This window comes from Rhinatrema bivittatum, chromosome 11, assembly GCF_901001135.1.
Source record: "Rhinatrema bivittatum chromosome 11, aRhiBiv1.1, whole genome shotgun sequence".
Lineage (NCBI taxonomy): Eukaryota > Metazoa > Chordata > Amphibia > Gymnophiona > Rhinatrematidae > Rhinatrema > Rhinatrema bivittatum.
Genome location: NC_042625.1, coordinates 88,980,818 through 89,045,462, shown reverse-complemented (window position 1 = coordinate 89,045,462; position 64,645 = coordinate 88,980,818). Strand labels below are relative to the sequence as shown.

General features: G+C 44.8%; 1 protein-coding gene across 1 annotated transcript; it reads right to left on the bottom strand.

Annotated features, from left to right (window-relative positions):
* Positions 1 to 19,685: 19,685 nt before the first annotated feature.
* ZNF683 (zinc finger protein 683) lies at positions 19,686 to 48,243 on the bottom strand. The gene is made up of 7 exons (XM_029619086.1): positions 48,095 to 48,243; positions 47,372 to 47,442; positions 27,697 to 28,074; positions 27,157 to 27,414; positions 23,267 to 24,252; positions 22,471 to 22,599; positions 19,686 to 21,962 (listed from the first exon to the last, which is right to left on the bottom strand). Exons 1-7 carry the CDS (start codon positions 48,241 to 48,243, stop codon positions 21,489 to 21,491), a joined length of 2,445 nt encoding a protein of 814 aa, XP_029474946.1. The 3' UTR covers positions 19,686 to 21,488.
* Positions 48,244 to 64,645: the final 16,402 nt, after the last annotated feature.

The window sequence follows — 64,645 nt, the reverse complement described above, 5'->3', positions numbered from 1 at the left end:
TTTAATCTACATAGGACAAACGACGCGCTCCATTCGTTGTCGTATTGTTGAGCATCGGAGCCGTATTAAGGCATCGCGGGAACATGCTCCTTTAGTAAGTCATTGGATTGAGAGAAGCCACACTGTGGAAGATATTCGTTTTTTTGTGATCAAGCAAGTAACCCTTCAACATGGGGGAGATTTATCCCTCATGTTAAGAAAGATTGAACAACAATTTATCTTTAGTTGGCAGACTGTGATCCCGTTAGGACTTAATGGTCCAATAGAATGGAATGCATTTTATTAAGAGGTGGGTAGTCGAATAGTTCCAGCAAGGTCTATTGGGTTCTGATTAGGATAAAAGTGGACTGGGGTGGTTTGTTATTTGCACATTATGTTGAGGCTGTGATCAGATAATTGGCAAGTGCGTCCAATTATCTGTGTTCGCTTCATATAAAGTTGTTTGAATCAGCATTACTTTCATTCATCAGTGAGTGACGACGTGGCACGTCACCTCCGGTCTGAACGTGAGTATTGGAAGGTTTCCTGTGCATTGCAGTAGTTGGTGGTGAATGGTAAGCAAGTTCTTTAGGTATAAGAAACAATTTGTGGGTTATATCGTTGCAGGATATGTTCTTTGAGAGCACGGGTTGGTGTGTCTTATAAGATTCATGAAAAGGATTGAAGTCAGTATCAGTTTGTAACAATTAGCGGGAACACCGCGTGACATGCTGTGAAACAAGGAAGTGTTTGGATTGATGGCCCTAGAGGTATCGAAAACATTGTGAAGGATGGCGTTTATAAGAACTTAATGAAGTAAAACACTTGGATATTTATAACTCAAGGTAGGTGTGGTCGTGATATATATTTGACCTGAGTTTGTCAGGTGGTTCAGTATAGGCTAAGAGGAAAAAGAAGAAAAAAAATTGTGTTTTCATTGTTTTGATTGTAACGGGCATGGTTAAAGGATAGGGTTAAAAAGGGAATTAGGAGATAATTTTGAAGTTCGGTGATGGTGAATTGGGCAGGGTTTTAATGGTTAAAGTTTGGAGTTGAAAAATTGAAGAGATATTTTCATTGGTTATGGGTGAAAAAGGTTTTTTAGATTAAGTTGGAGGTTAATCCCTGTTATATTGGTTTATTGCAGCGCGTCTGCATATGCAATATATGTGAATTACATTGGTCCCTGAGGAAGCCCCTCATGTGAGGAGTGAAACGAAGAGATCTTGTGATCTACTTTTGTCGGACATCAGGAATTATACATCTTAGTTTAAGAAACTTATGGCAATAGATAAGATTTACATTGTTGATTGTTTGTAAAGAAAATACATATGTGTAATATATTCGTGGCAAGAGACTACATTTTGTATGTGATATCTCAATGAACATATTTTTTAATGTGTTGGTATGAATGTGTGAGTGTGCTAGCTTAGTTTTTATTGTCTACATAGGTTGTGGGTGAATTTAAATAAATTTTGTATGTTTACTATATATAATTTGGCTCTCTAAATTTGTGTAATTTTATGACAAGTTCATAGAGAGTTGTATTCAATATACCCTTTGTGTAATTACATACCTAGTGGACTCAGGGGCAGGAGGCAACTTCATTCTCAGACATCTAGTGGAAGACCTGAGGAGTCCTCTCAACAAGCTGAAAGATCCACTACAGTGTCATCTTTTGAAGTGGGCTTTGGACGTTCCCCAACTTCACCACTTCCATTGAAGATCTCAGTGACGTCCCCAGCAGCTCATCCATTGCTGCTGATAACAACGTATACTCTGTGAATTTTCTTCCAAGACTCAAGATCTATCTGTCATCAATGCAGAAGATGACTTAGAATACAAAGTCGAAGAAGTCCTGGATGTTCGTAAGAAAGGAAAGACTTTTGAATACCTTCTAAAATGGGAAGATTTCGGCCCCGAAGAAAACTCTTGGGAGCCTCAGACCAATATCCTGGACAAAGAGATGCTTCGTCAGTTCCACCTCACGCATCCTTCAAAACCTAAGCCTGGTACCCGAAGAGGAAGTCGCCCTTTGAAGGGGGTATTGTTGTGTCCGTCGATGGCCGACGCCCTCTCTCCGCCCTCCTTACCTCTCTGGCGCCTCCCTCTCCAGCCGTGGAAAATTGGCTGCCACGGAGTTCTTCTGCCGCAAGTCCTCGGGCGTTCCTGGACCAGCTCGATGCTGCTATCCGCCATGTTCCTGGAGGCCTAGGGGCACGGCCCCTACTGAAGTACCGGCAATGGCGCGAACCTCGGGGGCGTCCCCCGAAGATAACGTCACCCGCGATGGATATTTAAGGTCTCAGTATTTGCTAACACATCGAGTTAGCAAGGATTGACAATGGATTGACAACGGACTCGCTTTGTCTTTCTAAGCAACTCTGCCTCCTCGGACTTACCAGAGGTACTCACTCCTCGGGGGCCTCGCTCTCTCCTTTGTTTTTCAGGTGACAGTCTGGAACCGGTACTCGCTCCTCGAGGGCCCTCGTTCCCAGGCTTGTTTCATATACTCTTCTGCCTGGAAGTCATCACTACCAACTATATCAGCTACATCAGTGAGTTACCATCATTCTCTCTGAGCTTTCCCTGGAACCAGGTACTCACTCCTTGAGGGCCTATACATTCCAGCTCCTGGGCTTTATTGGGACATTGTGTGAGTGTTACCATCTGCATACCCTGCCTTCTCACTATATCTCAGTTTCTCTACAGCTCAGCCTTCAGGGATCGCTGTTCCAGTATCTGAGGGACTACAACCCAGCCGAGCTTTCCAGTTCACTACTGCCATCTCTGGTGGTTCAATTTACTGTTTAATAAAAGAACTAGTGTGTGTCTGTCTCCATACTCTGAGCCTGACCGGTGGTCCCTCTCGGGATCTTCCCCCGGGGCCATGGTCATCTGCCACCGGCCCAAGGATCCACCCACAACTATCCCAAACAATAACAGATTGCTACTCGTATCTGATTGCTCCTCCCATCAGGCATCGGATCCTGAACAGATTGCTAACTCCAGCAACTCAGTTCTGAATAACTATGTCCCTGAAGGTCTCCTCTATATACCTCGCTGTCTCCCTTAGCTCCTCCAGGTCTGCCACTCTAGCCTCCAGAAATTGGGCTTGTTCTCTGAGGACTTGGAGCTCTTTGCACTTAGCACACACATATGACCTCTCGCCAGCTGGGAGATAATCATATATATGGCACTCAGCACAAAAGGCTAGAAAGCCTCTCTCTCGCTGCTAGACTACTTCCTGCATCATAATTTTGTTGATTTGTTATCGATTTAAAATTTCTAAGAGAGCAGGAATGTAAACTACTGAAAGCTGGGGCTGTGGCATTCGAAGCCTAGCTCGCTAACTGTGACTTATAGAGTCCTCTCCCATAGGCTGCTGGGTAGAATATGCAGATGAGTCTTCCAGTCCTCTTCTGCTGCAAGTGGTGCGGGGCTCTGGAAGCTGGGGATGTGGAGTTCGAAGCCTGGCTCACTTGCTGTGACCTCTGGAATCCTTTCCTGGGGGCTGCTGGGTAGAATATGCAAATGAGCCTTCCAGTCCTCTTAAGCTGTGCCTGAGCAAGGCTTGCTGGGGAGGCACCAGGTAAGGGGATAGCAGAGCTTTCTTGCCTTTTGCCTTTCTAGTATGGGGAAGAGGAGGGAGGGAACTGCGGTGGCCTGTGAGCTAAGAGGGAGAGGGTATTCATGCAATGGGATGGATGATCAAGGAGGCAGGGGCGGATGCTGGGAAAGGGATGGAGGGAAGCAGGAGGCAGATGGGATAAAGAGGGAGAATAGTGTAGGTAGGTGGAGACAAGATGTAAGAAATGTGGAGGGATGATGTGAAGATGGAGGAACAGAAGGAGATGAAGGGAAGGAAATGGCATGGAGGTGAGGGAGCCGAAAGATGTGAGATGAGTTGGAAGCTGAGAAGAGAGCTGGAAGCTGCAGAGAATGAGGGGGAAAGATGGAGCAGGGTCCCTGAAGGCGGCAGCAGAAGGTGGTGGCGTTCTAGTGGTAACAGCTTCTCCCTCCCCCCTCCCTGCACATTTGCAGCAATAGGTATGCACCTCACCCTCCCAGAAAAACTTAGAGGGAACACTGGGGGATGGGCACAAAGGGAGGTATCCCCCCCTCCCTCCTCCCCCCTCCCCCCAGCCAAAATGATGCGCCCAACAGCAGTGCACACCTGCACACATCCGGGAAAAAATTGTTATCCTGCCATACCCCAAGGGAGCTTATTGGGTTCCTGCCACGGTTCAGAAGAAGAAAATGTGTCAGCCTCAGCCCTCCCCGACACAGTCCCTGCACACCGTGATCCAGGACTGACAGGGGGCAAGAGGGAACGCCCAGGATTATTTATAAAAGGCTTCAGTGCTGCTAGTCACCTCCGGGTTCCAACCACAAAATGTTCTGCAGGCAATCAGAATACATAGACCAGGATTTAAATCTTTTCCAAAGGATATATTTTTTATTTGCTGCCAGGGAGCTGCCACCATACCTGATTTGCTTCCTGGATTTGCTTTCTCGTGTATGCAAACAGAAAGGATTGGGGAGGCGGGCAAGAAATGCCCAGGACATGGGCCACGTATAAACTTGGTGATTCTGGGAGTATGTATGCATAGAGACACCCCTATATGCACAACTCATAAACACTGTCCATGCACTGCAGACACATACACACTATGCCTATAGCATATAGGTGCCTACATACAGTAAACCTCTGTACATATGTTGTAGGCAGACAGGTACACGAAGTCCCATGAAGGAGACAACAGTGACCATAAAAAGGTCACTCAGGCTTAGAGGAGTGCAGGTGGCGGTGGGTGATTAGTGACTGGGGACCAATGTGAAGGCAAGGAGGTGACAGCAGATGGAGTTAGTGATATACAGAGGTCAGAGGACACTCCCTGAGATACAGATGTGAGGTCACAGCTATAGGTGCAGATGGAGTCAGTGATGTACAGGGGCTGGAGGGGTCATTGAAGGTCACAGGAAAGGGATGCGAGAAGGGACAAGGGCTACTGAGAGGGAGTCAGAGACTCCAGGCCGCCATCCCATGGTGCGCTGTGTGAGAAGAATGAGCATTTGTAACTGAGGTTTCAGACACACAGGCCCTTCCGAGAAAATGAAGAGATTAGTGGTAAAAGGGCAGCTCCGGGTGTGGAAATGTCACAGAGTGAGAGGCCGGGGCTATTCTGGGTGAGGCCGGGAGCAGAAGCCGCCTGGGGTGGGGGAGAATGTTTTAGAGCATCCTCAGGGCAGGACTCAGCAGGGTCGTTGCTGACTGAGTGGTGCGGGGGGGGGGGGGGCAGGAGGAAGCTAAGAAGGCTTTTTCATGTCTTTCTCTTTTGCTTCCATTGCAGGCCGACTTCTGTATCCTTTTATTTAAAAGTTTATTATTTTATCTGTTTTAATTCTCTCTTATTGTTATATCTATATGAATGATTTATGTTTAACTGCACGCCGCTTAGCTCGATTCATTTGCTATGGGCAACAAAAATAATAAGGCTGGAAGAAAGGGCAGTACGGCAGATACACGGAAGGACCTGCACTGGGCGATGGACGGCAGAGACCCCAGGGATGAAGTCAGCCCAGGGAGGTCACCACAGATCTGGTAGCTGCCTCCCCTTCCTCCTCCCTCAGGGGGGGGGGATCAAGTGTGCGGTCTCTGTGGTGGACTGACTGGACCCAGTCCAACTGTGCCCCAGCAGGTAGCGTTGGCCCTGAAGCACGACCCTTTTAAATCTGAGCAGGGATCCCTAATCCCACCAATTTCCCTATGGAAACTTGTGCGCCCAAGGTGGAAGCAGCACGGCTGGGCAGACTGCTTGAGCCAATCTGGTCTTTATCTGCCATCAAATATCCTCTGTTACAGACGGCAAGTGTTCAGATTATGAGCCATGGTTTATGGCAAGTTTTCATCCTGCCGCCAGAGTCGGCATCGATTCCAAAGCAGGAAGGGTTCGAGACGCAGCCTTCACTTGCCTTTCCTGCCAATTTATCTGACTGCAGTGAGGCAAAAGCACTGGAGAAACATCCCCAAGAACAGAATGAGCCATGCACTGCAAGGTGGGCCACCGCTGATTATCAATGCAAGAAAACCACTGAACACCAGTGGCAGCAGGAAGGGGGAATTCTTGGAAAACAGCATCTGTTTCAACAAAATAATCAGTTCTTTTTTTTTTAATATAATTTTAATTAATGCAGCACTGTGATATTAAGAACCTGGATTCTAATGACACTATCGGGCCGATACAGTAAAGTCCGTGGGAGAGCGGGCGAATGCCCGCTCTCCTGTGCGCGTGATTCACTATGCAAATTAGGCCTGGTGGTAAAAACAGGCAAAAAGAGGCGCTAGGGACACTAGCGCGTCCCTAGCGCCTCCTTTTTGGCCGGAGCGGCAGCTGTCAGTGGGTTTGACAGCCGACGCTCAATTTTGCCAGCGTTGGTTCTCGAGCCCGCTGACAGCCATAGGTTCGGAAACTGGACACCAGCAAAACCTACCTTTGGGTAGGCGCTAATTTCTGAAAGCAAAATGTGTGGCTTGGCTGCACATTTTGTTTTCTGAATCGCGCAGGAATACCTAATAGGGCCATCAACATGCATTTGCATGTTGCGGACACTATTAGGTTTGGGGGGTTGGACGCGCGTTTTTGGCCCCTTACTGAATAAGGGGTAACGCTAGCATGTACAAAACGCGCGTCCAATAGAGACCCGTGTGTGATGAAATTCCTATGGGGACATCAGCTCAGGTCCTGCTGTCACAGCACGGAGGACATCAATTCCAAATACCACATTAAAAAAAGACATGAAAAGACCTGACTTACAAATGGACACCATTTCCCAAATTGCATCTTTAGCGTGTTGAGATTTATCTGCTGATTGATGGAAATATTCCTTAGAAAGGTGCGTCAGTCTCCCCCATACCCACCCCTATACTGTAAGAAGTGACCAAGACCTTCAATCACTGCTATAGGATCATATCGAGGAGAAAAGCATGTCCGAACACATCCAGAGGTTAATGTCCAGCGCTCAAAACAGGCCAAAATGAGTTAGATTTTGTGCCCTTATTAACACTGTGGTATCCACAAAGAAAGAAAGTGCTATGCACATCTGTATAGTATCCAATCCAGCTATTGCCGTTGATAATTTCTTCCATGGAAAAACAACACACACACAGGGACAGCAGTACACATAAGTCACATGCAAACATAAATCCATATACATCTCATACAGAGGCAGACGCCCACCCCCAACCCAGTCAGATCTCAGAAGCTAAGCAAGGTCAAACCTTCCTACTACCTGGAGGGAGGAAAAGAGCAAGGTCTGTGGGGCTGCAGAAAGTGACGACAAACCAGTGATGTCATTGTCACGTGATGGACCATGCTCACCTGGAGCAGGCACTTACTATGACAACACATAGGCAGGAACCCAGTGGCTCCGTGCACAAGGTCCTTGCCAACCACAAAAATATCCTGTATAGTTAAAACATTTGCAAAGAAGATGTACATATATGGCAAGTTTACACATGTGGATGAAGTCAAATGTACTGGAAATTGCATGGATACAACCACAGACAACAAAGTACATAGAAATTGGCAAACATATAAATATATACACCACATGCAAGAAAGCACATCCCCCATAAGCACATGGATGCATATAAACATGCAGAAAAGTACACATACACTAGGCACATGCATATACCCACATGCATGTGTGCACACTTACAGACATACAGAGACAGATATGTACACCTACCAATGCATGCACATCCAGTATATGCCAAACCCTGTGCACCTTTAAACATGCAGGTGCAGAAACGCACACCCCACAGTATAAAAGCCCAGACATCCCCATGTAGACAATGTGTGAACACCCAGGCAATACTGCGCTGCCTCAGTCCAGGGTAAGCTCCAGGGTGCAGGGACCCTCTCTTCTGTGTGTCTGTGCAGTGCTGTGCATGGAAATGACAAAAATTAGTGCTGGAAGTACCTGTGTTCTGCTGCTGGCTCCCTGCCTCTCTTCTCTTTCTGCCTGTCTTTGCCTTTTCTCTCCGGGGGAGCTGCTTCTGTTAAGGGGGTGGCCCCCTGTTTCTTCTCCAGATCTCTGAGGTTGGCTTCGCTCCTGGAGAAGAATTTCATGAGCTGTCGCCTGATGCCCCCTTTCTTGGGCCGTTCTGCCCCCGATGCCATGAGGAGGGAGGAGGTGGACCAGAGACCCGGGACTGTGGCACTGAGGACACGGGGGCTGGCACTGAAGCCCTCCGGCAGGTCCCGGGAAAAATGCCGGCGTGGCTCTAGAACGGAGGTTTCCCTAGCCACGGGCTATTACTAACGTTAGGCCTGAGTGTTCCCGATAGTCCTTTACAGATGCGACTTCCAGATTCCCGTCCCCGCATGTGTTTTGCAGCAAACGTGGCAAGCTGGAGCCCAGGCGGCCAGCTGCTGACTGGGGCAGGAGGAGTGTGGGCTTCTTTTGTTCTTGAATACCTGACTTGTCACCTGAGGCTCCCATCCAGCCTGCAAGCAGGAACTCTGGGCAGTCACATGAGAGATGTAACAGCAAACAGACAGGTGTGCAAGGGGGGGGGGGGCCGAGCTCTCTCCCTCTCCAGTGCAAACAGGGGCAGGCTCACCTGCCTCACTGCTGTCTGGGTGCAGCTGGCTCCGGCTTCGGCACCTGAAAGCCAGAGATGAGCTAGGAGAGCTTCTGATCCGGCTGCAGCTCTCACTGCTGGTCGTGCCCAGGTAGGTGAAAACGTGTGGCTCCCAATGAGTAGAAAAAAAAATCAGAATTACATTTTTTTTTTAAAGTTTTAATAATCCTACCCCTTGCTATTCAGGTTTGCAACGCTAATTACCCTTATACAGATCCGGGGGCAGAAGAGGTCCAGGACATGTGAGCAAAATAGGGGGGAGGGGAGGGGGGTACCTAAGGCTACTATAGAGTAATCACAGTCCAGCGATCCATAGCCAAGATTTAGTGAGAAGGGGGGTTCCAACCGCACACAGTATACACCTGTGTCCATCCACATATGCATACAGCCTTTTAAAACAATTATTATTTTAAAAACATTTCAACCAGCAGGCCAGAAATACTTGCTCCCTGCAAGGTGTATTATTCCTCTCATATTAAATTATGCGCCTTTTAATATTAATATGCATTTTTTTTCTCCCCCACCCCCTTTATTATGTTCCAAGTTTTTCCACATTTATTCAGATCCAAGTTTTATGCCCTGTTCTATGTAATTGCATTCTCACATGCCTGTTTTTCAGTTACAATGTAAACCGAGACGATATGTAAAATTTACATGAATCCCAGTATTAAAAAAAAAAAAAAAAAAGTTAAATAAATAAATAAATAAAGTATAACATAACATTCATAATATAATTAAAACAAAAATGCACACAGCTAAGCATAATCATAAAATAAAAACAGCAACCACAATCACAACACAGAAACATACAAATACAAAACTACCACTGCCGCATGAATTATATAAAAACAAGACCAAAATTCATCATTTAACACAGGCTTCTTGAAATAAATAGGTTTTGTCTATCACCATTCCAATGGTAATGTATATACACACCTGTTTACAAATACCCATCCATACATGTTCATAAGTACCCATAAATATGTACACACACCTACAGAGATACAAGTACTGTACACATTGTAAGGCTCTGATGCAGCTCCCACACCTCAAACCGGTCTCTCCACATTATCATTTACTAATGCGAAAAATTCTCAGAATCTTTTACTATTATAGTTACACAAATTGTTCCATTTCCTATAGTTCTGTCAAGAACTACATTCCATTGTTACACCCATCAAAAATACAGCTATTCATGACCCCTGCTGTATCCCCTGCCCAATACACCATAATCCCTGTTCCATGCACAAGTGTGCATGACCCCTACTCTAACAATCCCTGTTCCAAACACAGGTGTACCTGACCCCTGCTCTAACTCCTATCATATCCAGCTGTGTCTGACCCCTGCTCTAACAATCCCTGTTCCATACACAGGTGTACCTGACCCCTGCTCTAACTCCTATCATATCCAGCTGTGTCTGACCCCTGCTCTAACAATCCCTGTTCCATACACAGGTGTACCTGACCCCTGCTCTAACTCCTATCTTATATCCAGCTGTGTCTGACCCCTGCTCTAACAATCCCTGTTCCATACACAGGTGTGCCTGACCCCTGCTCTAACTCCTATCTTATATCCAGCTGTGTCTGACCCCTGCTCTAACAATCCCTGTTCCATACACAGGTGTGCCTGACCTCTGCTCTAACTCCTATCTTATATCCAGCTGTGTCTGACCCCTGCTCTTACAATCCCTGTTCCATGCACAGGTGTACCTGACCTCTGCTCTAACCCCTATCTTAAATCAGCTGTGTCTGACCCCTGCTCTAGCCTCTGTCCTATACACCATAGTGTGTCTGATTTTTGCTGTATCCCTTATCCTATACACAGATATGTCTGGCCCCTGTCCCATACACAATTGTGCCTGACTCCTCTATCCCCTGACACATATTCCACAGGTGTGTATTACCTCTGCAGTATCCCCTGTCCTACTTACAGGTGTGTCTGACAGTGCTCTGCTCTATTTCCTGCCCATAAACAGGTATGCCTAGCCTAAGCACTGCTCTAACCCCATCCCATAAACTGATGTTCATGACCCCTGTACTGCTCTGTCCTCTATCCCATAAACAGGTGTGTCTGAATCCTGCTCCAACCTTTGATACATACACCACAGCTGTTTCTGATTCCTACTCCTCTCATATACAGTACAATGTTTCAAACCTATGATTTGGATCTAATTTTATTACCTAGATATCAGTATCATTTATTTTACATTTTATTTCTGAAGATCCGTGGACAGGTATTAACTCTCATCCAAGGACCTGGTGAGTCTCACAAGCTGTATTCCCTTCTGTAATTTTCAGTGTAACCACAAGAGAGCGCTGTGTATAGTATTATTGGAACAGAGGAGAGAGCAAATTATAGCAAACCCTCAGGTCTTCAGCAGTTTAACCAGTTAAGAGCAGAGTTGGATTTACATCTCATGCACCCCTAGGCTCAGGATGTTTGGTGGATTTGGATTTGAATTAATCATCTTACAAGTTCAAGTGCAGAAAATAAGTCACTTCCCCAAAGGTCTTACAATTTAAGGGCCCTATTTACTAAGCATGTTTCTCATAGATACAATACAGGAGAAAACGTTTGGTAGACAGGTTCCTAAATTTGTATTTGAGTCAATGGAGGTTGAAGTGATTTGCCCAGGATCACAAGGAGTGTTATTGGGGAAAGCAGGATTTCAACCTGGCTTCTCTGGTTTGCAGCACATTGGTCTAACCACAAGGCTACTCCTCTACTCCCCACCCTACATGTGAGCAAAGGGCAGGACCACACCCACTTTTAACCCTGTTATCCCCAATAAAAAATCCAGCTGAGCCTGGGATTTCATATAGGCTTTTCAGCCCTGTCCTGGAGGCACAATTAAGTGGTCTGGTTTTCAGAAGAATATTATTATTTATTGACTTAATATACTGCAATTCCATTAATACCATCAAAGGAAATATGCATATATGGGCTAAGGGAGCTGATGTGGTTTTAAGATGTACTTATCTACCCAAAATGGTAGAGAACCAAAGAAGAAAATCCTTAACTGGGCAAACTGGCTTAGTCAATTGGTCTTTATCTGCTATCATTTACTATTTACTAAGTTACTATGAGTTATATTTGCATACATTGGAGACATGGTGTATGCAAATCTATCTCATGCATATTTATTGGGACTGTGCTGAAAAACAAGCAGCTTCTCACCAAGATCCATCCAGTCAAACCTTCTTCTGATTATCTAACAGCTTTTATTACATGATTAATCCCCTAAGTAGCAACAGTGGAGGAAAGGGGGTAGAGGGTGCACATGAAAGCAACAGGCACTGGATTAACTGTGAGCCTGATGTAATAAGACCAAACCTCAGTGCACAATTTCTTTACTCATGTGCTAATAAAAAGAGTTATCACCCAATGCAGTATCCTACTAGCTATGCTAATACAGCAGGAGATTTAAAAAGCATGCTAGCCCAAAATGTGCACACACATATATGCTTAGCATCCATAAAGCATGATTTATGCGCATGACCCATGTTTTCTGTAAAGAAAACATGGGTCATGTGCACAAATACTGTCGTCTGCGCACAAACCATGCTTTCTGCACTGAAAACCATGCAAATAAATCAGATTTATGTGCCTAGAACATGTTTTGTGCACATAAATCCTGAGTACCAGACACCAATACCATGGTTTAGCCCCATAGAGTAACACTAGCCCCAGAAACTTTATGCCACCTCTGAGCAGGCATTAAGTTTCCAGTGTTAAGAAAATGTGAGTTAAACCTATGCACCTCTATGCCTTAGGGAGTAGCAGCTAATGCCTTGATTAACATGGGATTTGCATGGAGAAGCACTTATCTGTGCACAGTTTTATTCATTTTTTGTGTGCTACTCCTTGTAAAACCAGAAGTAAAGCTGTGAACGCAATCAAGCGCAGCTTATTACAACAGTCAACAGTCTGTGATTGAAGAAGGAGGCTGCTCGACACTGGAGCCATGGATGGGAGCACTTCTTTCAGACTATTTGGTCCATCGCACCCACCGCACTCCCTGCCAAAATCCACTGGAAGGCATCAAACAGCCGCTGCCTTCAGAAACTTTGACAGACTTAAAGGTTCCTCTAGGAATCTGAGAATCCATGTTGCAGACAAGGGACTCAGATACTAGGCAAACCCAAGAGATTGTCGACTTACTGATGCTGTTGAGGGACATGTTGGATCTCGTGCAGTGGGACATCAGAAAAGTGAAATCTTACTAAAATGTATTGCACTGAATGAGAGTAGTAATAGCATTGTACTTGGTGAAAAAATTGTCTTTTTTATTAACCAAAATGGGAGGGGGCCACCTCTCCAAATAACCCTAGGTACAGCATTTAAGGAAGCTGCTCTTCCCACCTTTTTCTCCCCTCAGATCTTCAGGAAGATTTGTGAACCAGAAAGTCCTACGTTTCTTTGGATGCACTGGATCCTATGGGGCCCTATTGACTGCCTGCAGTGCACAGTGAGGAGAACCAGAACCAAAGATAGGAGAAAATTTAGAATAAGCTGGAGACAGATAACATTCAAGAGAGGTGCCAGCTCTGTGGGTGCTCAAGCACCCCCCCCCCCCCCTCCCCAATAGAGAACAAATGCCTTCTCTGTCTCTAGGAAGAGATGATTTGTGTTAGTGTTATGGTTATTGATGTTTGGGTGGATCTTTGGACACTGTGGCAGCTGACCACACCCATGAGGGCAGTCCCGTGAGGGACCACGGTGTCAGGCTAGACTCTAGCCACACAAACACAGATTTGAATCTTTTATTAAACAGCTTTGGAAAGCACCAGAGGTGGCAGTAGTGAGTAGTGGATGTCGAGCCCGGCTGGGCAGGTCTCCCACAGAATGCTGGAACAGCGAATCCTCTGCTAGGCTGTGCTGTAGTGGAAAGAAACTGAGAGTTATGAGTACACAGTGAGAAACATACAGACTCCCAGGTAGAATAGGAGAAGCTCCGAGACAGGGATAGCAGGTCCTCAAGGAGCGAGTACCTGATCCCTTAGAGCAGGGAGACTCGGTGGTATTGTACTCACACAGCGATTCCACTAGACAAGAGGGCAGGCCCTCGAGGAACGAGTACCTGGTTCCAGGGAAGCAGTACTGTGGAATAGATGGAAACTGTTAGTGAAGTCTTCCAAGTAGAAAGGGTGGTAGATGCAGGCAGCGACTCAGGGAACATGGGCCCTCGAGGAGCGAGTACCGGTTTCCTGACAGCACCTGAAAGAAGCAGAAGAGGACCCCAAGGAGCGGGTACCCCGTTAGCAATAAGAGTTCCAGATAACGCTGGAGTGGCAGAGTAGCTTCGGTACAGAGCGTGAATCCCATCCGTAGAATTCCGGGTTGCTCACTCGATGAGCTAGCAAAAGTTGTAGGCTTAAATATCCGGGCAGCGTGAAGTCATCTCAGGGAGACGCCCCTGAGGTTCGCGCCAACGAAGAAATAAAGATGAGGGCGGCGTGCGCGCCCTATGGTACCTTGGAGGAGCATGGCGGGAAGCAGCACCAAAGCCGGTCCGGGGACGCCGGAGAGGACGGCAGACAGACGCCGCGGCAGCCAGTAGTCCGAGGTGAGCGGGGGGGGGGAGCCGCAAGAAGAGTGAGGTAGGCGGGGCGAAGCCGTCGTAGACCGACGGTCACAACAAATAGCGCCTGGCATCATTTTAAAAAGTTGGCTCCTATAACAGTCAGCTCCTATGACTCAAAGAAAAGAACACACGTGCGTGCGAGCGTGTGTGTGTGTGTAGTCACGATTACAAGTAAACTTATCAGATTCCTCTGAAATCTTTTCTTTGAAGTGACACCCACCCTCCAAACACACACACACTTCTGTCCCCCTCCCTCAAACAGAAAAAATTACATTTCCTCCCCAACACTCTCATAGAGTCCACCACTGTAAAACAGGAAACAGGATGCCCTGCTTTGAGAAATCCTCCTTCTGACATCAGAGGCTTCCCATCACTTACGGAACTCAAAGGCTAACTCAGTTCCTTCTTGTCTGGGTTTTTTTTTTAATCTTTTCTCACCAGTGAAAGATGTCGCTGTCTCACCTCATATTTCCACAGGGTTGGCTTGGGTCATACTGGGTTTTTTTCTGAAGATATTTCTTAGAAAGCCCCAGTTACCAGCAGTAGCTACAACTTACTTACTCCCAGCTGGGCTGTTTCTTTTCTTCATGGCTCGGAGGTGAGGGGGTGCATCTGTCACACAGCTTCCAGCTCTCAGTGGCTTTCTGCAATGTTGAGCCATTGCACGTTCTACTCTGGCTGGGGTGGCCAATCCTGGTCCTCGAGAGCCACAGACAGGACTGCTTTTCAGGACATCCACAATGAATATGCATAAGGTGTATTTGCATACAATGGAAGCAGTGCATGCAAGTATCTCATGCATGTTCATTGTGGATGTCCTGGAAACCAGACCTGTTTGTGGCACTCCAGGATGAGAGTTGGCCACTCCCATATTATGAGGTCTGCATTTCGCCAGATTCTCTGGCATTTGCAGCTCCCAAAGAATTCTTTGAAGTTCCTGGAATATCCAGAAAAAATTGGCAGCATAGTGTGCAACGCTAACTGCCTGAGTAGGGGATTTCACTGTGGCCATCTCCTTTGACAGCTTATTGCATCCTAGGCTCCTGCACTGCAACTGCTTTCCTTCTTCTGAAAGCAATGCGGCGTGTCAGGGTTTCCAGCTGACCACTCACATCATCTGGCACAGTCCTGCTTTTACCTGCACAGCATATCTGGGCTTTAGTTCCAATTTTTCTAAGTGAAGCAGGACTCCGAGTCTAGAGACGCCATCGAAGTAAAGCCAGTACTGGCTCAGCCTATTTATTTATTTATTTATGACTTTTTTTATATACCGCGGCACGTTAGAGAAACATCACCTCGGTTTACAATGAACGATAATTCAGCAACAAGCTTTACAATCCAAACAATTTAGAATGGAACAAGAGAAATAAATTAAAACCAGAATACAATTAACATTAAATAATACAATGGGGATGTACTTAAAAGGTGGAGGAAATATAAAGATACAAATATATATAATTTGAGGTAAATATAACAGGAGATGTAAATTAATTTGGGAGCTAAAATTGCATGATAGATCCAAGAGTCAAAATAGTCTTTACAATAGTAAAAGATCAATAGAGGTGTTTAGCGTAATTGTAAAGTGACTGCATGAAATGGAGAAAGATTATTGAATAATAAGCATATGTTTAGTAAAATCTGAGGGGGAAATGTTCATGAAGTGTATGCTTGTTTAAACAGCCAGGTTTTAAGGTTCTGTTTAAATTTCTTATGGCAGGGCTCCTAGCGCAGATCTGTGGGCATTTTGTTCCAGATATTGATTCCAGCTATCGTGAATGTTCGTTCTCTCGTTGAAGCATATTTTATATGTTTGAGAGTTGGAGTAGCGAGTTTAGCCAGGTGCATTTTTCTTATTGGTCTGTCGGATGTATGGAATGTGAAATAATCGGAGAACCAATGCATATCTTGATTATAGATTGACTTGTGTATTAGGGTAAGAACTTTGAATAATATCCTAGATGCGACAGGAAGCCAGTGGAGGAATTGTAGAGCTGGAGTAGTGTGTTCATGTTCTAGATGACATAGAGCTAGTGGTAACCACCGGGTCACTCACAGGTACATACAGTATTGTCCAGGGTTACTATTTAAAGCAGCACCACTAACTATATCATTTCAGACATCAGTTTAGCTGTTTGTTATGCTCTCTTCGGGTCTTATTCCTAGGTTCCTTTTCTAATTGTCCTATCATACACAATTGTATTTATTTTTGGACCTTTTTTGGAATAACAGTGTGGATCTGTTTATTATGACCACATCCAGTTTGTTTTTTTTTTAATTTCCTTCTATTTGGGTTTTTAAACCACCACCTTCTAAAGCATTGTCAATTCACCACATCATGCCCTCCCAAACTCTACCACTCTCTGCCACTCCTCACGGGTCCTAGCAAGCTGTCCTAGGCATCTCCTCATCAAACTGTACCACACACCACAGCCACACCCAAATAGACCCTTGCACACGCTACCATAACCCACCAAACCCAAAAAAACACTAACATAACTCTGCACTTTACCACCCTTTGCCTCACTTAAATTGCCAAACTCTACTATACCCCAGAAAGACACAAATGATTCAGAGCTCCCATAAAATAGCATATTTGGTAAATGTGTGATTTAATTAAAGTTTACAAACAACAAGGAGGCTTTTTGGTTATAACACTGTCAATATTAGTAAACCAGATAACAGGAACTACAAGTTCCCTAGCAATACTATCTAATTGTATATTAAAACAGTATAAAGTTCCTTTTAAAAAAATGCGCTTCTTACAAAGAACAGAATAAGGTCTGCTTTCAACATGCATGAGGCGCAGATGGACATGTGCACTCTTGTTATTCACACATCCAAACCAGTGATCACAGACTCACTCCCCCACACCTCTTATTTCATGGAAGTAAGCTCGGGTTGCTATTTTATTTTCAGAGAAATGCGTCCATGATGGACTCAGGTGTTATTTATGGCCAAAATTCTCGTAGGTAGATGGAGGTTGAGACTCTTCTGTATCCTCTTCCTCCCCTCTTCCCTTCAGGTGCTCTGTCTGAACTGACAGGAATATTAAGCAGCAAACCAGATGAACTAAATCATGCACTTAATACACCTCGGCTCCAACCATTTCTGCAGCAACAAGCAACAAGCCACAGCAACAAACACAAACAAGATAAAACTAAAAAGACTAAGAGGTCAATATCTGGCAGGGCAAAGAGCAGATAAGTAAGCCAGCTAAACTTATCCAGATAATCAGCAGCTCAGGCTTGCCACTTTTTATACCCAGCTATTTATTTATGTAAAAAAAAAATGTATGAATCGCTTTTCAGGTCTTATAATAAGGCTTTCCGAGTTTATCGGGCTAACCTTAGGACTACTTTCATGTATTACTAAAGTTATCTCGCTAATTTAGCCTGACAATGTAATTCTTTCCCCAGAGCATCTCTGGGTTTTCAGGCTAAGTGTTTCTGGCCAACTACGTGGTTGGATAACCCAGAGACATTCAAAGTGCAGGAATTTTTAAATCCTTAGTCCAGCTGAGTCCCAAACTTATTCGCAAAAACACAGTGAATATTGAGCCCCAAAATTATGGCAGCACAGATGAAACACAAATGAACGATTTACTCAATAAACAGAAAAATTGACTGAGTCCCTGCTAGAAATATCTGAGAGACTTAAGATCTCTATAAAGAACAGGTAGGCAACCGGTGATGTATTTGAGAAGTTTATTACCTGCCCCATCCATTTCAAATGAGTTGTGGTGTAGCCAGCGGTTCAGGGCCACTCACCTTTCGGGATAGGTCCTGTGGAATTCATGGACCTCCACTCATTTATCCACGGCACAGGAATGTGTGCCTAGGAAGTGGGATGCAGCAATGCCTGCACGATGGCATCACTTATCAGATCCTCCTCCGCTTGCTGAAATCAGGTTTTCAAAGAAAAATAAGTGCTGGAGTTTGTGGGGAGACAAGAAACTGAGTGTAGAGAGAGAGTCCGTTTCCTGCAAAATATTCAAAGAGGCTCTGAATAAATGTTTTGATTCATGAAACCCACAAATATTTCTATCTGGGAAAGGAGGATGTTGACATATGAATTTAGGTTCTATCAGTTCTGCTTTTGAACTTTTGCACGTGTGTTTATAAAAGTGAAGCCAAGTAATTGATGCACACATTGATTCTCTAGAGTGTGCATTTCTGACACCTTAAATTTGTAACCTTCCTTCCACTCTTGCAGAGAAGATCAAGTGACCAAACACAAAATAGGCTAGTGATCAGGCAATAACCTAAAACTATTGCCCAAGGATTAGTGTAATGACATCATCAAAAATAATGATTTCAAGAGAGGGAACAGCGACTCCCAGAGGCAATTAAATTCAGGCAATATAATTGTCTAGCAATCACTGTTCCCTCTCAATGCTGAGATTAATAGATTAGATTTGTGGGATCACATATGGAAATAATCCTCTAGATATTCTGAATTCCTACTGTGGTTCAAGCTCAGAGCCTACAGATCTGGGAAGCAGGCGGAGGATGAAGCCTGGAGTAAATAATTCCTGATGCAGATGTACTGTGTGCTGTTCAGTTCATGGATCTGGTTATCTGTTTCTGGGCTAAGGTGAAGAGCAATATAGCGTAAGAGCCTTCAGGTCTCTGCGTTTGTGCCATTAAAGTTATATAGGGCTAAATGTACTGAGTCTGAACTGTTTTTCTCCATAGACACAAAATGGGAAAACCCTTTAGTATATCTGGCTATTTTTGTCAAATTTTGTAAAAATATATTTTAAATTGTAAAAAAAAAAAAAAAAAAAAGTATGCTAACGATGTGATTTAATACAGTCCCATTTTGGGAGAGAAAGATGCTAGGATACTAATTATTCAATTGTTTTCAATGGAAGTCATTTACACAGACTAAGCTAGTTGACCTACTACTCCAGGAAGGAAATCATGTGTGGAATTGTACAGGTGACGCCACTCAGACTCTTCCCAGCTATAGCATGCATCACTGAGGCCTTCGGTACAGGAGTGGATTGTGCCTGCACCATGATCAATGCATTTTATTGGTTTGCTTGGGAAAGGTCCATGAGACCAACTCAAGCCTCTCAATCACCTACCCTCTGCCATCCAGCATCACATTTATCTTTGTTAATTGATTCCAGCCTTGTCTAATGGCTCAGAGTTTAATGAAATTATCAGCTCAGCACCCCTGGCTTGCCAGTGCTTGCAGTGCAGCTGAATTGCTGCTCACGTCCCCTGGGAAGATGGATGAGTCAAATACTGCTCTTGGTAGCCTGGCTGGAGGGCAGCCATGCACCAGCTCACTCGAGAGAAAAAGGCACCTTCTGCCTTCTCAGCCAGGAGAAGTCGCTGTTGTATGAGCAGAGATATGGAAAGTTACTGGTACTAGCCAGCACATTGACGCCCTGATCAAATCCAGCCAGAAAGATGGAGCAAAAGCCTTGCAATCTTATCTATGACTAACACAGATGTGCTTCAGTATTCTTTTGTGCTTATTTATTTATTTTAACAAAATGTGTATGTCACCCATACACAGGTCAAGGCAGCTAATAGTAAAACATACATAAAATGAACATAAAAGAATACAATAAAATAAAACAATACATAAAATAAGTCTAAAATAAAGCAATATGGAACATAAAAAAGCATGGTCAGCCCTCAAGTAATCATCAATCGAATGTCTGCCTGAATAGACAAGGTTTAGCAGACTCAATAGTTCTCAACTGAAAAGACAATGAATTCCAAAACACAGGACCAGCAACAAACAATAATCTATTTTGGGACTTGGCAGATCAAAGGAATGCACACTAGGCCTCTCTGCAGGGATCTCAGTTTTTGGTCTGGGTTCTAGACTGTAGACGTTGATTAATCCAGGTTTTATGGGTGTGCAGAGGAAAATCTTTCATTTCACTTTACTTTTTTGTTTTATTTACTATTTTTTCTCTTTTTTGGGGGGGGGGGTTGTTTCATTTCTGAAGTTTAGCACAAGGTAAATTGCTTTAGTTAAATTAGCATGCACCAAGGCCATTTAGCAGGTGTTTTAATGCAGAAATGAAAGTTTATTGGGGTTTTTTGTGCTGTTTAGGATGGGAAAAAAAAATCTAAAATTGCAAAATGTTGCAATTCCCCCATCATTTAAAAATGACTGCCTGTCGCTCCTAGGCAGATCCTGGCATGTTCCTTCCAGCCATCAATTTATGATTTTCACTATGGAAAGGGTGACAGTGACATTTCTCCCAAGTTCCAGCACAGGACATTGGTAAAAAAAAAATTGCTATTCCTGTTCTGAAATCTGAATTCCTGTTCTCTGTCTTGGGGAAAGAGAAGGTGAGTCTTCTAAATCCTAAGATTTGTGGGTCATCTGATAGTCTGCCTTTGCATACATAACAAGAGATTGTTCACTTCCTAATGCCCTCAGAATCCGCTCTCTCTGGAGCTGCATGGAGCATTCAGTGAAAAGGATTCTGAATGCTTTCCTAACGCATCCCAAAATAGATTATAAACAGCAGGATGGGCGCAGACATAAGCAAAATGTAAACAATATGGTAACATTAGTGGAAAATGAATGGGCTTTTAATCATAGAAGTTGGATTTTATAATTGCCCTTCATCCAAGCAAGGTCTCCAAACTAAATAAATACACAGGCAATTCAGGGACACTCGATTTCACAGCTCATTCCTTGCATCTGGATTGGATTAAAGATTCCAAGGACAGGAGGGGTGAAGAGATAATGTTAGTAGTATTATTACCCACTTATAGTTGGATGAACAGAGGTGCCAGAGTGAGTACCAGAGAGTACCTAATTCATTGCTAGGTCTCCCAAACCTCTTGTCTTAGACTACTACAATATAAGGTTTCAGAGGAAAGTAGTCCAGGGGATGATTAGATCAATAATGTGCAGCCATTTGCCAACATACTATGACAATTTTGAAAGTTCATGGTTTCCTGTATCATTCTTCTCCAATGCACTCTCTCATCTGGAAGCCCATCATCATTTCTTCATGCAACCCTTAAGATTATGTTTAAAACAGTTCTATTGATGCCTATGGACATACGCTGACCTCAGTTTACATAGTACAAAAAACTGTAGTTAATAATTCATATTTCTTCCATTATTTCACCTGGCCTATGCCCAAGCCCTGCAACCTTGTTGTTCCTCACAGTCCATGTCATAGCAAAAGAGGAGACAGCGTTCAACGTTTTCAATCCAACCAAGGCTCTCCAACATGTTCAGTCTAGTGTCGGCTCAGCTCCATCATTTTCTGTGGATCCTCCTGTATCCTAGAGGGTGTAGGGAACTGGTGAGAGGCTCTCAGCCAGCCTTGGAAGTCCCAGGTTCCTGAGGACCAACCCGCAGTTCTTGGATTTCATCTTCCTTAGGATGAGGCTCTCCATCACCAGAGCTGCCTTCATAGGATCCACACTACACTCCAGGCTCTCCGCTTCCTCGCTGAAATCAAAATGGTCAATCATCTCATTGACCTGGATAAGTTGAGAGGGTGAGAATCCTGTGCAGGGGGACAAGGGGCAGTTTCCCCTCTGGTGTAGCTCCAAGCTAAAGTGGTGGATAAATGTCTTGGTACAGTTGGGACACTGGTGTAGTCGCTTGCGCTTGTGCAAACGCTTGTGAAGCTTGAGATGAATGTATTGACTGAATCTATTGCTGCACAGGTGGCAGTGGTAGGGTCTTTCTCTTGAGTGCAGGCGCTGGTGCGTTTTCAGGTTGCTGGTGCTGCTGAAGCACTTGTAGCAAACCTACAGGAAACGTGTCGACAAGAGCGGGATTGTAGAAAACAAATGAGCACATGCATGGAGGAGAAGAAGAGGAGAAGGAGCAAAGAAAGCAGAGGATAGGAGGATAGAAGCAGGCAAAGGCAGCGAGGAAGGATAGAAAAGAGACAAGAAAAAGAAGGGAATCAAGATTAATACAACTCAATTTCTACATCTTTCTCTTTTGCATCTGCTTTAGCACTGTGGTTTTATCCATTGTCTAAGTCATATATCCTATCCTTTGCATCATTTTACAAAGTTATCAGAAAGAAGATAAATATTACAGCATCTAAGTGAGATATGCAAGATCCAAAGGTTACAAATGTAAGCTAACAGAAGACTGGGCAATAAAATCTTTTGCTGTATTTTCTTAACTCAGAGAACGCTTACAAAGGAAGAAATGACCTAGTTAGTGATGGCTAGCAGCCATCAACCTGAAGACGATCTTTCAAACCTTCAGAACTGGGCATGGAAAACATTTTCAGTCGCTTACCAAACACTGGTGAGGCTTCTCCCCGGTGTGGACTAGATGGTGCTTTTGTAGGTGAGCCAGCTGGGTGAACCGTTTCTTGCACATCTGGCACTGAAAGGGCCTCTCGCCACTATGAACCCTCAAGTGGACCTGCAGGGATGCCAGAGAACGCAAGGGGCAGGCAGGAGGTGAAAGAGAAGCAAAGATCCCAAGGGAGAGAAGGAGAGAAGATGGAGAGGAAAGATGAAGACAACGAATGTCGTGGTCAATATCAGATTGAGTGTAGCCATTGTTTTCCTGTTTTTCTGGCTCAAAAGCAAAAATAATATCACTATTCTAATAATCCCCCTAGGAGGGTGCCCTGTGTTTGTCAGCTGTTCTCATATTGATAGACCAATGAAGGTTAATTGAGGCCTTTTTGAAAAATTACCAACATAATCTCTAGGATTACAATATAAAGAATAACATATTTTGGATCATTTCATTTATAAGCTGTGTAGCCTAATTCACACCTTGTCAGCTAAACTGCACTGTCGAATGATGCTGTTGGGAGTGGGATCCTAAAGGAGAGCACCACAGGAGGCCATGCTGTAACCCTAACCATATACAGACTGTAGCCGGCAGGCTGCCTCTAGGTAATTTTTTTAAACTCTCCTTTTACTTATGAAAGTCAAAACTTTTAACAATGCAACTGTGGTTTTTGATATGTTATCCTCACAGTGTGCTGTACAATAATCTTACTTATGAATCTGTCTAGCTAAGGACCCATGATGGGGGAAAAGAAATAACCAGCACCCCTGAAATCTGTTTACTGTACCTTGAGGTTAGAGAGCTGACCAAAGCTCTTTAAGCAGATATTACACTCATATTTAATCTTGCCATTTTGCTTCTTCAGTGGATAGAGCACAGGTTTGGCACATGAAGAAAGTCTTTGACCGATCTTTGGTGTGCTGAGGTTAAGGACCTCACTCTGCTGCACCATCCTTGATGCAGACTTCAGATAATGTGCGGCCGAGGTAAGTGATGAGCTCTCTTTGTTTGGCCCACAAGGGGGACAAGGCGTGGTTTCACCTTCTGGTCCTGAGAAGGAAAAGGCACTAGTGGGTGAAGGAATAGGGGCATCTCGAGGCCCCTGGAAGTCATGGGCACCTTGACTTTCAGGAGATGATGGTGTTAAAACAGTCCTGAACATTCCTGGGTAAGGCAATCCTCCTAAGGGATGATTATAGACTTGGGTAGTTTGTGAAGAAAACCCAAAGGGTCCAGTTTCACCAGTGCTACTTAAGGGTAAAAAAGGTAGTGAAAATGAGGAATATGGAGGCAGGAATAATCCAGAACTGTGTGTAGGAAGCAAACTATTGGCAAAGAGATATGGCTGAGGAAAATGGTTCCTGGAGGAGTAGAATGGCCAGGATGGGTAGAGTCCATTCAAGCTGAAAGGAAGCTCTTTGTGTAATGAGGTAGTCAAACTGTATGGAAAACATTTGAGGCAAGGCTCACAATCTGGAAGACTTGGGCTTGAGGGACTGAACCTTGATGCTGTCATTTCTTTTCCCAATATACTGTAGGGACGGCACATCTCCCTCTCCTGCTGTGGAGCTTCAGTGAACAGAGAAGCCATGTTTTGGGATTCTACTGTCCTTGGAGGCAGGCTCTTGTCTAGCACCTCAACATCTACCTTCTCATTGTCTTCTTCCTCTTCACTCTTTGTATGATTAACTGTGAGGTTTTTGGCACTGTTGGAAGAACTACACTTCTGCCTTGGGAGAGTTTTGGATGCAGACAGTCGTAGGTCTTCATATTCTGAAGCAAAAGAAATTAATTTTCTGATTAATGGATCACAGTCTTGCAACTGAAATGCTCTAAAAACCTTTTGGACTCTTAGGGGTCAATAAAGACTTTTTTTTTCCATAGATACAGAAGAGGAAAGAGTTCTTTTTGAATAACAGCCTTGAAACCTGAGAGATCTTTCTCTAAAATGAAGAAATGTGAAATTACTTAATTTTTTTTATAATACTGTGCAAATCTGTGTCACGTTTAGAGTTCAAAACATGAGCAGAAATAGAAAGTAAAAACACTAAACAATTTTGAAAACGAAATATAATTTTCTTCAAATTCATCTATATGTATGATGCGGCATTACTTCCAGAAGGAGGGAAAACAGAAATTATATCACAAAGGGGTCTATTTATCAACCCACAGTGCACAGTAATGGATATTAAGATGACGCCCATTATTTGTGATGGGGGCTATACACTAATAATGCATGTTACGGGTTGGTAAATAGAGCCTAAGTATCAAACTTGAAAGGAAAAATGTTAATCCAAGAGAAACAAAAATAACCTGAGGGGGCAAATGCTCCTTATCTGTTGACGTCACCTATGTAACACATCTACCCCACAATTACATTTTTAAAAATCCTCCCATAATATTAAAGTGGTTCATTCAGAAACCCTGAGCACTGACTGCATCTAAAGATATTATAAAATAGATGGGAGAGTGAAGCAACATAACCCATGCTATAGTTACATGATGTAAGGTTCCATATTAGGTGCTACCACCCAGGAAAAAGATCTAGGCGTCATAGTAAATAATACATTGAAATTGTTGGCTCAGTGTGCGGGGGCAGTCAAAAAAGCAAACAGAATGTTAGGAATTATTTGGAAGAGAATGGTGAATAAAACAGAAAATGTCATAATGCCTCTGTATTGCTCCATGGTGAGACCACACCTTGAGTACTGAGTACAATTCTGGTTGCCGCATCTCAAAAAAGATATAATTGTGATGGAGAAGGTACAGAGAAGGGCGACCAAAATGATAAAGGGGATGGAATGGCTCCCCATGAGGAAAGACTAAAGAGGTTAGGGCTGTTCAGCTTGGAGAAGAGACGGCTGAGTGGGGATATGACAGAGGTCTTTAAAATCGTGAGAGGTCTAGAATGGGTAAATATGAATCAGTTATTTACTCTTTCGGATAATAGAAGGGCCAGGGGGCACGCCATGAAGTTAGCATGTAGCACATTTAAAACTAATCGCTTCACTTTTTCACTCAATGCACAATTTAATTCTGGAATTATTTGTTGCCAGGGGATGTGGTTAGTGCAGTTAGAGTAGCTGGGTTTAAAAAAGGTTTGGATAAGTTCTTGGAGGAGAAGTCCATTACCTGCTATTAATCAAGTTGACTTAGAAAATAGTCACTGCTATTACCGACATCAGTAGCATGGGATAGACTTAGTTTTTGGGAACTTGCCAGGTACTTATAGCCTGGATTGGCCACTGTTGGAAACAGGATGCTGAGCTTGATAGACCCTTGGTCTGACCCAGTATGGCAGTTTCTTACATTCTTATGTTCTTAGTATCTGAGTAAAGGGAACGGGAGGAAGAGGGCTTCTCTCTGATTCTGAAGTATATAAATTCATGCCTGGGATTCTGTAGAACAGCCCAAATATCTTCTATTTTTTGTACATGTGGAAAAAAGTGTAGAGAGCTGAAGTGTGAAGCTAATTATCTATGTACCTGACTGAAGGTAAAGAGGGATGGGACAGTGAGACAGAGAAAGGCATGCCCTCCTGGTTTACTTTCATGTTTATGAATATTCTGTCTTTTGTGATTATATTTAGGTACTTCCCTATTCCCAGAGGACTTTGTACATGAGGCAATGGAGGTTGAAGTGACTTGCCCAAGGTCACAAGGAACATCAGCGGGATTTAAATCCTGGCTTTGCTGGTTCTCAGCTTGCTGCTCTAACCACTGCTCAGGAGTCAGACTCAGAGGCTGCAGGTCCAAGTGTTATTGTTGGGACCAACTTTGCTAAATTCCATGCAACTGAGTTACCAGGATCTCAAATAAACTGTTAATGCAGAGGAGAAGTGAAGTAGTGTAATCTATATAACCCTTCCACTCGCACCCCTCTCACGCCATAATCTCTGCACCTTTTACTCAGTGAGAGGACTTGTAACACGATAGAATGACACCTAGAATCTATCAAGCATTACTAAATGCAGCCAGAGGGAACTGATACCCCAACAACCTCATAGTAACCAACCTTAATAGCCTCGGTGATAGCCAGAAGGAACAGGCACCTCCAACAACCTGCTAATAACCTTGCATTACTAATAGTCACCAAGATGAAAGAGAGATTAGACCTGCAGATTTTTCCATAATACAGATTCTTTATTTCTGCAAAATCAGACAATGCAAATCACCTCTTTGCTTAGAGAAACACAGACAAGTGCCAGCCTGCATTGACAGCCCCAGCGCAGGAGCAGGATATGTTACTTGTCTTTGGCTACTAGTTTTACCCTCAGACCAGCGATGGCATCACTGAACACAGGAAGGCATTATCTAGTATTTTTGTGCATGCTTCCATTCCAGCAATGTGCATTTGCTCCAGGCTCACAACTCCTTGTGTTCCTACTAGAAGGAAACTGGAGAGCAGTGCCAAGCTAATCGTGGACTAACTGGTGGTGACTCATACTAGATCAAATACATCTGGTCCAATAAAAGTTTGTGAACAGTAATGGAAAGTACCATAATCCGCATTGAATTGGGAGTGAAGTCAGATTACCTAATCCTGAACGGAATACTGGAACAGATAATCCTGGAGTACAAGGATTTTGTGTTTGTGTGTGTGACAGAAGGTATAATAGTCTCACTGAGAAAAATCTAAGCTCCCCTCTGCCCCTCAAAAACAGAAAATGGGTCTTACTCAGATTCTCCTCCAGCTCCCCTGATGACAGAGGTGGCAAGCTCTGGGTGAAATCTTCCTGGCTGTACCAGACCAGGAGCTCGGTGCCAACTGGGATGGGCTTCAGTGTTGGGAAGAAAATATCCAGCGCCTTCTGGCAGGCCACCAGGTTCTGCTCAGGGAGTGAGTGTGCCAGGCTCACGTAGCGAATCCAGTTACTGAAGTGGGCGTTGGATGAGTCAATCAAATGCTGGAACTCTCCGTTGGAATAAATCTTCACTATAAATAAATAATTTAACAGACATAAAATGTCAGTGGGTCATCTCCTAGTGGAAATCATTTAAAAAATGTTTTTTTTCTCTATGACTCTAAAGGCCTGATTTATTAAGGCCTTTTCCCATTCTGATGTCTTTAAGAAAAAAATCTTATAAATCGGACCCCAAATGACATTTCTATCTTAAAAAAAAAAAAAAAAAAAAGCAGATCTAAAAAAAATGAATGATTTTTTTTTAATAATAACCTTCTGTTAGCAGCTTTTGCTATGATGCATCACCTACCAACCTGAAACTCTCTTTCCCTGTCTTGGCACAGCCCTGCGTGTCTGCCTCTCTGCTCTCGGAGAGTCTTCTATATACCCGGGAGGAAATTGATCTCGCAGAAACCACGTGGCCTCAGCCCGCAGTGACGTCACTCCTCCCAGGGCATCCGCGAGCCCCGGGTCCCCTCTGGGCTCGGGGACAGTCCTGCTATTATTCCCTTCCTCCTTCCCCAGCCGGTAAGAAAGCAAAAAGTGAGCAGGACTTCCGGGAGGGCACGAAGTGCCACCTTTCCCCAAGAGAAAGTGGGTAGTTTTGGGTCTGGAACGAACTCCTTTGTGGCTGAAAGAAGCCGGAAGTTTAAAGAAAAGCCCTCGGACGCGTTTCTCCTTTCCAGATTTATCTGGAGCCCGGCCAGGGGATTTCTAACGATAACGCGGCCAGGTAGGTCCTGGCAGGGCTCCTAAAGCGAGAGGTGGGCAGGGGGTTCCCGAGGAGTAAGACGAGGGGCTCCCTCGATCGCCCTGGCTGAAAAGGACGTGGGACTCTGGTGCTTTCACTCCCCGTAAGGGGCTGTTCTGTACCGAACGAGATCCAGCAAATCTTGGCCGCTTTGCAGCCCTGGGCACAGGCAGAGCGGTAAACCCGGGGCTGCCAGGCTGGCTTTAAAAGGAGGCGTCCCCAGGGACCTGTTTATGGTGGGGGAAGGAACAGTGAATTTTCCTATCCCACCCGCTGTTTTGCCTCCAGGCGGTGGCCCACACAAATGAAATGAACATTCCCACTTTTCACGTGCAGACCTGGTAAGCAAGATTCAATATGTCCGGGGCCATTTCCTTCTGAGAACCAGCAACAAGGTGCATGCATTAAAAGTGCGTGCATTCACAGGCAATGCCTCAGGCAATTCAGACTTGCCCCCTTCGTATCCCAGTGCAGGGGCAGTCTGGTTTTACGCCACTGAATTTATGGACTTCCTCAGAAAAATTGGGATCCATAGATAGGAATGGGGGAAACCAAGATTGCCTCAGGCTGTGCTCTCTGACATGGATCTTCTTGGCAGCCCTAACCCGGAGACCCCGGGAGGCTCAGGATTCAGGGACTGCTGCTGCTCTGAGAGAGCAGGCAACCATCTTGTACTCTGCTCTTTTGGACACCGTGCCAGCCACACATTATATCCAGAGATGTAGGTTGCCCCCTGAGCAAAGAGAGAAACTGTGAGATACAATTTGAGCTCGAGGCTGGAATTCAAATTGATCTAGACAAGGTGAGGCGAAGTTGGAAAGAGTCTGGAGGAAATTGAGAGGTCACTGTATCACCAATGGAGCTAAAAAGAAGATGGTGGCCAGCTGGGAGTAAGGCTTGGACATTGGAAGAGCTTTCTATTTCATTTCCTGGGGAAGTGGTGCAATCTCCTTTGGTGCAGGTTAGACAAACCTCTGTCTGGGGGCGGGTTTTAGAAGAGAGGACCACACCTCGAGGCCCAGTGGTCACAAGCGATGAACTCACAACACATTGCATTTTGTTTTGTTTTTAATTGTCTCTGCTTCTTGAGATCTCCGTGAACCCACTCAAACCTTTTCTGACTATATGTCCCTGTGAATAAGGTTTTAACCTTAGGCCTAATAACCAGAAACTAGGGTCTGCAAGCTTTGTGACATGTAGACCTGACTTGGCCCTTTCTTGTGTCATTGTTCATCCACTGGATGCAATTTTCCCATGGTAGAAACTTCTGTTTCCCATCTCCTACAAACAGGCCTTAGGCAGCTCAGTCTACTCGTACATGGAAAGTTGTGCTCAGTGCGAATCTGAACTGAACTGGAGAGGTCATTGCTAGAGGGACCTCAGGCTTTACCTTCGCCAGGGGCAGGTTGCAGGAGAGAGCGAGAAGTATCACCCAATTCCAGCCAGTCTGAAGCGAGGCAAATGTTCTTTCCCTGCAAGGGGAGATGTGTGGATCTCATGGCAGTGAGTAACTAAAATGAATGAATAATCAGTCAGTAGCTTTCACTTGCTGATGGAAAATCCCTTACTGCTGATCAGAAATATTTAAAATACTTTCATCCATGGTTTTGGGGGTTTTTACGGCTGCCTTCTTCAGTTCAATGAAGGACATTTTTTGTAGATTACACATAGACATACAAATGCCTACATTATCCAGAAAAAAATCATGTACACAGAAAATGGGGAAGATTGTTATCCTAAAACCCCACCTGAATATCAGATTGGATGCTTAATTGGGGTTGCCAGTGAGATACTTAAATGTCTGGGAGCAAATTATGCTCGTACCTAAGCTCAACTACAATTGCAACCCTCTCTAGCCTTTTCACTAACTCCACAAATAGATGGGCCTTCCGTTTCCCGCTCCCAGCGAGCCACGAGCGTGTCCTTTGTTTCAAATCTCCAACTCACTAGGAGCCCGGGATTAACAGCCCTGTGTATACAATTGGCCACCAAACCCTTTTCCCCTCAGCTTCCTGAGAAGATAGTTTGTAATGAGACAGGTCGCTCTTCCCAGAGACCTTTACGGGACCACGGATCGTGCAGAGTGCCCTGGGCTTCTGGAGTGGGCTACTGCAGCAGTTCCCCCATCACACCCAGGAAATCTTTTCATTAATTTTGAAGACCTCACTGATGTAAAGGTCCGGCTGATTTGCGCTTTATTTCTCAAGTCACTCTCCTTTTGTGAACAGAGGGTCTGACTGGCTTAGATTAACTATTTTACTCTTGGATTATGGACCAGCTGTAAACTACTGAAGATGACTTAAGTAGAAGAAGGGATCAGGAAAGAAAATTCTCTTTTTTATTTTTTTTTGAAAAGTCATTAGAAGTCCAGAGAAAAGGGGATCAACCGTAATGGGTTTTAAGGCCCAGGGCACTCTAGGTCGACAGCCACTCCTTTCTGCCATCCTCTGCTGATGAGTAGTGCTACTGCTATTAATAATGTATATAGTGCTACAATGTGTACATACACGGAGAAGCGACGGTCCTAAACGCCGCACTGCTGTTGTGCTCAGGATGGGTTTAATGTAAACCTGACAGGCTCCAGAGCTCATCAGATACCAGCGCAGTCACAGGGAAACCCCAAAGCACTCGCTTCTGCCCTTGTTTGACCTTGCTTGCTTTCTCTTCTCCTTTTATTGTACCTGCACTACACCTGCCGGGAAGAGGCTGCAATTAGCAGAGAGGTGACTCAGAGTAATGTTGTCTGAAACCAGACTGCAAACAAAACTAGGCCAGTGTGTTTCTTTACCTTTCCTGGCCCACACCTGACACAGGTTGTCAATAAACGCTTCCTGGCAGCCTTCCCTTCCCATCCTCACAAAGATGCCCTCCCAGCAGCATCTGCTCTCCCCTTGGCTTTATACCCCACAGAAGGGACAGCTGAATCTGTGAAGACGCCTCCAGACCTCCGTTCAGCAAAACTCCCGAGCCAGCCAGCTCCAGTCCTGGGATTTTGAATGTGGGATTTCTAGTCCCTGCTTCTACCATTTGAAATTAGCACTACGGATACCAGAGAGCAGTGGAATGGGGAGGCGGTGGCTGGAAGGAATACAGGACTGGCCCAAGATCTCCCTCCATGAACTTGGGTCACGTCACACTGCTGGTAAGTTGAGGAGACCTGATCCCTCCGTGCCATAAAGGATGGCTGAGCCAGTCCTGGTTTTATCCCACAACAGCTCCGGAGATGCCAGAGGGTAAAACCTGGATGGCTGAGAATCAGGAGGCATTTTTCTCTCTATCTGGACCGGCTCGTGGTTATATTTGACTCCATCCTGGGAGATTCCAGTACAGGACTTTTGTTTTTGTTTTTTTGGCACGCTTCTGAATTCCTCAAAAGCCTGAGTCAAAGAAAGACTCTTGAAGGTCCTGGAGGAAGTTTCTTTCCACCATCTTTGTCTCCCTCTTTCAAAACAATATTTTACTGAATAAAATCAAATCTAATAACCCAGAAGCACCTTGTGTAGGAAAAAACCCCAAAGAGAGATGAATTTGACACTAATAACAGAATTGAGATGCCAGATTGATCGCTCTACTTTTCTCCTACACCAGGCTGGTTTTCCTGGCACGTCACCTCAGCGCATTGTCTTCCATCCTCACCTGGCTAAAAGTGAAGAACCTGTGCCTGAACTCTCTGTCAAGTGTAGGATTTTGTGTGCCCACGTCCGCGTGAGGTTTTGTGAATGACCTTTCAAGACCCCCCCCAAAAAAAGCAGTCAAAAAAGCAAACAGAATGTTGGGAATTATTAGAAAGGGAATGGTGAATAAAACAGAAAATGTCATAATGCCTCTGTATCGCTCCATGGTGAGACTGCACCTTGAATACTGTGTACAATTCTGGTCACCGCATCTCAAAAAAGATATAATTACGATGGAGAAGGTACAGAGAAGGACAACTAAAATGATAAGGGGGATGGAACAGCTCCCCTATGAGGAAAGACTAAAGAGGTTAGGACTTTTCAGCTTGGAGAAGAGACGGCTGAGGGGGGATATGATAGAGGTGTTTAAAATCATGAGAGGTCTAGAACGGGTAGATGTGAATCGGTTATTTACTCTTTTGGATAATAGAAAGACTAGGGGGCACTCCATGAAGTTAGCATGGGGCACATTTAAAACTAATCGGAGAAAGTTCTTCTTCACTCAACGTACAATTAAATTTTGGAATTTGTTGCCAGAGGATGTGGTTAGTGCAGTTAGTATAGCTGTGTTTAAAAAAGGATTGGATAAGTTCTTGGAGGAGAAGTCCATTACCTGCTATTAATTAAGTTGACTTAGAAAATAGCCACTGCTATTATTAGCAACAGTAATATGAAACAGACTTAGTTTTTGGGTACTTGCCAGGTTCTTATGGCCTGGATTGGCCACAGTTGGAAACAGGATGCTAGGCTTGATGGACCCTTGGTCTGACCCAGTATAGCATGTTCTTATGTTCAATAACAGGTATCAAAGCCCACAGAGACTCCACTTGAGACATATACAGAAAAAAAAATCTGTTTCCCTTCTTTTGTTTCACCCAGCTATGTCTTTCTTTCCTGCTCACTGAGAATTGGGGCTGAGATGTAGCACATGAGCGTTCATTCTCATCCACTCTGGGAGTTTGCCTCTCTCTCACATCCACCCTTCCCCTCCTCCACTCACATTCTTAGCCTGCTCATTGCAGTGACAATCCTCAGCAGAGGGAGGGGGAGGCAAGCACCAGAGTCCCTTCTGGAACCCTGCAATCATCCTAAATCTGGCCACTAGGTGTCACCATTGCATGCTGACTGGGACTGTATCCTTCCAAGGATTGTAAGTGCTACCTCTGCAGCATCTCAAGACCTGAGCCAGAAATCGAACCTGAGTCCCTCTGCATACCAGTGCATGGCATTGGCCCCAAACTGCCAGGCCTTCGCCCCAAACTGCCAGGCCTTCAAGCATAACATGTGCAGCTCACGTTCCTGTTCAGATCCATCTATGGCACAGTGACAGGCATTGCTCATAGGGAACGTCATTCATTAGGCTTTGATATAAACTTCTTTAAAACAGAAAATAAGAAGGATTGCCTGCTTGTAATCTAATTTTCAACCAGCCTTTCCAGAGGATGTTCAAGGCAGCTTCCAGCATTATTAGAATTCTGATATAAAGTCCCTGCCCCCAACACCTTAGAATCTAAATGAATACCTGAGAGAATGGGAGAGTGACTTGCCCAAGATAACAAGGTGTGGAAGTGGGATCTGAACTCTGTTTTCCCTGGCTCCCTGCCCCTTGCTCTAACCAGCAGAGTGCACCCTGTATCCATGCTCTTATGACTATACCTACAGTTTCTGTTTAATACCCCAGATCCCCAGAAATAGGTTTCAGGATCCCGGTGCTCTGAACCAGACCAGCTCTTCCTGGAGACCTGAAGCCGTTCAGTAACCACAGCTGTAATATGGCTGAGGAGGCAAAGGAAGCCCACGACCTTTCCCAGAATGATGCTGGGGGGCGGAAGGGTTACCTGGTACAGCCACAGCAGCGTCTTTGCCTAGATTTTGGTGCCTGCTTAGAATGGATTCTGAATTTGTTCCCTGCAAAAGAGCGCGTCCTCACGGGAATCAGAAAGCAACCGCATGTGAGGGATGTGATGCCACCCATACAGGGATACCAAGATGCTGAATTGGATTCAGGAAGCTTGATAGGCATGAAAATGTGCCTGACTGCCATAGTAATTCATGATGTGGTTAGAAAATAAGAGAAAAATATATAATAGTCCTAATAAAATGATAAAGTACTGAAAGGACCACACCAGGCTGGTGGAGATGTTCAGGATTGTCTCTGGTTAGATTAAGATTCTGATAGATTTTACTTCTCCGTCTCCGGTTTCGCCCAGAATGAGACAGAATCACAGAAAGTGAGGAAGAGAGAGAGGGAACGACCAAGAAAAGCAAGAAAAAAGGAAGAACAGGAAGAGGGGTGCAAGAGAGCAGCAGCGAAAGGCAAAAACCAGAGGAAAGAGAGAGGTGGGGGGTGGGGGGCAGTGCCTGGGAAGCGACTGCAAGAGTCCCTGGCCACCTTTTCCAGGCAGCCTAACAACGGCGACAGCTGGAGCTTGCTTTCACTGTTCACACAGTTTCAGATTACCTACGGGGGTTAGACTGTGGGTGAACCTGGGATTTCCAGATGTGGCCCTGAGAACTTCAGATCCAGAATTTCCAGTACTGCAAACTGTATTTCTGGTTTGCCACCGCCCCATGTGGTTCTGGGGAGATTTCCCACCCCGTCCCCTTCAGCTGCCACTCAACTCTCCATCCCCATTTCCTCTTTCATGTTGAGTCTCCTCCACTTCCTAATGGGATTTGCATGATGTGACCACCTCTCTGTCTGCAGATCCTCCAGAACTAGCACATGCAACTTCCCAAGGAGAGTCATCTGTTTATGGACTCAGCAGTCATGTGACAGATTTAGGAATTACCTAGTGCACCAAATTTTGAAGGTTCCAGTGCAACTGTGCCAAGGAGGAGCCTGTTCCAGTCGTCTACTTCAAAGGGGCACTGCTGTGGCACTCTGGGACTCTGGAGAGGGGTAGTGATAGAGGGACTTCACCCACTATCTGATTTCCAGGGTCTTCTACCTCCCCCCTCCTCTATTCTCCAATTCTGCTTATGGGTGCCCAAATCCTAAATCTGGCCCTGTATGTGACAAGTATAACAGGGGATTAAGAGAGATGACCCTTCCTTCACCTCTGGAAGAAAAGAGAGTCCAGATGGTAGCCCTCCTGTCATCATGTGGAATCAGGCCCTTAGGTTAAAAAGTCTCCCCATAAACCTTATCATAAGTGGCAAATGATTGGTGAGGGGGAGGGGTGTTCCTCCCGAGGTACAAGACTCACTTTGGGGTAAATCAAACCTCAGCTGGTGGTATCTAACCTTCCATGCTTCTTGCTGGTTGTGACAGATAGAATGGATCCTTCGTGACCTTGCTCACCATCAAGAAACACCACCCAAACCCATTATCCATCTCTGCAGATCTAAATATTTAAGATGGTTGTTGAAAAGAATGTCATATCCCCCTTCTAATCACTGATTACTGAAGATATTAACGTTCAAAGATTTTTTCAAGATTCTTCTAGTTAACCAGACCCACCAACAGGAACCTAAATAATGCAGCGGGGTAGGGAGGAACTGCTGCTGGGTTGATTCTTATCAAGCTTGTGCTTATAGAAAAGTGTAAATACACATTTAAGGAACTTAAAAATGCACCTGGGAAAAGATTATTTTTGAAAGAAGGAGTGAAGGGAAGGGTTGTGATATACCTGCATAATAACAGTGGTCACACCTGACATTTAATGCCTCCCCCCACCCCCACCCATACCACAAAAAATGGAAACATAAGAAATCAAAAAGAAATAGGACCAAAAAAAGGAAAGAAAGGAGACCCAGACATAAGAGCAAAAAAAGGGAAGCAGCAGGTCCAAAAAAGTTGCAGCAGTGCTATCTAGATTGCTTAAATTGCCAATGTGCAATCTGGACAGCTCTGCTGAGCTTGGATATCCATAAACCTTGAGTTGTCCCAACACATGACATAACTCAGTCTCCAAAATCCTGGGGAAAGCACAAAGCCAGCATCTCTTACTGTTATCTTATTGCATAGAGCCACAACACACTAGATTGCTTAAATTGCCAAAGGAGTTTTCATATTGTCCACTATGTGCAGTCTAGACAGTGCTGCTGAGCTTGGATATCCGTAAACCTTGAGTTGTCCCAAGACATGACATAACTCAGTCTCTGAAATCCTGGGGAAAGCACAAAGCCAGCATCTCTTACTGTTATCTTATTGCAGAGAGCCACAGCACATTGTTTCACCACAAGCGAAAAGTACAAAAGCTGGTGTGATCCCTTCTCGAAGGTTTGTCCTGGAATATAACCGGTATTACTTTCTGTTTTCTCCTCACCATCTCAGAAGTAGACTGTATTATAAATAATTGGCTCGTGGCAGGCAGCCGAGGGGCACTTTTTGTGCAAATTTATAAGAATAAGCCATAATTCTCAGAATTAAGTGATAAGGTTAGAGCAGGAGCTGACAGAGTCAGGCTTAGGATGGAGATAAGAGCCAGGATTAGGGTTGGGGTATGGTTAAAGTTAAAATTAGGGCTCAGATTAGAGTCAGGATTAGGGACCTTCGTTTTCAGTTTTTATTTTATTTTGACTGAGAACTTCAATGTTGGAACAAAATGAAGTCAGTGGAAAAATGTCTTTTCCACTGATTTTTCTCCTGGGCATTATAACAAAGTCATTTTTACACTGATTTTTTTTAGTTATAACATTGAAATTCCCAGGAAAAAAAATAAAATGAAGGTCCCTAATTTTGAGTGTGGAAGTCAGGAGAGGAAGGGTCAATGCTGGGTTTCAGGCAGGGTTATGGTTAGGGTCAGAGCTGAGATTAGAGGGGAGAGCCAGTGTTGGGGTGAAGTAGGGGAACCTATGCTTATAGGTTCTTACCTTGGGTGGAAAAACTTTGCTGAATTGTAATTATTTATGCAAAACACATTTTCATTAAATCTTATGGTGAATAATTTTGTGGAAAGGTAGGCGACACTAAACTCTTACAGTGTTCTTTGTAATGTGAGAAGTGTAGTTTTTGGCATATGACAGAGAGAAAAAATGAAGAGGGGGTGTGTGAAACCCCTAGGGGAGGAAAGAAAGAGCTGACCCCCAGGTAGGACTGTGCACCAATGCTCTTCTTGTATGCCCTGCTCTGTCCAGGTTAGCAAGTGTTCCTGAATGAATGTCCTTTTTAATGGAAACTAGTGGTCAAATGCTTCCCAAGATGCTCAACCAAGAGATGGGGGGAGGGGGAGCGTGTAAACCAGGGCCAGGCCTCCCCAGCATCCCAATCTTGAAGCAAGGGAGGGCAGGTGGAAAGGCCATTGAGCCTTGCCACATTTAGTGCAGTAGCTTGACAGGTTTGAAGGGGATGCTACCAAAACACGTAGGGGAGAGGGGCGCAGCTGCTGTAAAATGGAGGAGGAAGATAAAATGGGAGGCACCGGTCACTTTCTCTGAACAGGTGGGGATGATTAGGCAGAATTCACTGGGGGGGGGGGGGGGGGAGTTTAATAAAGCCGAGTGAGAATGAGGTGGTAGGAGAACCATTGCACACTGGTATCTAATGAGCTCGTGCAGAGGTGAGGCGTCAGTGGTGACATCAGAGACAATGTGGACCAATCGGGTCCAGTGCTTGCAATGCAGTTTGTGACTCTCTCATTAACATGATTACTCTGGGGTGCTGGGGGGTGGGGGGGGGGTGTGAGGAACTGCACGGAAGACGTTGGAAACATTTCAAAGCAAAAGGCTTTAAACGCCAGACCCATGATGCTGCAGGGCAGAGGAGCAGGGCTTGCATCTCCCAGTTGTTGGGGATCTGTTGGGCCTAGTGCATTGCAAAGGTGGCTGTGCTCCAGCCCAGAGAGGGAGGAAAGCTGCTACCTCTGTTTCCGTGGTGTCCCCAGCCAACCAAGTGGTGCTAAGGATGCATCTTGGAGCAGGTGCCCCCTTCAGCCCTCGGAGCAGCAAGGATCCACCCTGGCATGCTGTCGAAGGGAAAGGGATAGAAGAGGAAAACCTGACTTTAATAGTTAAAATGGCTATGAATTACTGCTGGCCGGGCATACTTTTGAATATTAAGCAGCGTGCAAAGGATTCACCCATCTGGTGAGTGTGCAATTAAAGGTTTGAATGCGAAATGTCCTACCTGGGCTCTGGAGAGGGTGGCCAGCTTAACCCCATGTGCATGTGGGGGGAGGGGCAGTCTCAGTGGGGGGAGCGCTGTTAAGGTTCTGTAACTCTCTTTAGAATGAGTTTGCTGACAGGAAGGATATCTTGTTCAGGGGCTTTTGCTAAATTTGGAGAGGTGGCTGGCAGCCTGTGCTGAGTCCGCACCACATGAGAGAGAGAGAGAGACAAGAAAAGGCTTCTATTTGCTCATAAATTCAAGAAAGCAGAACCTGATGTTCCCTAACACCTTCACGATTCCCCAAAATGTTCTGTGCAAGAGCTGGAGCCGGGGGGGGGGGGGGGGCTTTCTAATCTTTTCCAAAGACCAAACCCAGGGATGATAAGGGAGGGATTCTTTCTGCCTCCGATAAAAGAGCCTTATAAAGTTGCATTCTGCGGTGCTGCGCCCCAGCTCTTCCAAGGGTCCTTTCAGAAGTGAGGGGTCTCCAAGACAAGTGAAATGTTAGCAGCCTTCCATCCTGACCTTGCTATCATTCATTTTCCTTCTAGCATGAAAGACCAAATCCTTGCTGATGGGTGAACTAAACCATCAATGGTGCAATCTACATCTACCTCATTTAATAAAAAAATACAGCCTTACTGCTTTTTTTTTTATTATTATTATTATTATTATTATTATTATTATTATTATTACACCACTTTTAGCTTAAGGAAGTTTACAACATGTTTTCAGGAACAATAAAACCCTGCCCCAAAGACCTTGCAAACTAAGTGGGCATCTGAGGCAATGTGAGATCAAGTGACTTGCCCAAGGTCACAAGGGATATCATTGAGGAAAATGGGATGTGAACCCTGGTTTTGCTGGTTCATAGCCCATTGCTCTAAGCACTAGATCCATGTTTTTCTCCTTGTGTGCCACCTTTTGTGGTCCGCTGGGCAGCCCACCCCACCCAGGCATCCCCAATAGTGTGAATGGTATGAAAAGCTAGCAGAACACAGACTCCAATGACAAATCATCTCCCCTCCCCATAAATAAGACCAGTGCTGCTCTGAACCCTAACGGAAACTGCTCCCAGACTCAATCTAACAATGAAGAAATCACCCATCCCAGGTGGAATGGCATGAAGGACGTTGTCATTGTCACTGCTCTATGGATGCAGAGTGACTCTCTACAAAGGGCTCAGGCACCAATGCAGCTCACTGCAAGGGCGTCAATGTTACAACCTCCCTTTAAGGTTCCTGATGCATGGACAGAGTTTCCACGTTCAGTACTCAAAGGAAACGCACCCTCCAGGGAGGAGAGAAGAAGCTGAGATTCTTCAGTATTTCGTTCCACCTGCTGCCCAATAAGTTCTGATCTTGACATGGAAAATTAACTTCTTTTTCGCTGTTTCCTGTTTTCAATTCAGCCTTCAACTTAAACCTGAGTGCAAGAATGACTAATATATTCTGCAGAATGTAACACACTAGCATGCCACATGCCTTGTGAGCAAAAATGTTCCTTTTTTGGTTTTCTGGTTCTTTTTAACCTTCCCACATCAAAAGACCTCCAGCTAGGATGGCATATGGGCCTTGGTGCCCTTCAAAGGACCTTGGTTGGCTAGAGTAAGTACCTGAAAGCTCTCTGAGTAGGATTTAACCTGACCAACTTGTAAAAATGAAAGTCTCCCAGAAGGTAGATTGGTGAAGCATGACACTGTATTCCATCCTGAGGAGGAAATATCTGTTAACTTAAAAGATCCTTCACGAGCTAGAGCTGAGGGGGGATATGATAGAGATGTTTAAAATTATGAGAGGTCTAGAACGGGTAGATGTGAATCGGTTATTTACTCTTTTGGATAATAGAAAGACTAGGGGGCACTCCATGAAGTTAGCATGGGGCACATTTAAAACTAATCGGAGAAAGTTCTTTTTTACTCAACGCACAATTAAACTCTGGAATTTGTTGCCAGAGGATGTGGTTAGTGCAGTTAGTATAGCGGTGTTTAAAAAAGAATTGGATAAGTTCTTGGAGGAGAAGTCCATTACCTGCTATTAAGTTCACTTAGAAAATAGCCACTGCGATTAGCAATGGTTACATGGAATAGACTTAGTTTTTGGGTACTTGCCAGGTTCTTATGGCCTGGATTGGCCACTGTTGGAAACAGGATGCTGGGCTTGATGGACCCTTGGTCTGACCCAGCATGGCATGTTCTTATGTTCTTAAGTTCCTTGCCTCAAGTGACTTTCTGACTCTCTACAAAAGCCTCTCAAGGACTCTTTGCAGTGAACAAGTCATTCTTTGGTGATTTCCAAAGGGAGCTTGAAGCAACATTAGGCAGGGAGCAAGGGGAATCCACAGAAATATAGAAACATGACAGGAGAAAAAGACCATCCACATGGAGAAAACAGATTTTAATTTCAATTCTGTTGAGATTATATAATACTACATTTTATTGCTGCTCTCATTCAGGCTGATACTGTAAAGTGCTCTCAGCTGAGCACACTTTTAACCCACTGTTGGATGCGCATTTTCGACGTGCATCCACTACCCCTTATACTGTAAGGGGTTTAGCGCGTCGAAAAAGTGCATCCAACCCCCGCCAAAACTAATAAGGCTCATCACATGCAAATAAATGTTAATGAGGCTATTAGTCATTCACCAGGGATACTGAAAAAAAAATGTGCAGCTGATGCACACATTTTATGCTCAGAAGTTAGTGCCTGACATCCTCCAACTTAATTTTTAAAAAACAAATTTTTGAAAAGTGTCAGTAGGTCAGGTTAGGAAAATGGATGCTCAGTTTTACGAGCGTCCATTTTGCTAACCCGTTGTCAGCCACCTCTCCTGGGCAAGGAGGCGCTAGGGGCACATAATCGTCTCTGGTGCTTCCTTTTAGTGCAACTTCTCATTTAAATACAGGATTGCGTGCCCAGGAGAGGTTCTGTGCACGCGATGGGAGAGCGGGAGCTCAACACTGAGCACCCATTTTCCCGCACACTTTACAGAATCAGTCCCATGGGTAACAATGAGCAAGCACTTGAGCAATGGTCTGGTCCTAGGATCTGGCTCAGAAAATACTAATGCTTCTGGGACAAAATAATGCAGTTTGCTGCCTACTGAAGTGCGCAGTATAAAGAAGTTATTTCTGTTGTAATAGGATCTGATGGCATTGCAAGGTACAGCAGTACAGTCCTGTAAGCATAGGGCAATGGAAAGTCATGTAGACTCGATGAGACCAAGTATTTCTTAGTGGAAAGGGCATTCTAGGAGAGTACCAAGAGGTCCTGGTATGAGGCTAAAAGGGTTTAGACTCCTGAGCATCATTAGGAAATATTTCTTCACAGGAAGGGTGGGAGATCCAAGGGACAGCCTCCCAGGGAGAAGTGATGGAGGCAAAACTATCCAGAGGATCCTTAGGTGCAGGGAATTGGAGGCAAAACCAGAGGTGAAGTAAACTCTGTAGTATGCAACAGGAAGCAGAAATGAGCAGAGATTAGAAGATGGTTTTTATCTGTTGTCATATCCAGCTTCTGTCATATGCACAGGTATAAGCTGGAATACAAACCATCCTAGGCACAGCTGCATGGATGGGTGAGTGCAGGGGAACCCCCAGACCCGGGGCAGCAGGCAGATCCAATTTCCATCTGATGTGGGGGCCGTTCAAGTACTCGGAGCACCCAGGCAGCTGGTGCCATGCAGTGGCATTGCCTAGTGAGAGCAGGGAGTGGCATTTAGTTGGGGGTTAGGGTTCTGTTATAGTTTTAAGTATGCATTGATTTCTGAATTGTTCAGAGTTGGTTTTATGATGTATTTAAGCTGTAATTATGAACATTATCTTTCCATTGTTTAAACTGTTTTGGATGCTGCTATGGAATGAGAAGGGGCAACATAAGTGTAAGATAAAGGGGATACTTTGTGTGCATAGAGCGGGTAACTTCCCATTTTATGGGATACTTCCTTTCATCATGGCAGTTTGCGGGAAAGCTTCAACACATGAATATCAGAACCAGGAAATTCCCCACTGCCCCCCCCCCCCAAGAAAAACGAAAGGAATTCAAAGCGGGGCTGTGTGTCATTTTCCTGTCTCCTTCCTCCCTCCCCCGCAGGTCTGTTTCTCCATCGTTCAGGGGGCCTGCTCCTTTGTCTTTGGCTAAGTTGGCTCACTGGGTTTCACAGTCTTTGCTCAGACTCCGTGTCCTGTGATGAGAACCATTATTGTGGGAATGCGGAGCCAGGAAAGGTTTTCATTTAGTTTCTCAGAATGACTAACTCCAGTTTGTCCGTTCATACAATGACTGGCAGGTTCTTCTTTCTAGCATCCTGGTATTGTGTGCAAGTCAGTCAGCAGTTGGATGCCATTATCTGTTCTCTCCTCCGGAACGCCTCCCCTGCAGTGAGCAGGCCTCTCCCTGTTTGTCCCGTAATTTCATTGCACTGGAAACTGGCCACGGAAGGCAAGTAGTCGTGGATTGTGCATCTTCCACCACCAAGACTATCTGCTTACTGCTTTTCAGGGTTTCCTAGTTGTAACCTGAAACTTTTCCTTTTTAATAAAGTGGGAGAATTTCACAACATTTTCTACAGATGTTGGGAATGATTCCAAATTGCACATTCTGTGTACATCAGTGTTTGAAGCTTCACTTCTGGGTGAGAACATTGAATACCGAGCCCTTTTCTCATGCAGAAATTAAGCGCGGTGCCTCACAAAGACATTTCTGAACTGTTTGGCAAATGAAGAAATAAAAGACATTCATTCAAGTGGATTGTAAGATCCGAGGCAGCATGGTTTTACCAGAGGTAAATCTTATCAGATGAATCTGATCGATTGGATGACAGAGAGTTGGATCAAGGGGAGAGCGCTAGACGTAGTGAACTTGGATTTCAGCAAGGCCTTTGACATGGTTCCACACAGAAGACTTGGTATGGATCCTAGAGCGACTGACTGAGTTAAAAACTGGCTGAGTGGGAGGCGACAAAGGGTAGTGGTAAATGGGGTTTTCTCTGAGGAGGGGGGTGTTATGACAGTGTGTTTCAGGGATCGGTCCTTGGACTGGTCCTTTTGTGATCATAATAAAGGAAGGGTGGTCGGGAAAGGTTTCTCTTTTTGCCGATGATATAAAATCTGTAACAGGTGCACAGCCAGGAAGGAGTGAAAAACATGAGGAGGGATCTAGCATAGCTCAAGGAATGGTCAAAGGTCTGGCAGCTAAGATTCAATGCTAAAAAATGCAAAGTAATGCATTTAGGATGCAAAAACCCAAGGGAAAGGTACAGTACTGGAGGTGAAATTCTAAGCAAAAAAGGAAGAATGGGACCTGGGGGTAATTGTATCTGATGATCTTAAGGAGGCCAAATAGGTGGATAAAGTGATGGCAAAAGCCAGAGGAAAGGTGAGATAGGGGAGATAGGATAGAGACATTCAAATACCTCAAAGGTTTCCATGCACAGGAGCTGAGCCTTTTTCAATGGAAAGGAGACTCTAGAACGAGGGGTCATGGATGAGGGTGAAAGGGGGCAGACTCAGGAAATATTTCTTTACAGAGAGGGTGGTGGATGCATGGAACAGCCTCCCAGTGAGGTGGTGAAGACAAAAACAGGATCTGAATTCAAGAAAGCATGGGATAAATTCAGGGGATTTCTAAGGAAGTGATGAGAATTATGCTAAATTAATTGGACAGATGGGCAGACTGGATGGGTCATATGGTCTTTTTCTGCCGTCATGTTTCTCTGTTTCTAACACTGCATGTATTGTTTGCAGATATTTTGCAAAAATCAGAGAAATTGAATCTGATAATATAGGCTATTACATGTTAGGTTTTCAATAATATAATAACAGAATATTCAAACTGGAGGTCTATACATTTATATTTATTAGATGATTTGCATGGTTCAAGAACTGCATTAGCTTTACTTATTATGCCCTGATTATTTTTTTCTATTCTTTTGATGCTTTACAGAAAGTGGAAAGAATTATGTAACAGGGACTGAGGGCTGTCAGTGTGTCTGTCTGTCTATAAGCACATTAACTCTCCAAAAAAGGATGGAAATTCACCAAATTTGGCATGCAGGAAGAAAATGTGAATATCCCAAACAAGTTTGAAAACCAGAAACATCAGCTTAGAATTTTCAGAGAACTGAGCCTATAAAAACGATCCCCGTTGCTTTCAATAGGAAGATGGGAAGTGTTAGAATGCTGACCAGTGCTCCCTTCCCCTTCCAGCGCTGCACAAGCAGAAAGAGACAGAGAGGCAGGGAAAATGAATGAAGCAACTGGCAAAGGATGGCACAATATGATGTTTCCAAAGTACACATACACACCCCACCACCCATCCCCAAATACACTCTCACACCCCCATGAAGCAAATCATAGTACAAACATGTGCTTCCAATTATGCACGCACATCCCACCCTGCCCCTAAACACACATTCCACACCTCCACATGCCCCCCCATGCCCCATGAAGCAACCATCAAAGACTGATTCAAAGAGGTGATTCCAAAGTACACACATACACTCCCCATCCCCCACACTGCAACCCCTCATACACATGCCACACCCCCAAAGACATCACCATGCCCCCATGAAGCAACTGGAAAAGATGGCAGAAAAAGGCACTTCCAAAGTACACATCCTACCACACACACACACTCACACACTGCCCACCCCTCTCCCTCACACACACATACATACATACCCCATGCACAAGCATACCCCATACACATACTCCCCTTCACACACTTCCACAGCCCCCCCACTCCACACTCCTCCACACATACATATAGAAATTTCCCACACACATTCCACAGTTTACTATACCACACACATGCATATCACACATATGTTTGTCCTTCCTTGTTTAATGTAATGCATTCGTTTATGCGATGGTTATTGTTACAATGTAAACCGAAGTGATTTGTAACTTGTTACAAGAATATCGGTATATAAAAGTGTTAAATAAATATAAAATAAATAAATATACACATATACCCCTGGTCCTAATGCATTGATGCCCACCTACATCTTCCCCCCCCATATAGTCCGGGAAATAAATGATGCAGCTTCTCCATTCACACCCCACGCACACATACACACCCTCTTACATACACACATGCATAATATCTCAAACCACATCCCAGCAACCACATCCCCCCTTACATACACACAGCCATAACTCAAAACAACACACACCCCATAACAATTTGTCAATGTCTTATCGTATGTCTACTGTGGCTAAGACTGCATATTTTTATTTAAGACTCATCCAGCAAATTCGTTATTTGTGCCTACATGTTTTAAGAACAATAGCGCAGGCCTCAGTAATTTCAAGACTTCGTTAATGCAATAGAGTTTATTGGGGGCTTCCAAAAACGTATTAGCACAATTGCAGTTGATTCAGACACTGCAGCAAGGCTGACTGGGGGCTTAAAATGAGTGATCATGTTTCCCCAAAGCTTTGTGAGTTATATTGACTTCTGATTTAATTTCATGTTCAGTTTAAGCTGTTAGTGTTGTGCTTTAAGTTACTGCATATCAAGCACCTCGGTATCTGGTAAAGACAATTGAGAAATGTGTTCCAGGTTGTGTTCATTGTTCTTAACAGGGGTTTTTGGTGGTGCCAACAGTTGAAATCAAGTTGGTGAGGCATTGTTTTCCAATGTTTTCGCTGGTAGCCCTTAAAAGTTGAAATATTTTAGCATTCGGATTGAGAAGTAGGGAGGAGTCTTAGCCACAGTAGACATACGATAAGACATTGACAAATTGTTATGGGGTCTGGGTTGTTTTGAGTTATGGCTGTGTGTATGTAAGGGGGGATGTGGTTTGAGATATGCATGTGTGTACGTATATTTGCCCAAGCATTTAGATAATGTGATGGTTTCTTGCAGAAGTTAGATGAATAGGTAAGCTGGGGGACATTAGGGATGGGTAAAATGTTTTGTTGGAAGTTTTATTTCTAGTTGTATTCTTATTGCATATAATATTAGACTTAGACTTATTATAAATCACCTTGAGATTCACTGGAAACTAAATAATTGTAATAATAATAATAATTCCCCTAACATATACCCGGGCCACACATTATCTCCCCCTCCCACACACAAACCTACCCAAACACACACGCTGAATCTTCTGTAACCCACTTACACCTGCCCCCACATTCACATACTCACCCATACCCCAACTAGCCCCATACCCACAACCTCTGCACACACAGACAACTTACCTACAACTCACACCCACACCCACTCCTTCTACAAGCCTATGTTGAAAAGCATTCCCAAAGCTTTGCCTCCGCATGCTACCTCTTCTTGTTAGTACTGAGGCATACAGTTGGGTAGAAGTTTGTAATTCTGTGGTGTTTTCATTCTACATCGCCTCTGGCTTCTCATAGACTGCGTGGGATTTAATTCTTTGACATTGTGATGGTTCTCATGAATTTATTACCTGCTTTCCGTTTATTCATATTTGCACTGCAATCCATCACATATTTGAGATGGTTATGATTTTAAAATATGGAATAAGAAAAAGAAGAACACCAGAAAAAGATCAATAAGGCTATTCGCCTTGATATTTATTGGGAGAGCAAGAGGGGCAACAGAAGAGCACCAAAAAAATTCACAAGCTGTGGGATTTTAGAGCTTCTTAAGGGCTAACTGTATTTCATCTTACTGAACTTTGGCAGTGAAATGCTGCTGAGATGAGAGGAGTGGAACATATCTGGAATGACTTCTCTTTGCTAGCTTGGGGAAAAAAAAAAAAAGAGAACTAATTCTCTTTCCCACCCCAAGCACTGAGCACGCAAACAAAACTGAAGCAAAGCAGCAGTGCCTCCCAGAGCCATCCCAGCAAGCTGCAATATCATTGGAGCGCTGATTAGCCAATGGGAACTTGCATTTCATGATACAGGAGAGGCGTGGCTACAAACTGGAAAGATCTGAGGAGGGCAGCAGTAGCCAAGATAAATCTGGATCGTATAATATAGTTTTATTGGATGAATTTTTTTTCTGCTGATTCAGAGTAACATGCCTCATTCAGATTTCACCAAAAATTACTCAGAGGGAGAAAGTAGCTTTTGGAGCAAATGATTTTCGTCGGGAGCTTGCTGCTAAGCTTGACAGGGAACTAGGATTCCCACTTCTGTTGGGATCCCACATCCCTTATCCAATATCCATGCATGGTGAGAAACAAGGGGCCCCAAATCCCCTCCTTATAGGAGGATCCAAATGTTCTGGCAACAGCTCTGCGCTCAGTGTGGTACATAGGTATACATTTGGTGCTGAGCCTCGCTTGTTTCATGAATGTCGGGATATAATCATATCAGAAAGGAGTCACAGCTCTTGCTAACATATGCACAAAGAAGAAGTCTTGATGTTGAGACAAACAGAAGTTCAGTGAATGCTAGGAATATAGACCTGACTTTACCAATGAATGCCTTTGTGACACTGGGCAGGTCCCTATACCTCCTGGCTCTGCAGTTTATAAGTTATAAATAAGGGGTAAGAACAATAAAACTGCAGCAACCTCCTCACCACTGCTTTGTGGTATCTCCTCATTGAGATCACCTATGGCCTGCTTGCCAGAGGTGGCTGCCTGTAGGTTTCTGGGGTATTATAAATGAAAAACACTAGAATTGAAATTGGATATAAAAAGGAAGATTACTATACACTGTTGCTAGTACACATTATTATATGGTGCCACAGCAACTGTGGTTAATTGGTAGGGAAAAGAGGTAGAAATTGACTGGTTTTGCTTTGTGTTTCCCTCTCCTCACATCTTCCCCTCTGCTTCAGAGTCACCCCATGGGTCTTTGGAGACATTGCGCTCTTCACCTGTTGCACATTCCTATCTTTCTTTTGCTTCTTGTAAGGTTGTGGCACTGACAACAGCTCACGAGCACTCAGTGGTGGGGGGGTCTGACATAGTGAAAGCAGTGCATTTGTTGCACTTAGCGGTTCGCGGCCTCTCACGAGCCGCCACACTCACCCCTATGTCCCCCGTGCAGCGGGAGCACCGAACACAGCCTTCCTCCCGCTTGCGTGGCTGCCGCTGTGATCTTCCCCAACCCCAATGCACCGCTCTACTAGGCGCGCACACGCCCAATCCTGCCCTTCTTAAAGGGCCAGTGGCGGAAAACGGCAGCCCAGTGCAATCGATGACATCGCCATCTCAGGACTGTTTCAGGCTGGCTCCAGCTTCCAGCCCTTGCTTGGCAATGACAAGACTCCTTTGGGCGTAGCTGATTGCCTGCATACCTGGTTCCTGAAACCTGATCCTCGCTTCCTGGCTTCTTCTGCTGTACGTACTGCTGAGTTTCTGTTCCTGGTTCTCCGGAAGTTTGGTTGGCTTCCTGAGTTCTTGTCTTCCTGGTCATTCCCTCCTTCGTCTGACTCCAGTGTCCCATCTTATGTTTGAGGTCCTGGTCCTCCTCGTCTTCCCTTTGGATTGATCTTCTGGCTTTGACTCTGGACTGGATTTCGACCTTGCTTCTCACCGCCTGCCTCAGCCAAAACTTGGACTCCGACCTTGTACTTCGCCACCTGCCTCTGACCACGGCCTGTGTACCTACATTGCTTAATCTTCTCTTGACCCCTGGCTGTTCCTCCACTGACCCTTCAGCGTGCTGGCCGTAGCGTTCCCGACTGCTTGAACTTCCACCACTGCAGAGGCCCCCATCTGAGACCAGCCAGCCCCGGCACCTGAGGGCTCAACCTAAGGGGACCATGGGCTGGTACTGGTGAAGCTCCAGTTGGGCCTCTGCTTCCACCAGCTCCGCCTGCCGATGGTGGGGACTGTGGGCCTCCTCTCCACAGGTAGCACCAACTCCCCCTCGGCCCAAGGGTCCACCATCACAACAGTATTACAGCCAGCTGAGAACAGGGACCTGCTCTAGAGCTGACTCAGCCTCAGATAAAATGGATACTCTGAAGACCAACTGCAAAGCATGCAAGATAGATGTTACGAACATATTTAGGCCAGCGGTGGCTGAGCGCACATCCATTGAAGTGATGGGAAACTTTGAAATAGTTATGGGTGCTTATTAGAATAATTCCCACATTATGAAATAATGCCAAGGTTCTTTACTGACTCAGAGAAGTCTGGCTCGTCGTCTTCCTTCCTCTTCTGTGCTGTCACAATCACCTTAGGCTTTTATCTCCGGGCAGTGAGGCCAAGAAAATTTCCCTTGGTGCAAATCTGCTGAAACTGAAACTGACTTATGGAGCTAAGTGGTGCTTTTCTTCTTCTGTTTTGTTTTCTTTTTTGTCTGTACGTTTTAGGAAAATTAAACTTTATTTCTGCCACTTCTCGCATTCTTGGCTGCACATCAGCCCGGTGCACCTTGGTTTGTAATACATCCAAAAAAAGGAATGTCCCAGACAAAACCCCAGCCACTCAGAGAAGCTCTGGAAATTGGGAGGAAAATCTTGAAAAAAAAAATCCCAGCTGACCCATTGTTGGCTTGTGACCTCTACCTGCGTTTGCAAGAATAAATAAGCTCATCGCTGCTGGATGGTTCGGTTTCTGCCTGACATGGCCATAGCTCTCATGCCATTTGTATTGCATTTGCCAGTCTGCCAAGCCTGCACATGAAACTTCTCACACTCCCAGAGCCTGGAGTGCTCCATCCTGGCATGAGGACCATTTGGCAATGTTCAAAACCTGAGCTGGTAGAGAAAGACCAAAAGGGGAAGGTGTGAAGCAGGATGTATACATTTGGCACAACAGGATAATTAAAGCCTGCACTCCAGAGCCATGGTGAAGTGACTTCCTGCCCGCTTGTCATTTTGGAACCCTAATGGCAATTTTCAAGCCAGGAAGCCAGGAAAGAATGTGTCATGCCCTGCAACTACAAATATGGTCTATTCTGCTGGCAGCCGAGGGCCACAGAGAGGCCTTGCTTTTTAGATAGTCAGTCTCTCCCACAGCTGTTGAACTGTACAATTGTTTCAGGCTAAGCTGTGTGTCCAAATTTCTTCAGTTTTCCTATCCAGATTTTTAGCTTTCTTTCTGAAGGGAAGACAGCTTATGAGATTTCCATGCCTGGGTGTCTCCGGCTAATAACGTTTGTGTTTAATATCTTATCCACACCAAATTTTCCATACAAGTCAGGGGATCCTGACAGGGTTAATTTTTTTGGGGGGAGGGGTCCACAAATACACTCAGGTATATGCTGCAAAGTAGGCTGCATGGAACTTCTTGTTAGTCGTGAATGAAGGCTCTGGCTTGGCTTGGGGCTGGCTGGCTACTAAGCTCGTTGCAATAGAGTGGCGTTGGGCTAAGCTAGAAGAGTTATTATAGTTCAGTATTTCCACTACAGCAACTCTCAGCCTCTTGCCAGCACTTGTACCCTTTGCCTATCCACTATGTCCCTTTCTCGCATCAGCCAATATTTCATTTTCCTCTTCTGAGTGCTTCACTTGTCATTATTCTAGAGTGTTAAACACCGTCTGACAACTCTTTCTTTGTCGGTGAGATCTCTGTGTGGTTTCTGTGGATGGTGGCATGACACCATCGCCGGTGCAAAAATTAAAGCTAGGGATGTAGTTGGTGTAGCAAAAAAAAAAATAAACGATCAAACAAGACAGAGTGGAGGAGAAGATAAAGAAAGAGACACAATGAAGAATATGTAATCAATGAATCACAGTGGCAATGTATCTTTTCCACCAGAGAACATTTCAAACAGCGAGGACCTTCCCTGCCTTTCTTACCTTAGCAGCTAAAGATGTGCATGCACACTGGATGGAAGGGGGAGCTTCTTATTAATTCTGGGCACATTCTTCTGTTTCAAAGGGAATCTATAAAAGGCACTTCATCATGACTCAAGTCAGCCACATCTGAATTCCCTTTCTCTATGAGCATGTAAGCACTATGCAGTACTAGGAGATTATGTAGTTCTTGGCTTTAACCACCAGAACATAACCCATCCTTATTAGAGCTGACATACTAATAAAGCATGGTAGAAGCATGATCAACTCCAAAACGTGGCTTGAGTCGGCTCCTGAGTTGATTTTTCCCCACTCCCATCCATAAGGCTGCCTGATCACCAAACTGCCTGTATCATCTCCTAATAAGCAGATAGATTTTGGGGAAATGAGGAATATCAAGTGCCATAATAGTCATCTCAGAGTCCTGGTGGAAGAAGAATAACCAATGGGACACTGTCATACCAAAGTATGAATGATATCAATATGATAGGACATATCAGATAGGTGGAGGGGTGGCATTATTTGTTAAGATGGCATAGAGTCAAGCAAGATAAAAGTTCTGCAGGAAGCAAACTGCATTCTGGAATCCTTTTAGGTGAAAATTCCAAGTGTGACTGGGAAGAATATAGTAGTGAGGGTATACTACCACCCTCCTGGCCAGCATAAGGAAACTGAAAATGCTAACAGAGATTAGACAGGCAAATACAATTAGCTACACAATAATAATGGGAAATTTCAGTTACCTCAGAATTGATTGGGTAAATGTCACAACAGAGCATGCTAGGGAGATACATTTGGTCAAGGTGAACTCTTCCTCCACAGAGAGCATGGCAACCTGAATTTCAGAGCTAAATCAAAACCTGAGCTAGGAGGGTCCACTTTCTCTATCTATGGTTTTGTTTTAAAGGAAGATTGACTGCCATTGTGGAGCTGGAATCCCACAAGGTGAGAAATGGGGCAAAAGCCTGCTCTTCTCCTGACTTCTTAGTGATCTGGGCAGAGAGCTCAGTGCTTCAGAAGTTACAGTTGGCTCTCGCTGGGCCTTGGTGTAGCTAGCTGTGGTTCACACCTTCACTGCAGAGCTGCAGCATTTTCTTATCTCTGGTTGAACACCAAGCTGCTGTCCAGGAGGTGTGAAAACAAGAAAGGGAGGCACTCTCTCGCACTTGCAGAAAAAGGGCTCCAGTTCCCCACACAAACTCTTCACACCTATCTGAATTAGTTCAAGATGAGCTTATGATGATATCAAGACAAGAATGAGCAGGCTGGTGCCACATGCACGCACACACAGACAAAAGCTGCTTCTGCAAGTCCAGCAGTTCAGAACATTAATGTTCTGGTGGAGGAACTTCGTACGCAATGTGGTAGCAGTTGAATAGACAGGAGATATCAGAGAGGAAAGAGGAGTGCATATTTTCTGAAGATACCACTCCCTGCTGTAAATCACTGAAAGGCACCTGAACCCCTCCACCTCTCCTGCTGGTTCTGAACAGAGGCCTCAGTGGTCATTAATGGAAGCAAAAGGCCAAAGCTGCAGCTCGGGATGTGTGCAGCTCCTACAGAGCACCCATGGGCTGATTCTGTGGTGGCCACACTTCACTGATTGGCAAAGTGCAGTTAATGTCACTGTGCTATACTGCCTTTGTACAGTACAGATGCAGATGTATGGGACGTAGCACAGGAGATTAGATTACCTATAAGAAACCTTAGTAGCAGTGCTGATTTTGAGCCAGCCTGTTGTATTTTCTGCTTTTTTAGCATTTGGTGGAAGAATCCATGCTAAACAATTCTCCATTCTCATGCTCAACACCAGCTGGGGGGATATTCTGACCCAAAGAGTTAACTTATTCATCTCTCAGGCCTCTTCTCTGTCCTGACTCAGTTCAGGAGCGGTGAAGAGATGATGCTAACAACAGGAAAAGAATTGCATAAAAGGCAATACTGAGGCCACATAACTCTGACCACTCACTGGGACGGGAGCACTAGGGATGTGTGGGGAACTCGTCAAACCGCTGCAGTCAGACTCACCACAGATAAAACTCTTCAAATCCTTTACAGGGAAGCCCTGACTTTGCCTTGCACCCGAGTGGGCTGTGAACCATGACTGGCTTGCACCGAGCTACAAGGAAGCGTTACAAATAAATACTGTACAGTCAGCCTTTGCTTCTGCTTTTACAGGGAGCTGTACCCACTCTGTACTGTACAATATTTCAAAAGCACACACACACCATCTATCACATACACCTTTTGCTGCTGCTTAATTATTTCTAGCACTCTTTAAGCTGGCTCCTTCCCCATAATTCCCCTGAAGTCCCGAGAGCAGCTACATATAGAACAGTGTCACAAGGAACTGGATCCGATTGGTTGGTGCAGTGTGTGTGTGTGTGTGTGTGTGTGTGTGTGTTGTCATTTGTGATGTCACAGTTCCTGCAGCCAATGGGATCCAGAGAGTCTGAACAGCTCGTGACTTTTGCTGATAGGGCCAGTGCAACCCAGCCCCTTTCCAGGAGTTCAAGGGAAATGGAAGGGCAGCTGCTCTTCTTGTGAGCTTCACTGATTGAGCGAGTAAATCTTATCGATGCCCTTCTCCAGCGCCAGCTCCGTGCTTGCCACCTGGCTGCACAGTGTGCTTGGAATAGGGTTCTGCTCCCTCTCTGGCCTTTTTTAAATCCAGTCTAAAAACCCACGTTTTGGGAGTTTCTTTTAACTTCTGATGATCTGCTCACAGCCTTATTAATTTTAACCATTTTCTTCATAAATGAAACTCCCCAGGACTGACCCTCGTGTGTCTTCTTGTACACCTCTGTGTACGTCGAGGGGCACTGCGGAAGTGATTGGTAGCAGTAGCAGTGGCTGCTGAAAGAACAAGATAAAATGCACCATGCGCAGAGGCCGCAGCTTGTTTCTAAAGGACTCCCGCCAGCTTGGCTGATTCCACACGTCAGCGTAAAGTGGGCCCTCAAGCTGTGCAACACCACATCCAGTGCTACGCCTAGTGCGTCTGGTGCTCTATCACAGCGTGGAGATGACGGCTGATTGACTTTTTCTCCCCCTTCTCTCAAACATGGCTGTAATACACAGCATTATTTATTTATTTTAAAGTTTCTTATATACCTTCTATACATAACATGGTCTAAACGGTTTACAAACTAAAATCACACACATAATTAAAATGTGCAAACATAAAAATGAGAGTAGAAAATAAAAACAGTAATAAACCGATCGAGTTAGAAAGAGTGTAGGTCAACAAAACTGCAAAAGTAAACATTTATTTATTTATTTATTTTGAAGGTTTTGTATACCGATATTCGTTAGGAAAACATCACATTGGTTTCCATAGAACTATAAAATAGCCAACAGGGCTTTACAATGAACCTGATACATAACATAACATAATAACATGAATATGGGAAATTGGTCTTAGTTAAAGAGTATTTTTAATCTGTGTAAGTTAGGTTGAATAATATCCGTGCACTACCTCTGTTCATAATACTCAATATACATACACTCCAGAGGAACTCAGCAAATTATAATGCTGCAAAAACAATTGTTATTATATATGTACAATTTCACACTTTAATTAGGCTTGACTTAATCTAATACATAAGGCCCCCTATGTGTGTAACAATCTCCCTTACATTAAAACTATATACTCCATGCATTACCCTCCATTCATTCTCTACTCATCCATACTCCCCTTATCACTCATCACCCTGTTGTGAATTGTTAGTCCCTGAAGAAGCCCGCGTGGACGGGTAAAACGAGATCTTCGTTGGAGTTACCAAACTTACATGTTGAAGCAATTGATTTGTTCATTGTTGGTATTAATTGAAAATTATGTAGAGGTAGGGTAACTACACATTATAAGATGTCAACTTATGTATAACCGTGTATAACCGTGTTAAACATACACTCATGTTGGTTATTTTTAGGGGTGATGAGTGATAAGGGGAGTATGGATGAGTGATAAGGGGAGTATGGATGAGTAGAGAATGAATGGAGGGTAATGCATGGAGTATATAGTTTTAATGTAAGGGAGATTGTTACACACATAAGGGGCCTTATGTATTAGATTAAGTCAAGCCTAATTAAAGTGTGGAATTGTACATATAAAAATCGTTTTTGCAGCATTATAATTTGCTGAGTTCCTCTGGAGTGTATGTATATTAAGTTAGGTTGAAAGCAATACAGTAAAGACATGTTTTTAATTTCTTTTTGAATTCTTCTGGGTTGGATCTGGTTCTGAGAGTGGTTGGTAGAGAGAGTTCCACAGGAGAGGACCTGCCACTGAGAACGCGTTCTCTTTTCTTTTGCTGTGTTCTGTTTGCTCTGGTGTTAATGGCTTTATATTTGCACTGGGAGGTCATCACAAGCCACGTAAAGTTTTATGTTTGCAGTCTTGCAGCAAAAAAATCTTCATTAAAAAAAAATAAACTCTAGCGCTGTGCACTTTCAGGAAGGAGAAAGTAGGTTTGGAGTCACACGTTATTTTTTCTACAGGTGCTGTGCCTCGAGCTGCCCCCGAACCCAGATGAACGGGGAGGAAGCAAGCAGCAGGCTCTCTTCACACCTGCAAGCTTCCTGCTCACCAGCTTCGTCTGAAAGAACTGCTTTTGGTTTCTGAGGGCGAGGGGCCCAGGGGAGGGGGAGGGGGAAGTATTTCAGGCCTCCTTTTGCTGCTGCCCGAGAATGAGGTGGCCAGTGACTGAGGTCCTGTGGTTTCACACTCTAGAGAGCTTGGCTTGCTCTGCCTTGCACAGAGAGGAATAGGGCATCAGTGATAAGATGTGAATTCTTTGAAACTGAGAGAGATTCTGCTGCTCTTCCCCCACGCTCCTCGTCCGCCCATGGGTTCCTACCTCTTCCCCTTACTCTGTTTTTTTTTTTTAGGTTTCCGGAAAGAGGCCCAGCAAGGTTTAAAATAAATAAGGGTGTTTATAAGAAAAGGCTCTCGGAGGTTCTGGGTCTTATTCACCATGAACCTCTAGAGAGCAAAAAAAAAAAAAAAATCACAGTGAGGAGTCTCTTGGGCTCAGCCTGTGTCGGCAGGTCCAGGTTCAGTCTGTCCTCACAGAAATTCCCGTCACTTAAGTCATTTCTGCATTAATCCCGTGTCCTGGGACCAGTCACTTCCATACCGTCCTTGCAGGCATGGGAGAGCCAGAGAGGCCTCGAGCTTACCGGAAGAGGTTGAGGTCCTAGGCTGTAGCTTTGCAGGTTACGTGAATCTGCCTTGGGTCTACCTTTAGGAAAAGGGGAAATATCCAAGGCGTGGAAATAACCAAGCAAATAAATGAAACCTCTCAGGAGCACCTGATCAGGCGTCCAGTCAAATCCAGACTGTGCAATGGGAGCCTGCGGCCGGCACTAACAGAGTGCATTTTTTTTTTTTTACCAGCTTGACACTTCAGTTATCCCCCCACTTTGTTATCTGTCAGCACATTTTTCATTTCTGGTCAGATCCGTAGGAATGTCTCCTGCTCTGTATCAGTGAGGCACAGCAGAAGAGACGGCGGCTCCTTTGGACACTGAGTAATTGATGCACAGCAACAAGCTGGCTTTTTAGTCTGTTTAGGATAAACTGGATTTTTATGCTAGAGGGACAGAGGCCAATATACCCCAAGGAACATTCTGCTTCTTCTTATGGTGTTAAATACGATTTTCTATTCTGTATGATCTTGTTGTATGCTTTCAGCTGTCTGCTCATCGCCTTGGTCAGATGTGCTGTAAGGCGATTCAAACATTTTTTTAATTCAATTAAATCATATTATTGGCCAGCTCCTTTATTGTAGCCTCGAGATATTTGCTGCTGGGTGTGAAGCAGCCTGCAGTACTTTGAAATGAGCTCATCTCCTGCCTCTGACTCCCGGGGGTTTAATAAAAGGCGGAGGCCTAGTTTATCCTGGAACGCCTCTCACCTGTCAGGCCAGGTTTGAAGTCAATATGAGCAATGACTCTCTCTCTCAGGGATTCCCCTGCAGAGCAACATGAGAAGTGGAGGCTGCACAGGGTAGGAGAAAGGAAAACACAACACAAACAGAGCCACACCACGGGGCCGCTGTATTTGTTTAATTATGATTATAGCCTCACTCTCCAGGATAGCATCCCCATCTACTTAAAAAAATGTTCTTCTATCCCATCCCATCCCTCCCCGGAGAATCACATCCACTTAGAAGCCTCTGCCTCTACTGATATTTACATTTCCCATGGAAGCTCCTTAAGGATTTGCAGTCTGAATGCTGCTCAGCCCTTTCTGACCCGAATAAGAAGCAAGTAGATGCAAGATATGCTCCCCGCATTAGATTCCAAGTTTTAAGATGATCAAACTATGAATTTATATAAAAGATGCGCGAATGGACAGTGGTCAGGGTTGAAGCCTCCTTGGTGCTCCTGCTCACAAGCTTCAACCTCGGGCATGTCTAACCGCCTTCCGAGCGTGATTTGGTCACCCGAGATTTTGGTATCCTTGATCTTTGGAAAGGAACGGTTGGAAGGTGTGTGAGCGACAACAGCAGTGGTATCCATGACAGACAGCAATAGCTTTCCCAGGGGTTCAAAAGCTAAAGAGAATGCAGCAGTTGAGCTGAATCCAGCACAGTTCCGAGGAAGGCAGAAGGGTCAGGAAGAAGAGCTACGCTCTGACTCGGATGAAGGAGAAATAGCGCTGGACAGAGGTGTGACATCAACCGAGAGAGTTGCAGGACAGACGGCGCGCGCACTGCACCTTGATAAAGATGGAGGGAACGTCCGCCAAGTGTCACCTCTTTCCGTCCGCTTCCCCCTGTACAAGCATTGGCAAAGCGACATGACACAGTTTTGGGAAGTTTGCAAATGCCAGAGAATAAGAAAGTGACACCAGATGAGAGCAATCTACGAGTTATGAGCATCAATAGGACAAGGACCCTTTTGTCCACTGGACACCTGCAGGAAAACGAGCCCCTTTATTCTCCAACCCTGCCTCTAGCAAACCCCGTCTGTCACATTCCTTCCTGTGATCCAAGAATAGCAGGTGTACTCCTGTCCCCATTCTCCTCCCTACACATCTGTCTGTAGAACTCAACTCAACACCAGCTTTTCAGTCTGCAAAGCTGGAGACAGCTGGAGAAATCTGAACTTCTGGATTATGACATAGCAGCTGTATAAAGCCAAACTTGTTAGGAGGACACTAAAAGAAATTCATTTATGAACCAATTGTAACATAATATAGTAACACAGTAGTTGATGGCCGAAAAGGATCAGTTGGCCCGCCCAGTCTTCTCAGGTGTTCCAGTCTACACAGTATAGCTAAGGATACATCCCAATTGTAATCCATACAAGCCCGACCACCTGCACTTTATCCAAGTTAATTTTTATTTTTTTGCTCTAGTCTTCTACCACTTTGGGTAGATGACAGGGCAAGTTTCCATAATTATAGCAGCCCCCAGGCCTTCTCCTCCTTCCCTCCCTCTGCCACCCACTTCCCTCCCCAAGGACTTTGGCTCAACCTTTTGACCCTGTTCCTATCACTGCCCCCTCTGAGTATGCCCCAAACGTGTTGAAGTTTTGTCACAGTCCTGCGTAGGTTATTCCAGGCACCCACCACCGTTTCCTCTGAGCCTCTCTCTCTCGCTCCAGCTTCATATCGTGATCCCTTCTCCTTGAATTTCTTTCTCAAGGGAAAATGACATCTTCTTCTACTTTAGTGAAGCCTGCCAAATATTTGAATGCTATCATCATATCTCCCTCTTCCCTTCCTTTCCTCCCGCGAGTACATTTTGAGTGTCTTCCAGCGGTTCACGGAGAATTTGTGTTGCAGGGGTCTGTACATTTTAAATTCACGGGTAATGACCCAGTGGCAGTGCTCACTCTGCCCTGTGGCAGATCCGGCTTTGATTCCTGGGCCGGATCATCAGGGCTGGGGAGGCTGTGCGAGAGCATTCACAGCTCTGGCAGGGGGTTTTCTTGGTTTTAAATCCGTTTCCTTTTGTTTCCTTTTAGTGCGTGCTACTTACTAATAGCAAACCCCAAGCGATGAAACTGTGTGCAAACTTTTACAGAAAGCAGCCCACACCCCCTGGGCTTCCCAAGCTTCCCCCTCCCCATGTCTTACCTATTGCTGTGAGGTCCAAATGGGGCAGGAACGATCCCCAGACACTCCTGCCCCACCAGAGCTGTAAATGTCGCCGGCCTGCTTCTTGCCCCCATTTGGACCACATGGCAATGGGTAAGATGTGAGGGCAGGGGTAGGGTCAAGGGATCTGAAGGGGGGGAGGGGGGGAGGGGTGTCTGAGAAGCCTGGCGAGTTTTATGATCAGTATAGGTTTTGGGGAGGGTGGGCAAGCAGGAAATGAAACACCATTTTAAAAAATGAAATTGTGTTCATTTTTCTTTAGTTTCATTTCGTTCCCAGCGATAGCACGTCCCTATGTCCCCCTCACTGCGCAGCGGTGACCCCCGAGAGCTGGATTCAGGGCCCATGATTGCAGGGTTCTGGAGGGAGCTGCACCGCTGGATTGGAGTATTACGGGAGGGGATATAAAGTAGGGGCAAAGTCCCCCAGGAAGCTGTGAATGAAGGCTCCTGGTGCCAGATCCCAGCCCTGGCGCTGTCTCAGCAGGAGGAAACCACTGGGTCAGAGCAGCAAAAAAAGAACCCCCAAAGAGCCAGCATTGCATCAGCGACAGCCCGCCTTACAAAGGTAAGCTTCAGGTAACTGCCTCTGGCCCAAAGAGCTTACAATCTATGCTGGTACCTGGGGGACCAACACAATATCATGCGCTCAGGCTGGCACACAGGTTAACCAGTATTTGGATGCACGTTTTGGATGCGCTAGGCTAATACCCAATGCAATAAGGGGATTGGTGCATGCAAAACGTGCGTCCAAATTCACGTGTTGCAAATAGTACTCATGACATGTAAATACCATTTAAATGAGGCTATTAGCTATTGCCCCCAATGCAAAAAATTGCTGTGCGCCAGAGCTTTTAACATGCAAATTTAACGCCAGCCCCGGAGCTAGCGTTAATCCTGCCACGTGTCAGGGGCTCACCAAAAAAACAAAAAATCCTGCTATAAGCAGATCAAGGCAATCTGCCGCCTGAGGTGAGGGACAAGATGGCACCCCTCCCCCCCCCCCCCCCCTGCTCATCCTGCCCCCTCATGCTCTGCCCCTCCATTCTTCCCTCCTCCCTGGCCTTCATTGGCGGCAGCTCTCCTCGCTCCTCCACGCCACTCACCTGGCCCGCGGCAGCGACCATCCTCTTTTCTGCTGCTGCCAGCCTGGGTTGGCAGCCGCAGCAGGGGCAGGCAGGTTGAGGCGGATGCCACAGTGATGTTCTGAGAGGGGCATTTTTTGCTGCCCCAAAATTCTGCCGCCTGAAGCAGTCGCCTCACCCTACATCATTACAGAGCCACCCCTGAATCCTGCTTTCTGTGGTTCCTCCTTCTTTTAGGATCATCGCAATGCTAAGCAGGAGGAACCACAGAAAGCAGCAACATGAAAAAAAAAGTCTTGATAGCAGCCAGCTTAGGAAAATGGACGCTCAATTTACCAACGTGCATTTTCCTAACCCGTGGCTATGCTCACAGCCATGTCTCCTGGGCGACTGATGCCAAGGATGCGCTAGGTTCGCATAATTGATGCCGAGCGCATCCTTTTTCGTATGGCACCTCATTACCATACTGCATCAGGTGCCCAGGAAAGGTGGCTCTGCACGCGTTAAAAAAAACGGGCATCCAGTTTATTGCATCGGTGAGGGAGCTAAAGTGACTTGCACAAGGAGCATCAGTGGAGGAAGTGGGCTTACAACCCACTATGCAAACCACCCTCTCTGCTAGCTGTGCCACTACCCACTAACACAAGAACAGTGTGCAAACATCCCATCATTCCCTAAAAATGATCTATCCTCCACCTCCCTGTTGTGCAATCTAAGAGAGAGCTCAGCTTCTTTACTAAGCCTCACACATCCCCAGGCATGTCCTTGCATGCAAATCTAGCTCATACATATTCATAATGGATATCCTGAAAACGTGACTGGTTGGGGATCCCCCAGGACAGGGGTTGGAACCAGTGTCCTAAGAAAAGCAAGACTGTGAATCCATGAGGGCCAGCCGTAGGCAACTCTGGTCCTCGAGTGCCACACAATTAGATTTTCAAAATGTGCACACTAAATTACCATGAAATGCACTTGCATGCACTGCCTCCACTGTGTATAAATAAGTCTCATGCATATTCATCATGGCTATCCTACAAAAATTAATAAATAAACACCAGCTTGCAGCACTCAAGGACTGGCAAGCAGCGGGGTAAGTCCAGGACTGGATCAGCCTGTTCTGAAACAGGAGAGTGGCAATACTTCACCACCACTCTGTGCTGACATTTTAACCAAGATGGTAACTCTGGTCCAGCACAGTTGCTTAAGGCTACTGTAAAGGAGTGAGTGAGAGGAAGAGTAGCCTAGTGCTTAGAGGATGTCAGCTTAGATTCCAAATCCTCTCAGGCAGAGGATACCTGCACTACTTGAATTGTAACTCACCATGAGCTCAGATTTGAAAAATGTGAGTAATAAAATCCAAATGCACCTTTTCACAGTAAAGCTGGTAATAACTCTGCATCATCCTCCCCCTCACAGACAAAATGAGACAACCAGCAAGCTGATACAATGAATGCAGTAAACCCCACTCAGCAAGCTATACCAAGACTATTGATCTGTCAGTGGCCTTTCAGGCCAGTGCTAGGTTTTTTACTGCCCCATGCGTACAATTAATCAGCTGCCCGCCACCCCCTCACCCCGATTCATTCAGTCTCTGTCCTGGTCCATCAAATAAAGCCAAGCTCCCTCCTGCAATCTATAATTTTAAAAACTGACACACACACCCCCCCCCCCTCACATACGCAGAACACAGACAGACCCTCACCAAATACAGAATGAAGAGATCAGAACGTATAAACAGAAACGTGCTGAGAACTGAACTGGAATCCACAACAAGCCAGCCTCTGTATGCAGAGCAACAATGGAAAACCGAAACGTAAAAACATTAAATAATAAAATCAAGAAATATGTCAATCATAATAGTAAAATCATATTCATTTCAAACCAGTTAATGAACATATCAAAACTTTCCCAAACACCAATAAAATATTTTTAAAAATCTGATGAATAAAAAATCCAATAATTAAAGAATGTTCTATTCCCCCAAAAAAGTGAAATATTTCAAAAGAGCAGAAATATCAAATTACACCCAATAATTAAAACTAATAAAGATTTTAAAATCTCCTGCTCTCCATACCTGGGATCTCTTGATTTCCAGCCACCCTGAGATCATCGTGGATTGGGGGAGGTAGGGCTGTACAGATTTTATCTTCCCTCTCGCACACACGCACAATAACACATTCATTCTCTCGCACACACTCTCTCTCTCACATACACAGGCTCCTTCTCTCTCACAGGCCCACAAACATACACAAGAACAGAGGCTCTCACAGACACATTCACAGGCACATAGGCTCTCTCTCACACAGACACATAGGCTCTCATACAGACACACAGACACATAGGCTGTCACACAGACACACACAAACACACACATAAGCTCTAACAGAGACACAAACACATAGGCTCTCATACAGACACACACACACATGCTCTCACAGACACAGAGGCTGTCATACAGACACACATACACACACATAGGCTGTCACACAGACACACACAGACACACACAAACACACACATAAGCTCTAACAGAGACACAAACACATAGGCTCTCATACAGACACACACACACATGCTCCCACAGACACAGAGGCTCTCATAAAGACACACACACACACATGCTCTCACAGCCACAAAGGCTCTCATACAGACACACACGCACACATAGGCTGTCACACAGACACACACAAACACACACATAAGCTCTAACAGAGACACAAACACATAGGCTCTCCTACAGACACAGAGGCTCTCCTACAGACACACACACACACACACATAGGCTGTCACACAGACACACACAAACACACACATAAGCTCTAACAGAGACACAAACTCATAGGCTCTCCTACAGACACACACACACATGCTCTCACAGACACAGAGGCTCTCCTACAGACACACACACACACACACACATAGGCTGTCACACAGACACACACAAACACACACATAAGCTCTAACAGAGACACAAACTCATAGGCTCTCCTACAGACACACACACACATGCTCTCACAGACACAGAGGCTCCCACTTGTCATGGAGCCGTAGTGGGATGAGCTCCACCACAGCTCATCGGCCTTCTGCTTGGGACAAGGAGAGGGAGCGGAAGCTATGCATGGGCACATGCACATGTAAATAAAAACACGGGCCTCTCTCCTTCTTCAGCCGCCGGCAGGTTAAGCTCCCCTGGTGGCCCTGTGGCATCTCCTGCTGCCGCTGTCCTGCCGCCCCATGCAAATGCACGGTTTGCACACCCGGTTGCACCGGGCCTGTGGCCTTTCAGTATAAAGACAGATGCTGATTCTTAAAAGTTTTGTCTGGGGTCTACATGCCCTCAAGCTTTCATCAGGTTTGACCTTCCCCAGACTCCCTTAATACGCTGGAGGCAGAATACAGAGATAAGTTTAGAAAGTGGGGGGGGATCTGCATGTCAGAAACGCTCCTCTCTGTCAGGCTGATGCAGTAGTCTGGGCATTAAGAAATGGTGCGGTTCAGCGCTCGCTTTTTATGCCCAGATGAAAAAATGTTTTAACTCCCAATGCAAGCACATCCGGAGTTTAAAAAGTGCCTTGAGTGTAAAATGTGCCTTCGGCACAGGCTGAACTTACATTTTACCTTAGGAAAGGGGGAGGGGCAGTGTCCCTGACGGGCCGATGCAGGATGCCCCTGCTGCCACTTATCCAGATAAATCCATACTTATCAGACCAAGGCCCGATAGGTCCAGACTTCTTTTTTTTTTTAACTTTTTGTCCATTTTGGAGGGTTTTAAGTAGCACTGAATGCCATCTCTGACCGGGAGCTAAGTTTCCAGCGCCAGCCCACCCCTACACCAGGGAGTACTGCTTAATGCCCTCATTTGCGTGGGATTTCCATGCGAGGATGCCAAGTAGCCCTCCCGCCTTAAAACGCACCTTTTGTGAGCATAAAACTTGCTGCATTGGCATAAGGTTTACGCTCACAAAATGAGAGTTCAAATGCAGGCAAAGCTGTGTGTTGCTCTGAATGCACTTTCTGCACTGGCCTGTGAGGGAAATCACTAGCGCCAGACCTATTTATTTCAATATATTTATTAATTGCATTGGGTTTTTTTTGTCTCCTATTTTAAAAAGAACTCTAGGCCGCACACAAGCAACAAGCATGCAAAATGCATTGTAAGACGTAATAAGATATAACAGTAACATAAAAATGAATGTAATGTACATAACTTAACATCCAGGGCTCAAACATTTCAAAGCACTTAAACAGTTGTGAAAAATATCAAGAGAACTGCCCAGTCCCCTGGCATTAGGCCATGCCATGTAAAGTTAAAAACAAACCATAGCACTAAAAGATACTGCCCAGGAATTATTACCATAAAGTTGCTACATTGAAAGCATTTAAGAAAATGTTAAAAGCAGTCTGCAGTAATTTGTCATCTGTCAAGTTAGGCTAAGTCAAATTGTTAGAATATGAGAGGAGGAGAAAACTTGCTTTTATATGTTTTAACTTTATTTATTGAAAGTATATATTTTTATTGCAGCTATCTATGTTTTCTTTTGTGATAAATATTTTAATTATGTATATTTTAATTGTAAACTGCCTAGATTTTAGGCTACAGCAGTATAGAAACAATATTTAATACATTTTTCATACTAGTCCAAAAAACAGGTGTCATCCCTTACCCAGCCCCCAGATACAACTGACAAACACCCAAACAACACAACATTGACAAGGTGAAGCTTACCCTGCTAGTAGAATTGGGGAAATGCATTGCATTAGACCAGATTCTTCTGAAAGGCCAATGTGCCTCCTTTTTGGTCTTATTCTTAGCTTATCTTTCACCTTGGCCCTAGACGTGTACCCTTCTTTTGGAATATCAGGGATGCATCTTTCATTCTAGTTATTCACACATGAGAAATAACAT

What these genes read in the sequence shown, in the direction of transcription:
- ZNF683 (XM_029619086.1), bottom strand. Translation starts at nt 48,243, where the DNA reads ATGGGACACTGGAGTCAGACGAAGGAGGGAATGACCAGGAAGACAAGA. An exon ending in GGAGATACCACAAAGCAGTG is followed by an intron (nt 28,075 to 47,371) that starts GTGAGGAGGTTG and finishes GCCGGGCTCCAG; the next exon opens with ATAAATCTGGAAAGGAGAAA. An exon ending in GGAGCTGGAGGAGAATCTGA is followed by an intron (nt 24,253 to 27,156) that starts GTAAGACCCATT and finishes CTTTTGCTTCAG; the next exon opens with AATATGAAGACCTACGACTG.